Source organism: Panicum hallii, chromosome 9, assembly GCF_002211085.1.
Source record: "Panicum hallii strain FIL2 chromosome 9, PHallii_v3.1, whole genome shotgun sequence".
NCBI lineage: Eukaryota > Viridiplantae > Streptophyta > Magnoliopsida > Poales > Poaceae > Panicum > Panicum hallii.
Window position 1 is genome coordinate 8,293,663 of NC_038050.1, and position 63,600 is coordinate 8,357,262.

Here is a 63,600-nt window from a genome sequence, read left to right on the forward strand (position 1 = left end):
TTTGTGCTGGGTTTGTTAGCCCCTCGGAGTCTTTTGACTTCTCGTTAGTCTAAACTTTCTTGTACATAATTTTCATATTAATTGAGCGGCAAAGCTCCTATGTTTGTTTAAAAAAAGGATTAGAAAAGATTTTTTATAACTAGCACTGGAAGGACCGTGATGTCGCCTAGAGGGGGGTAAATAGGCGCACCTACAAATTTTCACTCCAAAGCAGTGGATAAAATCCACTACCTGACAAACCCGGAACTACTAGGGTTAGAAAATCCAGAAATTTCGAATTTGAGCAGTAGATGAACTCGGAACTTCCGGGTTCACACAGAGCAAAGTGAACATGATAAATTTAGAGCGAGTAACCCGGAACTTCCGGGTTCACATAGAGTAGAGTGAACATGATAAATTCAGAGCGAGTAAGTTCAAACCCCCGAAAGCAGAGTATGCTTAGTGAAGTTTCTGAAGCAGATCCACACAGTTCCTGCACACAGAAATACTACCAACTAAGTAGATCAACCAATTTCATAAATACCACAAAGAGTGCAATGAGAAACAAAAGGTGGGGACACAAAGATTTGTTTTACCGAAGGTTGGGGGGACAAAGCTTTGCTACCAAAGTTGCTACTAAAGCACAGTGAATCCTACTCTCCGTTGAGGAACTCTTTAGGATGTGAGTCTATTCAACCTCACTTCCACCGAGTCGGGTCTTCTTCCAACCACTTCCCCAATTCACTAAGCTTACTTCTTCCCTTGCAGAGGCGAAGCGCAACATGCACAAACTTTTCGCGGCTCACCGCACGATTGGGAGCTCGCCGGACAACACCTACCCGTCTAGGAGCTAAAGCTCCATGAGTAACAAATGAGAAACACACGATTTTGGTCAAACTCAAGTGCTCAAGGTTTGATGTGCTCTCTAGTGCTCTCAAGCTTTCACTCTCTCAAACCCAACTCAAAGATATTACAAGAATCACATAATCTCGTAAAGAGAGGTTGGGGAGAGATCAACAAGGCTACCATGCTTTCTTAGGACGACCAGCAAGCAGCAGAGTAATGCATGGAACAACAGCCCACCAAGAAGAGGGTTCAAAGGTATAAATAGCTGGGTCCAAAGAAACTAGCCATTATGTGACAGTTAGAACCCAGAACTTCTAGATTCTCATACCCGGAACTTCCGAATTTTCAAACCTACTAGCCATTAGTGCCACGTATGCAAAATCCGGAACTTCTAGGTTGCCCCTGTTAATTCCATCCAATGTGCACTTGAGGCTTTTCTGTCTCTCTCAACTTACTTGGGTTACTTGAGCACAGATACTAAACCAAAACACAATGTATGCATCCCTCTTGATAGTACGGCATACCTATACTCAAGATCAAAGATAGATTACATTTCAACCATTTTGAGTTTCTCAAAAGTGTATCATGTCGTGCGTTGATCATTCTAAATCTGAGGAGTGCATACAACTTGGTTTATATAACTTGAGCACAACTTCCGTAAGCCAGTGATTTGAACCATTATCTTTGAATGAAAACCACTTCGAGTTCAAACCACCATCTTCACAATAAGATTCTAGAAAGATTGATACTTACTAATATAAACACCATACATGACCAAGATTCTTCAAGTTGAATTCAAAGAAAGTTTCTTCATCCTAGCGTTGGTACCTCGGCACAAACCAATTGCCCTTTGCCAAGCTTAGTCCCTCGAAACACTATCCCAAATTCCAACTCTTCATCCTTGCATCACATAGAATTCCATATATGTTTGTATCATAATTAAATCATGAATGAAATTCATTGTTCACAATTCTTTACAATTTATATTTTCTATTGATAGATTGTCTATTTCTTCATAAGAAATTCTCTTCTAGTACTATGACTTTATCAACAAGCTTCATTTGAATATGAGAATAAATAGTTATCATCAAACACGTAACTCAATCCATATAGTATTCATTACTTGTCAATATTATCATTTTAATCATAGCCTAGTCACACGTCTTGTCATATGAGTCTTTTATCTTTACTTTTAATATCTTGCATCATAAATATTTTATGAATATAACAATCAATTCCTGTTCGTATACTCAACAAGATCATTAGTTCTTTAATTGCGATGTCATTCTATTCACCAAAACCCACTAGAGATCTAGATGCACTTTCCAGCACATGCCTCCATTTCATTAGGTACTAGAAAGATCATTACAAAGGTAGCCTCCACCACATCTCAACTCCCAGACAAGAAGCTACATTGGGCCTCAACGATTCCACAACCGCGAGACAGCACACAACACAATCACTACCAGAATCTGCGAAGGTACCGAGTGCTTCAGTCTGCGCCGAGTGTAAATTATCGGGCACTCGGTACAGATCACTGTCTACCGAGTGTGCTCGGCAAACCGTTTCACCACTCGGCAAAGTCCGTCTGTACCGAGCGCTATTTTGTACACACTCGGCTCATTAACTGATACTCGGTAGCAATGACCTCCTAACGGTGCGGTAACGTGACAGCCGATATGTACCGAGTGTTTATTTGTGTAGCCACTCGACAAAGGCAGCACACTCGGTAGATATAACCATGTACCGAGTGCTTCCTTCCCTAACACTCGGTAAAGGTATAACACTCGGTATATGTAGAAGTAATTTTATATCCAAATGGTTTCAAATATTTTTTGTGTAGCATGGTCCAGAGAGTTTAGAAATGTATCCAAGTTTTGTAAATTTTTAAGCAATTTTCCTATTATTGCAAATTTAAACACTTTTCTTTGAATTATTGTATTTAGTTCCAATTTGTAATACAAGCATGATAAATACTTATCACTTCTTTCCGCAAAATTCATATATGAGGACAACGACTATGTACCTACTTTCATTCCAAGTGGGATTTAAAAATTAATATATTTGTATACTCTTATATAGGTTTTAATTTGTCATCAAACGTTTCAAAAATTTAGTAATACACAAATATTGTCAAAATATTATAATTTTTTGTGTGTTACCAATTCATGTTGTAATAATGTCCCCATAAAAATTAGTTGATAAAATCGAAAGTTATCTCAAAATTGTTTGATTTGGTAATCATATGAGTGAGTAGTTTCATGAACATATTCAAAGACACCTCATGATTCAATAAGATGATACATTTAATTTTGATTTTTTTGCAGCAATTTTTTGTAAGCTACATTTTGCATTTATATTAGTACATGTATTATTTAATTCTTATTTTTCCTTGTTAATTGTTTTTAAAATTATTTTTGAAGTAATTTTCAAATTACTTTACCGAGTGTTTTGTAAAATAACACTCGGTATAGACTTTTCACTCGGTACAATTCTCTTCGCGGGCTCTAACTCGGCGAAATTTCGTTCCGCGGGCTGAAGCTAACGAAATTTTTGTTTTCGCGGCCCAACACATGCGGCAAGCAACGTATAGGGTTCACCTGCACACTCGCAAACTCCAGACGCCGCCCCACCCACCCGGCGCCGAAGCTCCGCCCCCCCTGCTCCCGCCCACACCGGCGCTGGCGCCGCGGGAGCGCCCCCCCCTCCCCCGCCCCCACCCGCCGACGCCACCCCCAGGCGACGCTCCGGCCCGCATCCCCCCCGCTCCGCTCGGCGCCCCGCGTTCCCCCAGGCCCCCGACGCTCCGCGCGGGGTCCAGCTTCCCAAGCCGTGCGCAGCGGCACCGCCCCCCCTCCCCCCGGCGACGCCCAGGCTCGGCGCGGGAGCCCCTACCCGCGCCCGAGCCCCTGCCCGCCCCCCCCCCCCCCGGCGACTCCCAGGCTCCGCGCGGGAGCCCCTGTCCACGGCGCCCCCCCCCCCCCCCGCACCCCCGCCAGCGACCAGGCTCTACGCTGGAGCCCCCCCCCCAGCTGCCAGGCAATCCAGCTCTATCAAGGTACAGTACATTGAATTAAAATTGCTGTGAATGCTTTGATTTTTTGTGATGAACTAGTGGTTTATTTGCATAAGTTACCATCGATTGCATTAGGATGAATGAAGATCGTCGTTGGATGTACATTGGTCGTAAAAGCAAACATGATATTTCTTCCAAATGGGTTGAGAAAACAACTGAATTTTTGGATTATGCTTTTGCAAGAGATACTGGTCATTATGGTGTTATGTGCCCTTGTAGCCTATGTGATAATATGCGACCACAAATTAGGTCAAAAATGATAGAGCATTTGGTCAAGCATGGATTTATACCAGGCTACACCGTGTGGTTACACCATGGTGAGCGTGGCCAAAGTCGATCAGATGTGTTATGCCAGAGCACTAATAATGATTGGGGTGGTTACAATGAGAATAGGATTCCTGAAATGGTTGATGATGTGTGCAATGCATTTGAGATACCTTTAGAGGAAGAACCAGAGCCAAGCACACAAGCTTTTTTTGATATGCTGACTGCTTCGAACCAACCATTGCATAGTCACACCAAAGTGTCCCAACTAGATGCTATTACACGCCTACTTGCTGTGAAAACTCAGTTTAGTGTAAGCATTGCTTGTTTTGATGCATTCTTGTCAGTTATTGCCACCCTTCTTCCAGATGGTCACAAGCTGCCCTCCAACATGTATGAGTCAAAAAATTATTGAGCGCACTTAAAATGCCATATGAGATGATACATGTGTGTCCAAAACAGTGCATGCTATTTAGGAATGAGCATGCCAACGACAAGTATTGTGTTAAGTGTGGCAGCTCTAGGTATATTGAGGTGGATAGTGGTGATGGTAACAAAAAACAGCTAACTGTGCCTGTGAAAGTCCTTCGCTATCTGCCTTTTCTACCTAGGCTGCAACGGTTGTACATGTTTGAAGGTTCAGCCAAACAAATGATATGGCATAAGCATGGACACCGATACCATCCTGAGAAGATGGTCCATCCATCTGATGGTGAAGCCTGGAAGGCCTTTGATTTGGAGTATAAGGACTTTGCTAGTGATGCTAGGAATGTTAGAGTGGCAATTGCAACGGATGGGTTCAATCCATATGGTATGGGGGCTGCATCTTATAGTTGTTGGCCTGTTTTCATCATTCCACTCAACCTTCCACCTGGTGTTTGCATGCAAAGGCAGAATATTTTGCTCTCTTTAATAGTCCCTGGACCTGAATACCCTGGAAAAAACATGAGTGTGTACATGGAGCCTATAGTGGACGAGTTGATGTTTGCTTGGGAAGTAGGCATATTGACGTATGACCGTGCAACAAAGCAGAACTTCACTATGAAAGTTGCATATCACACATCTTTGCATGACTTGCCAGCATATGGCTTGTTCTGTGGCTGGTGTGTTCATGGGAAGATGCCATGTCCGGTCTGTAGGGAGGTTTTGCGTTGCCTTTGGCTAAAGAGGGGGGGGGGGAATTCTCTTTCTTTGACCTTCATAGACAATTCCTGCCAGCTAGCCATGAATTTAGAAATGATCCAAATGGTTTCAAGGCTGGTGTTGTTGTGCATAGTGAACCGCCTCCTCGACTAACAGGCCAACAAATCCATGATCAATTGAAATCATTGAAACCTAGTCCCGATGGAAAGGGTTTTGAGGGTTATGGGGAGGAGCACAATTGGACTCATGTTCCTGGATTGTGGCGTTTGCCCTACTTCCATAAGTTGCTGCTTCCTCATAGTATAGATGTCATGCATAATGAGAAGAATGTTGCTGAAGCAATTTTTAGTACAATATTTGATAATCCTGAAAAAACCAAAGACAATGTGAAGGCCTGAGTTGATCAACAATCACTTTGCAATAGACCAGCTCTAAATATGCACCATGATGTATCTAGAGATAAGTGGCAGAAGCCAAGAGCTAATTTCTGCCTAAATAGGGCTCAAAAGAGGGAAGTTTTGGAGTGGTTTCAGAAACTTAAGTTCCCTGATGGCTATGCAACAAATTTGCGTAGGGGTGTTAATTTTGAGACTATGCGCATCAATGGGATGAAGAGCCATGATTATCATATATTCATGGAGCGTCTTTTGCCAGTTATGATAAGAGGCTATCTTCCTGAAAATATTTGGCAAGTAATGGCTGAATTGAGCTTCTTCTACCGCCTGCTTTGTGCTAAAGAAATTGATCCAAACCTGATTTCTTCTATAGAGCATGAAGCGCCTATGTTGCTTTGCAAATTAGAAAAAATCTTTCCACCTGCCTTCTTTAACCCTATGCAACATTTGATTCTGCATCTCCCATATGAAGCAAGGATGGGAGGGCCTGTGCAGTTTCGATGGATGTATCCAATTGAGAGGGAGAAAAAAAATCTTAGAGCCAAATGTAAAAATAAGTCTCGTATTGAGGCTACCATAGCAGAAGCCTTCATCCTAGAGGAGCATTCAAATTTCACAACAAAATACTTTGGTGACAATGTTCGCACGGTACACAACCCAGTCCCTAGATACAATACTGGATGTGAAAATAGTTGCCAACTGAAACTTTTTAATGGGAGAGGCGACACTTCATGCCGAGGAGATATTAAAGTTTTACTGCATGAAGAGTGGCTGACTGCAATGTTATATGTCTTGACTAATCTTGAAGAGGTGGAAGAATACATAAGGTATTTAGAAATGTCTTTATTCTGTACCAAATCATAACTTCATTCTGTAGAAAATCATAGCAAACATAAATATATTTTTTCTTGTAGCAAATTCATCCTTGAGGAGTGGAAACATCAGCAAGGTCCATCTCAAAAACAAATTCAGAACCTTCTTAAGAAGGGTGCTAGCTATGGCAAGCAAAATTTCATATCTTGGTTCCGTAACAAGTAACTAATTTACTACCCTTTCATGCTTTCACATTATAGTTCTTTTACACGTGACTAATATATCGACATTGTCCAAATTAAATTGTAGAGCCTTATTGACAAGGCCATGGGTGCTGAGCTGAGAAAAGTTGCTCAAGGATGCCAATATAGGACACTGTCCTATAACACTTATGATATAAATGGATACCGCTTCCGAACAGCAACACATGAGAGGAAACGTCATAATGCAAAAACTATAAATAGTGGGGTGGTGTTGTCGATCGAAACCCACCGGCGAGCAGCGACAGGCAACACGAGGAGCCGGGAGGCTTCCGGGACGGCTGGCGGGCCCCGGTCCCTCGGTCAACGGCCCAGCGATCTGGCGCACACCCTGGCTTGGAGTTGCTAGGCGTGCCACCTGATCCTGTACCTGATCAGGAAGGTGTGATTCGTGAAATTCCTGTAAGCACAGACACTTGTAAAGATTAGTCCGAGCCGTGATCGGCTCATTGCTCCTCCCCGGTATCGGCTGTAGAGAGCCGATTGCATCAGTACCGGATCGGATCTTCAGGTCAGATAACATGTGTATACAATAATAAGATGAAACTCGCTTTAAAGATATTAATCTAATCCAAACCACGACAGCTAAGCCCTCACTACACGATCGGAACATCCTACACGTGATTGAGCCTAACTAATACGCAAAGCATCAGAACAAACAACCCGAATAGAGACCCTAAAAACAGCTAAAGAGCCGATTCCTAAGGAACCCCCTACGCAAGCTAAGATCCGATGCTAACATACTGCCGGAACTTTCAACTCGTTTGCAAGGCCTAATCGTGCATATATTGAACTAAATTCCTAATAGATAGAAACTAGCCATAACAGATTGGATCTATCAACATAAACAAAGCAAGGCGCGATCATTACATCCATGGTCGGGCATAATGATCGCGGAGCGCGCAAGAACAATGGACAGGGCAAGATCATAATACAAAAATAACATTGCTCCATGCACGCTATGATAACTAATGCTACTCGCCATCTACAAGGCTTCAGAACGAGCAACATATGAAGCAAACAAGCAAGAGCACTGCGCCCCTGATCACGCGAAGCATGATCAGAGGGCTACATGGCACTTACCCGATAGAAAACCCTGGAACAGGGGAGGCGATGCGCCGTGAGTTGTTGATGAATGAATCTTCTTTCTTGTTTATTCATGGTACATATTTATAGTCCGTAGACTTGTTCTCCTTAACTAACCCTAACCAAACACGATACGAATCCTAAATGCCTAAGCCTGAGTTTACACGGCCTTACCGGCCCCAAACACCCGTACAGGACCCGATCTGTAATCCTGCCATCAGCTTTCCCTAGGCCCGTCTTGCTCCTAGGCCCACTTTCGGCCCGTCCAGAATACGGCGATAACACATGCCCCCCTGGTTTCGGCGATGGTAATTCCGAAATCATTTAAAATTACCTCGACCCTTCGGCTTCCGATCCACGCCTTTCCGACTTCCAACCGATACGACTGCTCTGTACCACTCTCCTCGGGAACCGTCACAATGCCGATTCGCTCCACCCCTCGATTTATCTTTATAAACTTTCCTATGCTGACTTCCCCAGTCGTCTTCCTCTCGCAGCCATCACCAATTACTCCCTTCCTCTTTCTTACCATGGCCTCTTCCTCTTCTGTCTCCTCCGTTATTTCTTATGAATCCGAATCCTCCCGAGAACCAACTCCGGAGTATGATCCGATCGCCGCCTATGAAACCCGTGCTCCCCTGCATTGGGATGAAGAGGAGTGGGACTTCCGTTACCAGTCAGAGGATGATGAATCCCTGACTGATGGCGAGGATCTCGCACTCCTCCTCGGAGCCGAGCTGGAGGAGGATGAAGACGACGCGTCTTGGGGGGAAGACCTTTCTTCCTCGGAGGAAAAAGCCGATTCCTTCTCCTCCGAAGAAGATCTGATAGCAGGTACCTTCCTTCTTAGCGGGTCATCGGATGATTCTTCCGACAGCAGCGAAGGAGCCGAAGGCGACGACAGCTTCACCAGCAACGATAGCGGGGACGACGACGACAGCGGCAGCGACACCGGCGACAGTGGCCCAAGCATTGCTCCATCACCCAAGCGCCGCAAGACCTCCGGCGTGTACTGGTGGTAGACTGTAGTGTCCTTATTAGGCCATCCTTAGGAGCAGTTATCTCCTCTTTTGTATTTGCTGTCTCGCTGTTAATAGAATTTTCTTTTGTACTGGCAACTCTTCTTAGGCGCAATTATCTGTCTCAAGAGCCGATGGCAACGCATTGGCTTCAGAATATACCGATCCGGATCTGAAATGACCCTTCAATTTACTTTACCCTTCCACTGGCCTTTCACCTGACACAAATTTCCAAGGATTCTGGGATCCAGATCAACTCCGATCTCCTTTGCTCACAAACCCTAACTGCAAGATCCCCTCTGGCCCTTGAGACACATATCCGATCTCGCGCCGCCAAACCTAGATCCGCCCTCCAGGATCTCGATTCAAGATTCCCGATGGCGGAGTCTTCGCGCACCGCCGCCGATGTCTTTGGTCTGAAGGTGAACTCCGACCCCTCATTAATTTAACACAGCATCTGCAAGTTTTACTGCGCGGTTGATTAATTCCCCCTTCGGCAATCTTATTTTTCTTGGGATTTTTTCAGGCTTCCGATATCTTCTTGCCGCACCCTTCTTCCCCCAATTCTTTCTGCCTTGGGCTTCGTTCTTATGAGAAACCCATAGATTTGATTTCTTGTGAAGCCAATCGAATCCCCTTTGTGAGTCAGGATATAGACCTTGAATCTTGGTCGGACAGTCTCCGCGCTTGGCCAAATCCACCTGAAAACTGGATAGTTTGGTACAACAGAGTGGCGAGCGCTTACCAGCCCTTATGGGAATCCATCGGGATAGCCGATGCTCTGTCTCTATCTCTCTCTCCCCTTGAAAAAGACGAGAACCTTCTGAAGACCATCGGCTATTTCTGGTCTGACGCCTTGAATTGTTTTCTCTTCGGGCACAGCCCATTAGCACCAACATTGCTAGATGTTATGATGATTACCGGCTTGGACATATCATCAACCTGCCCCTCTGCTTACAACCTCCCTGTGGTCCCTTATAAACTGTCATCCAAAACCGAGTGCACTAACTGGAGCACATACTTGAGCCAACACCAGAAAAGCAAGGGCCCTGTATCTGAGAAGGAACACACAGCCTTTCTGAACCTATGGCTCGAACATTTCCTCTTCTGTGGCCCTTCTCTTGCTCCAACCAAGAACTACCTATCTTTGGCTTATGAACTGGCCAGGGGTCAATCTGTCGGCCTTGGTAGGCTATTTCTCGGGGAACTTTATAGATATCTCCATTTGATGACTTCTAGCCTTCTTTCTCAGAAGAAAATCAGGACCGGTGGCCCATGGTGGTTTATCCAGTTGTGGGCTCGTCTTTATTTCCAAAGTTCTGACCCTGATTTCCCTTCCTTAGTCGGCAATTCCTTCCCTGATCTGAGTGGGAGACAGATTAGGTGCACTAGTTTTGGGCAGGCCTTGTATGGTCTCCCTGGCGGGAAACTGAATCCTTTAGATGCTTCCCGTTGGTTCAAGATCTTCTATAAAGGCCTTGACAACCCAGACTTTCTTCCTTATGCCGATTCTGAGCTCTTTGAGAACCCGGCTACCTTCCGATTAGCCGACATTGCCTATGATGCTGACACCAGGCGCCTTTACTCTATCATGGTTCGGCCCTGTCTTCTCCCGGTTGGCATGAGTACCTCTAACCGGATTCTCAAGCCTGGTTATGAGTTTTATCAGCCGGTCGTAGCAGCCCGGCAGTTTGGCCTTGCGCAGGTGCCTCCCCACTTCCTTCTCCATTCGTTGACATCGAGCAGGGTGGACCTTCCTGACGCCTTGACCACCCAAAGGTGCTACAGCCTGTTCGCCGACCTCCCCTTATCTGTTCCCGCCAATCTTTCCTTTACTTCTTCGGTCGTCGGCTTTGAGGGATGGTGGTCAATGTGGAAAACTCACGTTTTCCGGAGAGCTCTGGGCCCAATGCTGCAGCAGATCCATCCTGAGTACGATATTCCCGCCGGAGAGGTATCGTCTTTAATCGACATCTCTTCTCTTAACTCTTACTGGGCTCCACTTGAATCCTTTTCCTGTTTCTGCAGCGAGAAGACGGCCCAGAGCCGATGAACGATGATGGATCGCCTTTTTGCTTTCTGGCGGTTGCTCCTGTGGTCCTCTTCGGCAAGAATGCGCCTCCTCCATCTAAAAGCGTGATGCAGATCCAGCCGAGCGCCGTTAAATTGACTCCCAAGCGGAAACGACTCTCAGAGGCCGTTGCCCCCCGAGCTTGTGCTAAGACAAGGAAGACTCTTGTCAGAAAGGTCCGGAAGGAAATTACACCGTCCTCTCCTGTTCCGCCATCTCCAGTCGTCGCCCAGGTTTGGCCCCTCCTCTCGCTTTACAATCGGACCTTTGTTCATGTCTCCTTTAACGGCATTCTCTTCTCTTGCAGCCTGCCGTTGTAGAAGTCTCCAGCGAGGAGGAGCCCCCATGCCAGAAAGGTTCATCTTTAGAGGCGCCAGAGGACGTGAATGCGCCTATCAGGGCCCTGTTTGCTCTCCGTGATCCGGACGCAACCACCTTGGAGGATCCTTCTGCGTCGACTGTTGTCCCAGCTGCCCTACCAAGCCCGCAAGCGCCGATCGTGACTTCATCCCCTGCTGGCCCCTGTTTGGAAGGACCCTCCGCTGCTTCAGCTACTGCCAATTCCCCTGCACGAGAGGTACATCCCGCGGAGTCGACTGCCATCTCATCGGTCATTCCTCTCGCGGAGCCGACTGTTGCCCCGTCGGCTGTTGCCTCTTCTTCCGAACGTGCGGTCCAGATGGCCTCTGCTGTCATCGTTCATTTTCCGAAAAGGGTGCACCCCCGGGAGCCGATCGCCCCTTCGTTGGCCATCGCTACTTCCTTCTCAGGGCAGGTATGGCTTTTTTTCTTTTCCTTCGCAATTGCTTTGGTCTCCTCCCGCGACACTTTGCTTACCCTCTTCTCCTCCAGAACCTGGATCTTTCAGAACTCCTTGCGTTTGATCCCGCCACGATTGGGTCGACCATATTGGAAGCCAACGACTCTCCCTCGGGCCTGCCCCGCGCTGCCGATCGGCTTCTTCGCGTGAAGGAGCTTCTGTCGGGTCCGATCTCCGTCCTGATTCAAGATTCCAGTGCAGTTAAGAAGATCCTTGACGAGGTCAGCTCCCAGCTCCCGGTGAGTCTCCAGGCCAAGCTCTTGCCGGCCGGATACCTTTCTTCCTTCCAAGCAAAAGTGGCAGAAGCTCGCCGCAGGATCGAGACTCGGCGTTCCCAATCACTCCTAAGGACCATCATCGCTGAGATGTGTCAGTCGATCAACAAGAAGAAGGCCGCACTCGACGCGAAAGTTGATACGTCTGCTTCTGCCCATCGGCTTCGACTTTTGGAGAAAGAGCTGGAAGATCTTGAAGCCAAAGTCCGGGCCACCAAGCAGCGCATCCAGGAGGAGAAGGATCTCATTGCGGGTTCTAAGCAGGAGGCGGAAGCTTTGACTTTCGAGCTGAAGGCGGACTTAGCCGAGCTGGGCAACTTGAACAAACAAGTGGTGTCGGGGGCGGACGAAGATGATGAGGCGGTATTTGCTGAGGTCGACCGTATCCGCCTTGATGCTATCGCTGCTATAGACGCCTTCCTTCAGTAGTTCTGTTTAGGATAAACTTTGTATCTTTATGTAGCGAACCTAAAGTCGATGGTGACACATCGGCTGTCTGATAATTTGTGATGCTTTGATTGCCATAAGCGAAAACTTCTAAAGTCGATGGCACCGCATCGGCTGTCCTAACCCTTTCTGTTATTGTACGGGCCGATTAGCGCTCATCGGCCTTTTTCCCGTTTTCCTGTCCTGCCAACGCTGACGTCGTCGACTCAGCCTTCACCCCCCTTCTTAGCCTGCTGGTTGCATCGGCTTCCTGCCTGATGGGTGCCATCGGCTTTACTGTTCGTCAGCCCACATACTTGGAAAATATTTCTTTAGGTGTTGGCCGTTGACTGCTACTGGGAACTTGACGCCGTCCAATTCTTCAAGCATGTATGCGTTCCCGGGTAGGGCCTGGTCAACCCTGTACGGTCCATGCCAGTTTGGGGACCACTTGCCATATGCTGCATCTTTGGTTCCCAACGGTAATACTGCTTCCCAAACCAAGTCGCCTACCTGAAATTCCTTTGGCTTGACCTTTTTGTTATACGCACGGGCTACTTTAGCCTTATTCCCCTTAATCTTCTCTAATGACCATAGCCTGAGTTCCGTGAGGTCCTCCACATTATCACTCATCAGAGTCGCATATTCTTCAGCGGACAGGTCATTCTGGAATTCTATGCTCCTGGACCCGGCTGTAACCTCCCACGGTAACACGGCTTCCTGGCCGTAGACCAAATGATAGGGGGAAGTTTTTGTTGCCCCATGACAAGATATACGGTATGCCCATAATGCTTCCGATAAGACTTCATGCCAGCGTCTGGGGTATTCATCGATCTTCCTCTTGATCAACTTGATAAGGCTCTGGTTGGATGCTTCGGCTTGCCCATTCGCCTGGGCGTAATAAGGAGACGACCTAATCAGCTTGATACCCATATCGGTAGCGAACTTCTTAAACTCTACTGAAATAAAGACCGAGCCACCGTCTGTTGTTATAGTCTGTGGAATCCCGAATCTGTGAATAACATGTTCTTTGACGAACTGAATCACATCTTTGGATGCTACTGACTTCATTGGAACAGCTTCTACCCATTTGGTAAAATAATCTGTGATAGCTAAAATGAACTGATGACCCTTGCTAGACGGAGGATTGATTTTGCCGATCATATCCATGCCCCAGCCTCTGAACGGCCACGGTTTAACAATGGGATTCATTACTGACGCTGGCACCATCTGGATTTTTCCGAATCTCTGGCATGCCTGACACCCTTTATAATACTTAAAACAATCTTCTAGCATGGTGGGCCAGTAGTATCCTGACCGCCTGATTAGCCACTTCATCTTGTGAGCTGACTGATGAGTCCCGCACGTTCCTTCGTGAACTTCATGCAGGAGCCGATTGGACTCGGTTGGCCCTAGACATTTGAGCAACAACCCTTCCAAAGTACTGTAAAACATATCATCTCCTATTAGGACGTACCTCATGGCTTTATACCGTATCTTCCTGGGTGCCCCCGAGCCGAATCCTTCAAGTAGTTGAAGATATCGGCTCTCCAATCGCCCTGGTCCAGGAAGTATACCTGATGTCTGGGCCCATCGGTTTTGTATCCTGAAGCCAGCTGCGCGAGATCATTGGCCTCTGCATTCTGAGCTCTGGGTATCCAATAAAAATTTATATACCTGAACTGGGCCATCAGTTCCTGGCATTGCACCCACAATGGGAATAACAACTCACTTTCACACCTGTAGTCCTCGGTGAGTTGGGAAATTACCAATTTGGAGTCTCCGAAGACCTCTACAGCTTCGGCTCCGGCTTCCAGAAGCAATTCCATGCCTTTACGCACCGCCTCATACTCTGCAAGGTTATTAGTACAAGTGGCCGGTAACCCAATTGAGAAAGAGTATGTTGCCCCCCGGGGCGATACGAGCAAAATGCCGATTCCACATCCGTCTCCACAAACGGACCCATCGAAGTACATGGCCCAGGCTCGTACGGAAAGCGCTGCTATGTTGGTATTAACCCTCTCAGCAATGAGGTCTGCCAATGCTTGCCCTTTAACTGCCTTCGCAGGTTGATATCGGATGTCGAATTCGGATAACGCAAACATCCATTTTCCTAATCGGCCTTTCAACACAGGAGCCGATAGCATATGCTTTATAACATCCGATTTGCAGATGATGACTACCTCAGCCGATAGCAGGATGTGACGAAGTTTGGTGCATGTAAAGAATAAACAAAGGCAAAGTTTTTCCATGTCGGAGTACCTTGTTTCGGCGTCCAACATCCTTCTACTGAGATAAAACACCACCCTCTCCTTGCCATCGTATAATTGTACTACCACCGAAGCAATTGAGGTGTCACCGACCGATAAATATATGTAAAATGGCCTGTCTTGCTGTGGCGGCATCAACACAGGTGGTCTCGACAAATAGTCTTTGATTTCTTCGAATGCCCGTTGTTGTTCTGCCCCCCAGCGGAACTCTTCATTGGTTTTGATTTTTACCGATTCCATAAAGGGTTCAATCCGCCCAGATAAGTTAGAAATAAACCTCCTGACGAAGTTAATTTTGCCAATAAGTTGTTGGAGCTCCTTCTTGTTAGTGGGCGGCACCATAGTACGCACGGCCTCCTGACTTTTTAGGCCGATCTCTATTCCTCTTTCATGGACCAGGAAACCCAAGAACTGCCCAGCTGTTACACCAAAAGTGCATTTTTTCGGATTCATCCTGAGCCCGAATCTTCTGGTTCGTTCCAAAACTTGCCGTAGATCATCTAAGTGCCCTTCAACCGATGCTGACTTGACCACGACGTCATCGATGTAGATTTCTACCAGATTGCCGATTAGGTCATGGAAGATGTGGTTCATGGCGCGCTGATACGTTGCCCCGGCATTTTTTAATCCGAAGGTCATAACCACGTACTCGAACAGTCCCACCGCTCCGGGTACTCTGAACGCCGTTTTGTGTATGTCTTCAGGAGCCATGAAAATCTGATTGTACCCAGCATTGCCATCCATAAAACTCAAAATCTTGTGGCCGGCAGCCGCGTTGATTAATATTTCTGCCACAGGCATTGGATATTCGTCCTTCGGAGTGGCCCTATTAAGATCTCTGAAATCCACGCAAACCCGCCACCGGCCATCTTTCTTCTGCACGGGTACAACACTTGAAATCCACTCAGCATATCTGCAAGCCCTGATAAACCCGGCTTCTATCATTTTCTCTATCTCTTTTTTTACTTCGACCAAGACATCGGCTTTCATCTGACGTATCCGCTGTTGGAACGGTCGAAATCCACTTTTGAGAGGGAGCCGATGCTCCACTATGCTCCTATCGAGCCCAGGCATCTCTGTATAATCCCAGGCGAAGCAATCGGCATACTCCTTCAATAGAGTTATCATCGGCTCTCGCAATGACGGATGCAGTTTCTTACTAATGAACGTTGGCCGCGGCTTATCCCCGGGACCAATATCGATCTCTTCAAGTTCATCAGCCGATGTGAAGCCATACCCTAGCTTCCCATCCTCCGTTAGATCAATGCTGTAAATAGGACAAGAAGATAACAAAACGACCTCCAGCCGATCGGGGGTATCGGCCGATACACATATCTCACTATTTTCCAAGTGTTTAAGAAAAGAATCAGGCTAGCTGTCGAAGCCGGCCATCTCATAACAGCTACGTAAAACACTTGCCACCAAAAATTCATTTTTTTGGGGCCGATTGCGCGAATCGGCCTCCATGGGTACATCATTGCGACTTCCTTCATGCGACTCTTCTACTCTGTAAGGCCAGTGGATAAGACCAGCCTTACTCCGTTTTTTGTAGCCTCGATGCGGTCGCACCCTTCTAAGCTTATCCCTGAAATCGGCTCTTGGTCCTCCGCATCCCAGATACTCATGGCAGCATGTGAAATCTCGATTGAGTCGTCTGCCTGGACTACCTCCACTTCGTCTCCATCCCATTGGATCAAACATTGATGCATTGTTGAGGGGATACAACAGTTGGTGTGGATCCAGTCCCTGCCGAGTAAGATATTGTAGGTGCTTTTGCTGTTGACGACGAAGAAGGAAGTCGGGACGGTCTTACTCCCGATGGTGAGATCCACACTGAGGACGCCCTGCGCTTCTGAAGTTTGCCCGTTAAAGTCACTTAACGTGACATTAGTCTTGATCAAGTCTCCAGTGGATCGCCCCAATCGGCGCAGAACTGAATACGGCATAATGTTGACTGCCGCTCCCGTATCCACCAGCATTTTATTAACGGGCTGACCATTGATATACCCTTTGAGATACAATGCCTTCAAGTGCTTGTAATTCTTGGCTTGCGGCTTCTCGAATATCACCGGTCGTGGTCCCAAATCAAGCTGGGCTACAGATGGCTCCTCGTAGGTCCGAGCATGAAATTCTGCAGGAAGCACAAAAACCATGTGTGTATCAGCCGATACCTTCTTATCGGCTATTGTTGACTTAGGCCGCCATTCTTTCCTTGAAGCATGCGGCTTCTTTTCCTGCTCATAATGAATTTGTTCTGCCAGATCCGGTCGCGCTTTTCTCAATGTCTCGATGTATCTGGCCTCGGCTTCCTCCAAGCTCCGTAGCCTCTGAACCCGACGCTTCTGCGAACGATTTAATCCATCCGGGCACCAACGTGGGCGATGATACCTATCCTCCTCTTCATCTTCTCTTCGTAGTGGTTGAACCCGCTGTTGCTGAGTTGGCATAGGTCCTAATCGCCCAAAAACCGATTCCCTTGCCTCCGTCTTCATAGGTGCACATTCTGGACAGTCCTTAACAGTAGGCAATCGGCTCATACCGGAATCCCAACAGTACCTGAAGAATGGACAGTGCCAATGATCACGAGCATCCTCATGCTTCTTCAAACGCTTTCCGGTGTGATGCTCATATTCTTCGTCTTCAGACCCCGCCGGAGGCGCTGCTGGTACTGATACTCGTATTTCCTGAGAAGGTCAGAAGAAGTTGGACGTTGATTCCTGACATACCTTACTCGCTCTTCCGTAACATATTCTTTTCTCTCTTTTTGGGGCCGATTGCTGGAATCAGCCTCTTTATTGTTAACCTGGCGTCGCGATGCCATTCCTGCCATGTTTATGCCGAGCGCGAAGTCCAGCTGCCGCCTTGCAGACCGGTCATTCTGTTCCACCATGTTTACACCAGGAAAGGGCTGAGTGTCTACCTTCATGGCGGTCTTCCCCAAGATCAATCGGCCCCGCTCAATAGCCGATTGTATTTGCCGACGGAGCTCCTTGCAGTCATTCGTGCCGTGAGTAAAGGAATCATGCCATTTGCAATATGATCTTCCTTTCAACTCCTGTACGGTGGGAAGTTTATGTCCCTCTGGAAACTTCAACTGCTTTTCTTTTAATAATAAGTCGAAAATTTGTTCGACTTTACTCACATCAAAATCGAATCCTTTTGCAGGACCAGTTTGCTTCAGCCACTTACAAGGCACAGGGTTCGCGCCACGAGCCCACTCTGCAACCGACACCTCCATGTCTTCTTCAGAGTCATCGGCTTCCTCCGTGTCAGCTACCGCCACCTGACACTTAAATTTATCTTGGTATAACTCAGGATGACGCTGCTCATACGTCGACAGTTTCTGGACCAGATGCGCCAAAGAGGTGAATTCCAGTTGAAAAGCCAGATCTCTGATCGGCTTTAATAATCCCACCGATGCTAATTCGACAGCTTCTTTTTCTGAGATCCGCGTTGAATAGCACCTGTTCTTCATCTCTCTGAAGCGTCGAATGAACTCCGCCACAGTCTCTCCACGCTTCTGTCGGAGCTGTGCCAGGTCCGCAATTCCTGACTGAATATGAAATTGTTCTTCCAGTTGCTTCCAGGTACGGATGGAGTCAGGACCTAATGAAGTATACCATCCAAAAGCCGGTCCCGTCAGTGATTGCGAGAAGAACCTTACTCGCAACGGATCCGATACGGAAATCAAGCCCAATTGTGCTAAGTATCGGCTCACATGCTCAATGGAGCTAGATCCTTCCGCCCCACTAAATTTGGTAAACTCAGGGAGCCGATACTTGGGTGGCAATGGGATTAGATCATAATCACCTGGATACGGCTTAGTGTAGCCGATCGTTCTCCTCTTTGGTAATATGCCGAACTGATCTCTAAGGATAGTGCTGATTTGCTCTGCTGTCTGTAACCCAGGGGCCGAGTGCATACTGTCATGACTCGGCCCAGTAGCATACGTTGCTAGCCACGCTTGTTTATCTGCGTCGGCTCCAGAAACTCCCCCAATTACCTTCTGTGCAGCGTGTACCGCGTTGCTGCTGTCAGGTATGTATGCACACACATAACCGTGTGGGATCTCCTTGGGTGGCTCGCTAAAAAACTGGTGATCGGTGGGATCACCACCTTCCTTATAAACTACATAAGCTGGAGCACCATGGGATTCTGCAGCTGCAAGTGTATAAGGCAGCGGCGGCCTGGTTTGGAACGGCAATTCTCCTCTATGGCTTCCCAAGGTAGGTCCAGTCGGGGAATGTTGATGCTTCATAATCTCCTGGACCACACGCAGAGCCACACGCTCGAAAGCATTAACCAAACTCTCCGAATGCCGATGCAATGAATGAGCCACCGCATAATTCACTTCTTGACGCAGTGCTCTAGTACGATCTTCAGATGGAATAGATAAATCTACTCCATCAAGGGCACCTTCAGGCGAAAATCCCTTCCACCTGACACCATGGTTGCGAGTCCTTTCGAAAGAGCTGATGAGATCAGCTTCAAACTGAGTCTTGATTTCGTCATACCTCTGCTTGTGTTCAGCAGAGAGCTCGTCGTAAGTAATCGGATCTTCCCTTGCCATCCTGTTGATCACCGCTAACGGAGTCGACGAAGACGACGGAGTCGATGAAGATGATGCCGATAACGATGACGAAGTCGATGTAGAAGGTCCCACCGGGCGTGCCAGAATGTGTTGTCGATCGAAACCCACCGGCGAGCAGCGACAGGCAACACGAGGAGCCGGGAGGCTTCCGGGACGGCTGGCGGGCCCCGGTCCCTCGGTCAACGGCCCAGCGATCTGGCGCACACCCTGGCTTGGAGTTGCTAGGCGTGCCACCTGATCCTGTACCTGATCAGGAAGGTGTGATTCGTGAAATTCCTGTAAGCACAGACACTTGTAAAGATTAGTCCGAGCCGTGATCGGCTCATTGCTCCTCCCCGGTATCGGCTGTAGAGAGCCGATTGCATCAGTACCGGATCGGATCTTCAGGTCAGATAACATGTGTATACAATAATAAGATGAAACTCGCTTTAAAGATATTAATCTAATCCAAACCACGACAGCTAAGCCCTCACTACACGATCGGAACATCCTACACGTGATTGAGCCTAACTAATACGCAAAGCATCAGAACAAACAACCCGAATAGAGACCCTAAAAACAGCTAAAGAGCCGATTCCTAAGGAACCCCCTACGCAAGCTAAGATCCGATGCTAACATACTGCCGGAACTTTCAACTCGTTTGCAAGGCCTAATCGTGCACATATTGAACTAAATTCCTAATAGATAGAAACTAGCCATAACAGATTGGATCTATCAACATAAACAAAGCAAGGCGCGATCATTACATCCATGGTCGGGCATAATGATCGCGGAGCGCGCAAGAACAATGGACAGGGCAAGATCATAATACAAAAATAACATTGCTCCATGCACGCTATGATAACTAATGCTACTCGCCATCTACAAGGCTTCAGAACGAGCAACATATGAAGCAAACAAGCAAGAGCACTGCGCCCCTGATCACGCGAAGCATGATCAGAGGGCTACATGGCACTTACTCGATAGAAAACCCTGGAACAGGGGAGGCGATGCGCCGTGAGTTGTTGATGAATGAATCTTCTTTCTTGTTTATTCATGGTACATATTTATAGTCCGTAGACTTGTTCTCCTTAACTAACCCTAACCAAACACGATACGAATCCTAAATGCCTAAGCCTGAGTTTACACGGCCTTACCGGCCCCAAACACCCGTACAGGACCCGATCTGTAATCCTGCCATCAGCTTTCCCTAGGCCCGTCTTGCTCCTAGGCCCACTTTCGGCCCGTCCAGAATATGGCGATAACAGGTGGTAGTTGTTGGGCAAGATGGTATTGAATACTATGGAATTATTGAGGAAATAATTGAGCTCTGTTTTGGTTCTTTCAAACCTCTGAAAATTGTTTTGTTCAAATGTCATTGGTTCCATCCAATTAGAGGAGTGAGACGGAGGCCTAATATTGGGTTGGTGGAAGTAAACAAGACATCGGTCTTATCAGGGAATGAACCTTATATTGTAGCTCAACAAGCAACACAAGTATACTATGTTCCATATCCTTGCAAAACTGTTACATCTTTAGTTGATTGGGATGTGGTATATAAGGTAGCACCACGTACTAAATTACCTACACCTAGTGATGAGGACTACAACATTGATCCAGTCACAAATGTTGATGAATTCTTTCAAGAAGATGGGCTGCCTGGAAACTTTGAAATTGTTATTGTACATGAGGATGACCACTCCGATAACACTGAAATGGAGGTTGAGGTTGAGGAGGTTGCTAATGAGAAAGACTTGGAATTACTTAATCGCTTAAATATTAGTTGTGATAGTGAGGATGACATCCCACCCAATGTGCTGCATGTTGATGATGTTTTCAATATTTTTGATCATGATTTTAGTGATGATGAGATTGCTGTACCAGCTGCAGGGGATCCCAATTGTATGGTTTGCATTGTTGATTCATTCTATTTTCCTTTCATATATTCTGTTTGCATCATTGTTAATATTAATATTTTATATTTGATTTGTTTGCAGGAAAAGGCTAACAATGAGGAGTAGCAGTGATGTTGCACGCTCAAGTCGTGGGAGGACTATCAAACCAACACCGGCTGCTATAGCAGTTGCTATTTCTAGACGACGCAAAGGCAATGGTGCAAGAGGCACTGGAAGAGGAAGGCCGGTTGCCTCAGCTCCAAGAGGAGGTAGAGGGGCTGCCATAGGGCAAAGAGGAAGAGGGACTGCTACAGCCCCAAGAGCAGGCAGAGGGGCTGCCATAGGGCAAAGAGGAAGAGGGACTGCTACAGCCCCAAGAGCAGGCAGAGAGGCTGCCCTTCTTGGCCCAAGAGGTGTAAGAAGACTAGAATTTGAGTCCGAGGAAGCTCATGAGTGTGATGGGGCTGAGAACAATGATGAGTATGATGGAACTGAGGATGATGGAGTGGAGTTTGAGGAGGAGGCTGAGGTTCAGCTGGATGCTAATGAGGAGGAGGATGGTGAGCAAGAAACTTTGTACTTGCGTGGTCCTGCTACTCTACCGCCCTTACCAGCAAATGATCATGAAAAGTCTATCTTAGAGCCAACTGGAGACTTGTAAGTAATACTGTAACTCTATTTATATTGCAGAATTACTATGTTTATATTGCAGAATTAGGGTCACAAAAATTCTTTTATTGGTGCTACAATATATTGGTGAACTATGTAATACTTTACATTGTTAAATCATACTATATTGCTGACTGTGTTCTTGTCTCTGTTAATTATTTTATCTATAGCCATTGGATTGAATTAGGAGGGGGCAAGAAGCGTAGAAATCCAAGTGGTGTTGTCACTCTACTTTTAAAGGAATGCTTCCCTGGGCTTGTCAACTACAATGGAAGGATAGAACCTCCATGGACATGGGAGCATTATGCTGCTGCTCCAGATGCTCCTGATGAGCATGGAGTTGAATACAACAATTGTTTAGAGCGGGTGGAGGAAAGATTCTGGGTAATTTTTTGCTATCTCTACCTGCTTTTCCTGGATAATTATTTTTGCTATCTTAGCAGTAACTGATGAGTATTTTTCTACTGTTATGCATGTCCTTCCTAGCAATAACTGAAGCTGAAAAAGCACGGAAGGAGCAGGAGGCTAGGAGAGTTTTGCGTAAAGTTATCGAGAACAAGATGGGACAACTTTACTATGAAGAGCGTAAAACAGTTGTGGTCTTTTATTATGCACGATTTAAAAAGGAGAAAATAACTAGGACGCAAGCTTGCGGTATAAGATTGACTGAAACTCAATATATGCAGGTAATTCACTTGTTTCTACTTAAAAGACTTGAGAATTTTAAATGGCTGCTTACTGCAACAATCATATTTTAAATGTATATGCTTCAAATCAGATTTAAGAGTAGGGAATCTGCTATGTTGCTAGGTCCATGTTTCTTTAATGACTATTTTCGTTGCAAGTCATATTTAGAGCTGCAAAGTTTAAATGGCCGCTTACCGTAACAAGTATTTGAAATCTGCTATGCTGCTAGGTCTCTGTTTGCTTAATGATACTTAGCTGCTAGGTCTCAAATTTTCTAATGATACTCCTCAATCTGTAAATAAGTAATTATTACTCTCTTTTTTTTCAAATCTATGTCAATTAGGCAATACCATCCTGGGCAGCCCCTTACTCTGATTGTTGGCTTCAAATTGTGCGACAAAAATGGTGCAATAATGAATGGCACGAGAAATCTAATAGTTGCAGAGGACGAAGATCCTTGATGAGTGGGCCAGCACATCGTCAGGGAAGTTGTGCCTTTCCTCGTTACAAAATAAAAATGGTAAAAAAATTACCTTCCTGCTGTATGACTTATTGCTTGATAAAATGTTGCTTCATCAAAGTATCTTTATCATGAAGGCGGAGAAAGAGAAGAGACCTGTGTCTGATTTGGCTGCATACGTAGCGTCTAGAAATGGATCTGAAAATGGTGTATTGTGCAATGATTGGGCACAAGAAATCTTGGTAATAATAGACTTGCATCAGTTATTTTCTTTGTGTGGTTATATTTCTCTTTTATTGTGTCATGGTGATAATGTTTCTAACAGGAAAAGTATACTGAAGTTGCAAAGGAGAAGCATGGTTCAGATTTTGACGTGATGAATGAACCACTTGATCCGGATGTTGTGTACAAGGTTGGCTGTGGCAAAAAAACATGTACGTCATGTCCTTGCTAATGGCTATATTGACTCACGGGTAAGTGCTTCTCAAAGTCGATCATCAATGAGTTCTGGATCATTTGAAGATGTGCGTCCTCCAAGACGGATAAAGACATCAGTTGATAGAATTGGTGAACTTGAGAAAAACATGCAAGAGATACGTCAGATGCTCATTGTAAGTTCTTACAATATCATGATTTTGTTACATAACTAATTCTGTCCACTTTTACTTAGCTTTTTCTCTTGCCAATTGTAGTCCCTAGTTCAGAATCAGAACCAAAATCTTGTGGCAAACAATGGCACAGCAGGAGGTACTCAAGCGAGCACTCCTGTAAGTCTCTTCACTCTTAGAGCTCTTTTTATCCAGTCTACAGCTTGCTGCATGAAGCACTACTGTGGCTTGGTACTTATAACTTTACATGATTGTTGCTTATAGGGAACTGCAGCTTCAGTTGGAAACAACACTATTGCCAATTTGAATAATCCACAACAAGAGCATCAGGATGAGTGCAATGATGATGGGGTGATGTAATATGCAGATTTAATGCAAACACATATCTCAGTTTCTATTTGTGATCTTGACGAACTGCAAATCTGTTGGTATGACAACATATGTGTGTGTTGGATGTTTACAAATTACTTTCTATGAAACTACTTGAGTGAGAACATATATGTATATGAACTATTTGTATGAGATTTGGCTTATGTGTTGGATTGTGACAATTTCTAGTATATTTGATTCTGTTACTTAATTTATGGCTGTCATATTTGAGCTGAGCTGCAGTTCTGTTACTTAATTTGTGGCTGTCATATTTGAGCTGAGCTGCAGCAAATAATATTAAATTAATGTACTGAAATGGTGAGTGAATTGTGCCGAGTGCATCTTTAAGAATGTACCAAGTGCATCTTTAAGAATGTACCGAGTGCACCGAGTACAGCTGGTGCTGCAACCATGAGTTATATACCGAGTGTATTGTGCCGAGTGTTTACACTCGGTACACTTTTAAGTGAAACGCCGAGTGGTTTAGTACACACTCGGCACAATCTGATGTTACCGAATGCCGGTGTTAAATATGTACCGAGTGTAAAATTGTGCCGAGTGCTTACAAATTACTTGGTATATATTTTCTGTACCGAGTGTTGCACATTTACCGAGTGTAATATCGATCTGTACCGAATATGTTTGTTCCGAGTGCATTGTACCGAGTGTTGCACTCGGCACAATCTGTACCGAGTGTTTTCTATCTTGTACAGTATTTTTGGCACTCGGTACAGTTACAGATCCTGGTAGTGAATGCAAGCTAAGCTGCAACAACCACTGCTTGCTTGTAGTACCAGCGACAGTACTGAGGCACTAACACATGCTAGCCGCTGAGGCCAATAGATTAACATGGGGATTATCTTAGCTAAGAAGGCTACTGAACAAAGTGGACTCGACCATGCACAACTTGCTGCCATCGCAGCCCCATACACAAGCTACTAAGCTAAGCTGGCTTAGGATCCATGGAGACTTGCGCGAACCAAAGGAGCATCAAACCCCTGATGAAGCCTCCAGGTTGAGACCCAGACGAACACGACGCCGGCAGAGGCTAGGGGGGCACCACCGCGGCGGGGCCGTAGATGGGCACGTACTCCCAGTTGGCGGCGTCGGTGGACTCGGACCTATCCCAGACCCTCAGGATCTGGACGGGCACGACGTGGCGGAACGCGCCGCACGGCAACCTGATCCGGACTTGGCACGGGATCTCCCGGGCGTGCTCGGTGCTGACGACAGCGCGCACCGGGGACAGGTTGGGCACGGAGAAGCACGCCGGGTCGACCTCCAGCAGGTGCCCGAAGCTGCAGCAATTGCTACAGATGTCCTCCACGCTCTGCTGCTCCCTAGGGTAGCCGCGCAGCGCGACGTGGGCGAGGGTGTCCAGGTTGACGCGCTGGAGGTCGCTGGTCTCCCCCTCGCGCACCAGCCTGACCGACGCGCCGTCCAGCGCGAACGGCTGCCTCTCCATGGCGGCCTCCCGGTTCTCGAGTGAGCGGAACAGCACCATCCTATCGGCGCCGTGGCCGGGCGGGAGGAGCTCGTACCGCAAGGACGAGAGCATGGCGCCGGCCGCCGCGCGGATGAAGGGCGCCGGGTCCGCCTTGCACGGCGCCCCCGCCGGGGTGATGTAGGCGTGGGCGAAGCACCGGGCGAAGTACTTCATCTCCGGGGGCGCCTCGGGCATGTACACGATGGCGGTCTCCCGACGAGTGGTGCGGGGCTCCGGGGCGACCACGAGCTCCGCGGGCGCGGGGATGGGGCGGTTGTCCTGCATGTACGAGTCAAGGTAGTCCGGGCGGCCCGGGACGTCGACCTCCGCCGGCTGGGAGGCGGGGTGGGCGCTGCGTGGCTGCATCTTGCTGTCCCAACGGCATAAAGGGCAGGACGCTGGAGACTGGAGGGCAAGGGGGGCTGTGTTGTGTGTAACAGTGTAAGTGGGGGAAGTGTGGAACCTCCCTAGAGACTGCCCCTTCCTTTATATAGCCAGCAAGCCACCAACAGTTGGTTTGTTGCCATCTATCCTAGGATTAGATTAAAAAATCAGATTACTTGAAAAACGATTACAGAATCAGATTACTCTTTACTATTTTCCTTTTTAATATATAATCAGTAACAGTGGGAGCAAGAGCAACAGACCGGAGGGACAGGACGGGGGCCTGCCGGAGTTTAGCGGAAGGAGTACTCCTAGTTGTACGTAGGAAATAGGGGAGGATGGCCATGTGAAGGAGTAACATGCTTGTTTAGTAGAGTTTATTTTAGCTTCAATTTCATCTATTTTACGCAAATCAAGATACTATGGTGTGAAACTATTTTATAAATCCGTGCTAAAATGAAATAGAAGTCAGATTTTAGGGCGTGTTTGGTTCCCATGGTCCAGAGATTAGACCTGCACTTTTAGTTCTTGAAAAACCCAACAGATGGTCTAAAAGTGCATGTCCAAAGGCAGTTTGGTTCCATGTGGTTAAACTTTAGCCCTTCACTTTTAGCCTAACAGTTCACTTTTAGCCTAACAGGAAAACTAAAAGTGGAGTGCTAAACTTTAGCCCCCATTAGCCCTTTAGCCCCTCCAAGATGGTCTAAATAGGGCTAAAAGTGGTCCTGGATGACAAAAGACTCTCTCTACCCTCACCACCCAAGACTGACATCAATCAGTAGCAAATGAGTCTTTTGTACACCCTAAATTAAACTTTAACCCTTGTATCCAAACATCAAATGGAATAAAAGAGGCTAAACTTTAGCCCTCCATTTGAGGAGCTAATCGTTAAAGTTTAGCCCTTTGTATCCAAACAGGACGCTAAAGTTTAAACCTTATTAGACCATTAACCCATCCAAGATATGCTAAAAGGGTCTAAAAGTGATCTAGGGTGGGCAAAAGACACACCCTACCCTCCCACCCACCCCTCTCGCTCTTTACCTACCCGCCATAACTAGGGGCAAAAGTGTCTTTTCAATAGCCCTTCATTTGAGGGGCTAATCTTTAGCCCTTGGGCTAAAGTTTATCCCAAGGTATCTAAACAGGATCTTAAACTAGTTTTTTTTTACTTCACCTGCTTTAGTTTTACCGGTAAAGCCATTTTGGATGAAGTCGTCTCAAACAACCTCTACGTTACGTCCTACCTGACCGAGTGGAGCGCCTTGGGAGTTGATGCGACGTTTAAGAGGGTGTTTGGTTCCCTGAGGCTTATTTTAAACCCGTCACATCGGATATTTGGATGCTAATTAGAGTATTAAACACAGACTGATGACAAAATAAATTCCAAACTCCTAGGCTTATTCACGAGATGAATCTATTAAACCTAATTAGTTCGTGATTAACCTATATGATGCTATAGTAAATATGTGCTAATTATAGATTAATTAGATTTAATAGATTCATCTTGTGAATAAATCTAGACTTATGCAGTTAGTTTTATAATTAGTTTATATTTAATCTTTCTAATTGATATCGAAATATTCGATATGATATAAATTAAAATAAGTTAAAGGAAACCAAACACCGAAAGGAGTTGTCGTGAGGTTTAAAGTAGACCCGGAGACCAGGAGTGGAGTTACTGTGGGCGGTGGCAAACCGGCCGTCCTGTGGAGCGAACTGCATCGACCATCGGGTTCGACGGTCAGCTTAGCCAGTACACGCTACCACTACTCTACACCGGCCTGCTGGAGCTGTTTCGCCATGCCTCCCTGCGTACTTCCATGATCCGTGCAGCTGAGCTGACTCCGGCGTTTCGTCATGTCCTGTTTGGCTCATTTCAAACCGTGAAGCATCAAGCACAGCAAAGCAGGTCCTCGCGAGGACATGGGTCAATCGGCGTGCAACAGGAGCGTGGCAGCACCTTGGCATTATATTCCGTCGATCCAACGGCCGGAACCCACGACATAAAATCCACTCATACCTGAACGGAAGCCATAGCGAAATTGGTTTGACCCGTACTAGGCCATCTGGGAGGCGTGCTAACTGGCAAATCCCAGCGTTAATCCTTGCAACGTCGTCAGCAGATCACGCCAATAAACATGATCAGAGGGTAAAGCGGAACGGGAATGAACAGGTCGATCAGCTGATAATTTCCAGCAGGGTTAAAAAATCATGTCGGTGTTCGAAACAGACAACTGTTTTATGGTCTTCTCGTGTGATGGATCGATTTCGCGCCTGAATGTGCTCTTGCTAGTTCAACAGTGCAACAGGCTAGTTCTCGAACAAAGCATTTCACAAGCGAAAGCAATTCTTTTTAATATTAGCACACATCCATTTCATTCAATACTAGCTAGAGAGATAGATGGTTACAAAGGTAGCATCTACAACACAAGCTAGTTGGCCCATGATCCATGGAGACGTTTAGGAACCGGAGGACGGAAGGAGCATCCATCCATCAAGCCCCTGCAGCTACCTCCAGGTTCAGACCCAGACTACCATTATTCCGCGGCCATGAGGGTGAGCGGCGGGCTAGGGCGCCGCCGCGGCTGGGTACACGGGCACGTACTCCCCGTTGGCGTCGGTGGATTCGGACCAGTCCCAGACCCTGAGGATCCGAACCGGCACGACGTGGCGAGACCGGAAATCGGAGTACCTGATCCGGACCTGCCGCGGGGTGTTCCGGACGTGCTCGCGCTCCATCGCGAGGACGGCGCGGACGGGGGAGAGGTCGGGCGCGGCGTAGCAGGCCGGGTCGACCTCGAGCAGGTGCCCGAAGCCGCAGCCGTTGCTGCGGATGTCCTCCTCGCTCCGCTGCTCCCTGGGGTAGCCGAGCAGCGCGACGTGGGCGAGGATGTCCAGGCTGACGCGCCGGACGTTGCTCGTCTCCCCCCCGCGGTCGAGCCTGACCGACGCGCCGTCCAGCGCGAACGGCTGCCGCTCCATGGCCGCCTCCCGGTCCTCGGGGGTGGCGAACCGCACCGTCCGGTCGGCGCCGTAGGCGGGGGGCGTGAGCTCGAACCGGAGGCCCGGGAGCGCGGCGCCGATCGCGGCGCGGATGAAGGGCGCCGGGCTCGCCTTGCACGGCGCGCCCTCCGGGGTGATGTAGGCGTAGGCGAAGCACCGGGCGAAGTAGAGCATCTCAGGGCGCGGCGCGGGGAGGTACACCACGGCGGTCTCCGGGCGGCTGGTGCGGCGCTCCCGCTCCGGGGTCACGCGGTCGCCGGGATGGGGCGGTTGCCTTGCACGAACCTGTCGACGAAGTCCGGGCGGCCCGGGACGTCCACCTCCTCCTCCGGCAGGGAGGTGGGGTGGGCGCTGCCTGAGCCTGACTGCATCTTGCGGTGGTCGTCCACACCCACGGCCAACGGCTGTGTTCTTGGAAGCAGGCGCTGAACCTCCGTATAGGCCGCCCTGGTCTTTAAATAGCTGGCAACAGCTGCTAGTGTGGCAACTTACCGTTGAGATTGGATAATTACCATCTAGGATAAAATTGTGTTTCCAGGTTACAGCAGAAGCTAAATATCTTGCTACAGGGTAATAAACCAATAATTTTTATCTCAGATGATACAGTATACGATTGAACGAATCGATAGTCAGCCGTCCATCCGAATGGATTTTATCGTGCATCTCCGAAGATTGGCGAGATTCGTTTGCAGATAATATATCAAACTTTCTTTTTAGACCGTTGCGAGGACGAAGAGAAACGTGGGTTGGATACCATATAAATGTGGCTACGACACAGTTTGCCCGTGTACACGAACTCTAAAATTGCTTTAAGATCTTACATGTTCCTTTTTTTAATTAATAATTTAGATTCCGTTTGAATTCAATTAGCTAACCTATGATCCGGCTAGTTGAATTTAGTTGGATTGGACTAGTTAAATAGATAGTTACTAGTAAGAAGGAATTTACATACGATTTAGCAGGTTCCGTTTTGATCCATCCTACCCAAAATTACATATCCCTAGAAACGTTTAGTGAGCTTGCCTATGTTTTTTTTACATAGCCCACCTACATTACACTAATATACACTAGTACATCTTTAATTGACAAATATATTTTCCTATCTATAATAATCTATCCTAGGGTGGTGTTGCAAGATTAGCACAATATCTTCCTGGCAAACAAAACAGAAAGAGTATGATATCTAGAGTCCTCTACGGTAACGGACCCATCTTGGATGATACGATATGTGGTAACTGAATTTTAAGACAAATTTGCCCTGTTGACACTTGAAAGAAACGGCTTCGTTAGCTTCGATAAAATAACTCTACAAATGTGAGGTCGCTTGACTCCCATAATATTTGTGCCTTTCTAATATATTTGTCGTTCTTTTTCATCAATTTGCATGCGAAATGACAGTTATGCCCTTGCCCTATCTTCCTTTCCCGTCAGCACAGCATGGTTCTTCCGTTCAGGCTGTCTTTTCGCCTCACGAGTTCATAAACGAAACAGGATGCACACACAAGTAGTTCGTATCCTTGCAAGCACAAGTCTATCGTGCTGACACCCACAGTTGACATACATCTCAACCAGCTAGGTTGAATAGTTCAAACAGACCAAAATAAGTTCTGTGAACAGACATGCAGGTCAATTTCTCTTCCTCTTCTTTGGTGCTATCTTTTTTGGAGTTACCTTCTTAGTCTGGGGTAAACTGGCCATGGGGTGAACAGAAGAACGAAGATAGGGCAAGGGCATAACTGTCATTTCACATGCCAAATTGATGAAAAAGAACAACAAATATATTAGAAAGGCACAAATGTCACGGGAGTCGAGCGACCTCACGATTTGTAGAGTCATTTTATCGAAGCCAACGTTAAACGTTAAAGTGTCAAAACTGCGAAGCCACTTCTCTCGAGTGTCGAGAGCGCAAATTTCTCGAATTTTAACAAGCTGCAGGAAACGGAAGGCTGGAGTTTAGGTAGGTGGGCGCTGGGGAGACCGGAGAGTCCAGTTAAGGTCGGCTGCATCATCCACGGGTAGCTTGCGGTCGGCGCGACCACACCAATGAACTCTGACGCCTGCATGCGGCCTGCCTGACCGACGGTGGAGAGCGTCTTGGGGGTTGATGGGAGATTTAATGGAGGCCGCAGGACGCATGGGCCAGGAGGGCTCCGGCATCGATCACGACGAGCCGATCGCCATTGCTACGGCCACGGTCGAGCACAGCGGCAGACCGCTTTTGCGCTGCCTCGTCCTCGCCTCGACTCGTGCTACTCCTTAGAGGAAATGACAGCACTGAAGAGCGCGGTTGCAGAGATGTCACGCATGCGTGGTGGCAAGCAGTGATCGAGCACGCGCGCTGCATCCGGGCAGCCGTTGGATGCAGTCATGCAGCAGCTGCAGGCTACGATCGATGGAGGCTAATTCTCCACGCGAATCCATTAAAATGTTGGAGTAATGGGCTTGGCCCATTCATTCTAATAATTAAAAGAATTTAAAATCCACTATTAAATGTTAGGGAATCAATGGCTTAATTCCGTACCGGGAATTGAGGAGGATCTCAACCGACTTAAAAGGTGAACTTCGTGTACATCTCTTGTGAAGCCGGTAAGAGAAGGACGGTGAACCACACTCGCGCGCTCGCTCGCCGCGCCGCGCCGGGCCGTGGCCGTGGCCGAGGCCGCGGCGCGGCCGGACGGGCGGTGCGGTGCGGTGCGACGGGATGTGCTGAGATGAGAAAGACATTTTGCTGTAAAGAGCATTAAAAACCGTGAGTTAATGTTGACACTAATGACCGGACATTCAAGACTCTTTACGACGTCCAGGTTCGTTGAACCTGAGGCTCATCAAGGTCATTCATGACGTCCAGGTTCGTTGAACCTGAGGCACCTCATGCCTATATAAACCAGCACCCTCTCCTCCCATCCTCACTCACTCAACTCTTCATCCAGGTACTCCTTCTTAGGAGACCTCTCACTTCTCCCTCAGCTGCTTTCTGCCATTCCCATCGCTAGCACTGCGCGCACAGCTCTAGCGAGAGTAGGGCCTCCAGAACCTCTGCTCGCTGAAGGCCTTGCACGGGGCGTGGGCAATCAGGTTTTTGGGGAGCGTCTTCACGCGACTGCTCGCTCCCTGAAAGACTACTTTGTCTACTTCCTGGCGTGACCGTTCGTGCGAACGACTACTTCGTCTACTTACTGGCGTGACCGTTCGTGCGAACGACTACTTCATCTACTTTCCGGCATAACCGTTCGTGGGACTGCACTGCGAACATCTTCCTGCATCGACATAGTTCGGCTACTTCAAGCAAGGCCAGTCGAATAGCATGTCTATTCCAGCTGGTAACGGCGCAACCGGTGCCCCGGCACTGGTCCCGCCTTGGGGTACTTACTAAACCTATTCTGGTTTAATTATTTGTTCATGCTTATTAGTGAGAATAACATGAACACATGCACATATCTCATAAACACATTATCACTCATCTATATCATGAAATTGCTAGTAATATTTGGAATTAAAATATACCGAAAATTGCCTATAATTCTAACAATCCAAAAACCTGAATTTGTTAATAGGCTTTCGGTATCTAGCTTTGCTGCATCAATCAAACCACCACCATTTGATGGTTCAAATTACAAACGTTGGCAAGAGCGGCTTACACTGTGGTTAACACTATCGAGAGTGATCCATGTGAAAGAGGGTAAGCCTGAACAATTCTCTCCAGAGGAAGGGAGTGCGTTCGATGAGGCTGATATCTTCTTTCGAGGCTTGATCATTAGTGTTCTCGGTGATAACCTAGTGGATTCTTATATCCGGCTGCCAACTGGCAAAGCGTCGTGGGATGCTCTTGAGGCTCAATATGGAGTATCTGACGCCGGTAGTGAGTTGTATATTATGGAGCAGTTCCTTGAGTACAGGATGGTCGAAGACCGTTCTGTAGTGGAACAGGCTCATGAAATACATACTCTGGCAAAAGATCTCAAAAATTGCAGCAAAGAGTCCCCATGTGTGTTACCCAATAAGTTTGTGGCCGGAGGTATAATCTCTAAGCTGCCACCTTCTTGGAGGGACTTTGCTACTTCTCTAAAACATAAGAGACAGGAGTTCACAATAGATGGACTCATAGGGACTCTTGATGTTGAGGAGAAGGCGAGAGCAAAGGACATACGTGGGAAAGGAGTTGTTGGTGCTTCAAGTGCCAATCTTGTTCAGAAGAACAACTCCCACAAGAATAAGAAAAAACCACCGCAGAACCAACTAAAGACTAAGAAGACAACCACTTTTAAGAAGAAGAAGAAGACGGGAGCTTGCTATGTGTGCGCTAGTACGGATCACTTTGCTGCAAAGTGTCCGAACCACAAAGGCAACGACTCCGCCAACATGGTTATTAGCGAGCCTGGAGGAACATCGGGGTACGGTAATTTATTACCTACTATTCTTTCAGTCTTTGGTTCACCCGAGTGGTGGGTTGACACTGGCGCTAATATTCATGTTTGTGCTGATGCTTCTTTTTTCTCTTCTTACCAGACCGGCGGGACTTCCTCCTTGCTGATGGGGAACGGATCACATGCGCGTGTTCTTGGTGTTGGTACGGCAAATCTAAAGTTTACTTCGGGGAAGACCGTGCAGCTGAAGAACGTGCAGCATGTCCCCACCATCAAGAAGAATTTAGTCAGCGGCTCTCTATTGTGTAGAGATGGTTTCAAATTAGTCTTTGAGTCCAATAAATGTATCTTGTCTAAGTTTGGTACTTTTGTTGGAAAAGGTTATGAAAGCGGAGACTTGTTCCGTCTTTCTTTGTCAGATGTTTGTAATAAAGTTGCATACAATGTTATTAACGTTGATGAAACAAATGTTTGGCATTCGAGGCTTTGTCACGTTAATTTTGGTTGTATGATGCGCTTAGCTAATTTGAGCTTAATTCCAAAGTTCACTTTTGTCAAAAATTCTAAGTATCATGTATGTGTTAAATCAAAACAAACTCGTAAGCCTCATAAGACCGCGGAGGCAAGGAGCTTGGCACCCTTAGAATTAATTCATTCTGATTTGTGCGAAATGAATGGAGTGTTGACAAAAGATGGTAAAAAATATTTCATGACTTTGATTGATGATAGTACTAGATTTTGTTACATCTATTTGTTGAAGTCAAAAGATGAAGCTTTACACTACTTTAAAATCTATAAAGCTGAAGTAGAAAACCAACTTGAGAGAAAGATCAAAAGAGTTAGGTCAAATCGTGGTGGCGAGTATTTCTCAAATTTATTTACTTTATTCTGCGAGGAACATGGTATTATTCATGAAAGGACGCCTCCCTATTCACCTCAGTCAAATGGGGTTGCCGAAAGAAAGAACCGCACTCTAACGGACTTGGTTAACGCCATGTTAGATACAGCGGGACTTTCCAAGGAATGGTGGGGTGAGGCTATATTGACTGCATGTCATGTCCTAAACCGTGTTCCTACAAAGAATAAAGAGATAACTCCATTCGAGAAATGGGAGAAGAAAAGGCCAACACTGTCATACTTACGTACATGGGGTTGTTTGGCAAAAGTGAGTGTGCCAATAACCAAGAAACGTAAGCTTGGACCTAAAACTGTGGATTGTATCTTTCTAGGTTATGCTATTCACAGCGTTGGATATAGATTTTTAATAGTGAAATCTGGAGTACCTGACATGCATGTTGGTACTATAATGGAATCCAGAGATGCTACATTTTTTGAAAATATTTTTCCCATGAGAGATGAAACAAGTTCATCTAGGCAAGAGTTCATCGAGAATGATGGCTCTGCTGAGTCGATAGAACACAATGAACATACACTTGTAGAAAATCCTAAGGAGGATAACAATGATGCTCCGAGAAAGATTAAGAGACAAAGGACTGTAAAGTCTTTTGGTGATGATTTCATTGTATACCTCATAGATGATACACCCAGAACCATTGAAGAGGCATATTCATCTCCTGATGCTGACTATTAGAAGGAAGCAGTAAGGAGTGAGATGGATTCTATTATGTCTAATGGAACCTGGGAGGTCGTTGAACGTCCTTATGGATGTAAACCGGTTGGATGCAAGTGGGTGTTCAAGAAAAAGCTTAGGCCAAATGGTACTATTGAAAAGTACAAGACTAGGCTTGTGGCCAAGGGTTATACCTAAAAAGAAGGGGAAGATTTCTTTGACACTTATTCACCAGTTGCCCGATTGACCACAATTCGAGTGTTACTTTCCCTGGCAGCCTCTTATGGTTTTCTCGTTCATCAGATGGACGTTAAGACGGCTTTTCTCAATGTAGAGTTAGAAGAGCAGATCTATATGGATCAGCCGGATGGGTTTGTATCAAAGGGTCAAGAAGGAATGGTTTGTAAGTTGTTAAAATCTTTATATGGTCTCAAGCAAGCGCCTAAGCAGTGGCATGAAAAGTTTGATAGAACTTTGACCTCTGCCGGCTTTGTTATTAATGAAGCTGACAGATGTGTGTACTATCGCTATGGTGGGGCTGAAGGAGTGATTTTGTGCTTGTATGTGGATGACATACTGATCTTTGGCACTAGCCTTAATGTGATTAAGGAAGTCAAAGAGTTTTTATCTCAAAATTTTAAGATGAAGGATCTGGGAGAAGCTGATGTTATCTTTAATATAAAACTGGTAAAAGAGAGCAATGGTGGGGTGATTCTTACACAGTCTCACTATGTGAAGAAGGTGTTAAGTCGCTTTGGTTATAGTGACTATAAACTTGTCTCAACACCATATGATGCCAGTTTAATTCTTAGAAAGAACAAAAGGATAATGCGAGATCAGCTGAGATATTCTCAGATCATTGGTTCATTAATGTATTTAGCGAACGCTACAAGACCTGACATCTCGTTTGCTGTAAGCAAACTGAGCCGGTTTGTTTCAAACCCGGGAGATGATTATTGGAAGGCTCTTGAAAGAGTAATGCGCTATCTGAAGGGGACAATGAACTATGGAATTCACTACACCGGGTACCCAAGGGTACTAGAAAGGTATAGTGATTCAAATTGGATTTCTGATGCTGATGAGATAAAGGCCACAAGTGGATATATATTTACACTTGGTGGTGGAGCTGTTTCCTGGAAGTCTTGCAAGCAGATCATCTTAACGAGGTCAACTATGGAAGCAGAACTCACAGCATTAGATACCGCCACTATTGAGGCTGAGTGGCTTCGTGAGCTCCTTATGGACTTGCCGATAGTTGAAAAACCGTTACCGGCAATCCTAATAAACTGTGACAATCAAACGGTAATTATCAAGGTGAATAGTTCAAAGGATAACATGAAGTTATCTAGACATGTGAAAAGGCGGTTGAAATCTGTCAGAAAATTGAGAAACTCCGGAGTTATAGCCCTGGACTATGTTCAGACGGCTAAAAATCTGGCAGATCAGTTTACAAAGGATCTTTCACGAAATGTGATAGACAATGCATCTTTGGAATTAGGCTTGAGACCCACGTGAGTCATTCTATAATGGAAACCTGTCCTATGTGATAGGAGATCCAGTGAATTAGGATGGTGAAACAAACTAAAGTCTGACTGTGAGAAGAGAACCTTTGTAAAAATGGCTCATTCCGTGTATCAGGTGCATTTCTCTTCTAATCTGTATGGCAAGTTGGTCTATACCTTAATGTGTTCCAGGTGGTTTCTTTAAAACAAATGAGTTGTTTTCTTGAAACAAAGATGTTGTCCTACAGAACATCTGAAAGGAACACACCTATATGAGTTTGACCACTGGTCATGGTCTATGAGAACTGGGTATTCTCTAGAAACTCATGAAGGGCGGACGGGCGGTGCGGGTGCGCGGCCGGACGTGACGTGACGTGCAGGTGCGGTGCGGTGCGACGGGATGTGCTGAGATGAGAAAGACGTTTTGCTGTAAAGAGCATTAAAAACCGTGAGTTAATGTTGACACTAATGACCGGACATTCAAGGCTCTTTACGACGTGAACCTGAGGCTCATCAAGGTCATTCATGACGTCCAGATTCGTTGAACCTGAGGCACCTCATGCCTATATAAACCAGCACCCTCTCCTCCCATCCTCACTCACTCAGCTCTTCATCCAGTTACTCCTTCTCAGGAGACCTCTCCCTTCTCGCTCAGCTGCTTTCTGCCATTCCCATCGCTAGCACTGCGCGCACAGCGCTAGCGAGAGCAGGGCCTCCGGAACCTCTGCTCGCTGAAGGCCTTGCACGGGGCGCGGGCAATCAGGTTTTTGGGGAGCGTCCTCACGCGACTGCTCGCTCCCTGAACGACTACTTCGTCTACTTCCTGGCGTGACCGTTCGTGCGAACGACTACTTCGTCTACTTCCTGGCGTGACCGTTCGTGCGAACGACTACTTCGTCTACTTCCTGACGTGACCGTTCGTGCGAACGACTACTTCGTCTACTTCCCGGCGTAACCGTTCGTGGGACTGCACTGCGAACATCTTCCTGCATCGACATAGTTCGGCTACTTCAAGCAAGATCAGTCGAATAGCATGTCTATTCCAGCTGGTAACGGCGCAACCGGTGCCCCCGGCACTGGTCCCGCCTTGGGGTACTTACTAAACCTATTCTGGTTTAATTATTTGTTCATGCTTATTAGTGAGAATAACATGAACACATGCACATATCTCATAAATACATTATCACTCATCTATATCATGAAATTGCTAGTAATATTTGGAATTAAAATATACCGAAAATTGTCTATAATTTTAACATAAATCTAATTAATCTATTATTTAGTAGTGTTATGCTAAATAAATATTAATTAATAATAAATTAATTAGATTTAATAGATTCATCTTGTGAATTAGTATCTATTTACATAATTAGTTTTATAATTAGTGTTCAAATATGTAATGTGATGAGATTAAAGTTCAGTCGCTCGGGTCCGGCCGCGGAGAAGGAACTGATTCAGCATGCTTAAGGGCGTGCAAAAGCCCGCGGTCATCGGCGTGCACGTCTCGCGTCCTCGATCAGGTCAGGCCTCGAACCCTGCGCCGCGCCATTGACTCCATACTCTCCTCCAAGTCTCGACCAGGGGCAGCTGAGAGCAGCTGGAGCCACATGGGTCCATGTCCATGGTGCGCTTCGAATACCAGCTACTAGTAGCGCTCCGTACTACTAGCTGCTCTAGAAGGAATAGCACGGGATGGGACGACACGTTACTCTTTTTTTTTAGAGGGACGACACGTTACTAGGCGGCAGGGGACGGGTTGTCCTCTCTTCTTTCGGCGCGCTCCCTCTTCCCGCGCGTTGGACGGCTTGGTGCGCGCGGGCTGGTTTAAGAAGCATAATGATGAGGACATGGGCTGGGCCCATGCAACGGCCATGGTTGGCCCAACATGATCTCTGCCTCGGGCTACAACAGGTGGAATCCGTGTGATGCCTCTCTTTTTTAGTTAGTCATTTTCTAAATTATATTGCTGGCAATGAGACTGGATTCTTTCATTCAGAAATCCTTCACAGCTGGAACGGATGATCAATGCTTAATCTGGCAGCCACACTTGTTTTGTGTTTCGAATTCTAGGGATTGCTAACTCTACATTGGAATTTGGAGTCGCAAGGTTGTGCAACAAAGGCTATCAATCTAGAGCATCTCCAAGAGTGCCCAATTTATGCGGTTCCAATAATTCTGGATTGGGCACTTCCAAAAGGAATTTGGGCACAGAAAAGTTCTCGTCCTCCAATAGTGCCCTATTTTTAATTCCTAAAATCTTCAGAATATGCCATGTGCCCATGTCATCGTAGGTGAGGCCTCCTTGCCCCTGAACCGAAGCCCATATCAACTCTTATTCTTCGCAATGGCCAACACGGCCACCGTTCAAGATCGCGGGCGCCGCCAGACTAGCCGCTGCATCTGCCTGTGCTGCGTCAGATCATCATCTGCCAGCGTACCAAGCAACTATGAGCCTTTTGCAGCCAGGCGACGGCCACCGGCGGCCAGTGCCCTTTTTGGTGTATAGAGAGAGATGCATAAACATTGGACTGCCTTGAGGTCTACATCTATTTATGCGTTCTGGACAAGGAGATTTCAGGAACCCTCTCTGAACATATTGCAGAATGCAGATCAGAGATTAGATATCAGATGTGGCATTCACACGTAAACCAAAAACACCAAGCATATTGTATAGAGCTACGGTCCATTTGACTAGTGCAATCAAAGAGACGAACGCAAGGAACTGAAAGGATAGGCACCTTGCCTTTGGCAGCTAGCACCGGCAGCTGGAGCATGGATGCACCACCCAGGTAGGGAGGCGACGGAACCAGGCGACAACGGTGACAGACTTACAGGACCGGAGGCAGGGGTGCCGATGGGATGGCAGCAGCGGACTAGCACGGCGCCGGCGGCGGGCCCGGTGCCAAGCAATGGCGCGCCGGGACGACGAAAGGCGCGAAAGATGGCGTGCCTTCGGTTTCGGAGCTGTACTGCGACAAAATCAGCGATTGGGAGCGCCGAGAGCATGCGGAAATTTGGCTCCAGATGGGGCACGTTTTAGCAAACTGTTGGAGCCTGATTTTGTTGATAAGATCCAAAATTAAAGTTTTAGAAACAAGTTTTGGGCACTCTTGGAGATGCTCAAGCTTCTCCACTTTCTGCTTTCTGCTGAGGTCGTATCGGCAAGTAACTAATTCGAGGAAAGCTGAATGCCAAGGGTATCCAGCGTGGACGGTCTGGAGACGAAACGCCACGTTACCTGTTCCTGCTCGATTCGCGTGACATTTGCTGAGCTATGCTTCGTGCTCCTGCTGTTTAGCACGCGCCTCCCGATCTGCGCACTGCTGCCTCCTTGCTGGTGGAAGACGAGGGAAGCGAGGAACGTCCAAATGCGGCGGTGCTCCGGCGAGGCGCAGAGCGGAGGCGGCGTTCATGGCGCGCCTGCCGTGGTCGTCGTTCGGAACTGGCAGGCGTGCCGCACGCGTGCGCGCTGCCCGCGGCATCGCGACCCGGCAAGTAGTTCGTGAGGCACAACTGAACCAGGGGTGTTCGGAGTTCGCGCGCGCGAGAGGGGATGGGATGCCTGGCCAGTGACCACGGATGCTGACTCCTCTCCGAGGAGGAGGCAACCAACGCCCGGGGCAGGCGCGAGGGCTCCCGAGCGAGCCACGGCCACGGCATGCGGACGAGGCGGCCTCCTCACGGCGACGAGGGGCGGATACCGTCCACCCCTGGATCTTGCCGGCTGTTGGATCGGAAACGTGCGGGATTGCCCCCCGGAGGAGCCGGCCGTCCCGTCCTCGATGCTCATCAGGCGGGACCGCGGGAGCTTGATAGCGCCACGGCCGGAGTCCGGACCGGACGCCCAGGTCGGCAGGTCGGACGCACCGCTGGAGCGTGGCTGAGTCAGTTCGCCCGCGAGCTCGCCGGATCGAGGACCCAGCGAACTTCGTCGCGCTTCCTTTGGAGAACAGCAAGCAGCTCGCGCGCTCTGGTCTGGACCTGGACGGCTGGGCGTCTGGTCTGTGCAAGCGTCCGTGGGTAACTCGTCGGCGGCGGGGGCGAGCTCTGTCTACTGCTGCAGCCTGTAGCATTTAGCAACGCAGCAGGATCCGAGTGGACGATGGGCCAGAGCGCGACCTGGCCCACGGTATGATCAGGTCTCGTCATTTATTTTGCTATGGAACATGATGGATGGCCCGACGGAGTTAAGTAGATGGGCTAGGCACGGAATTTAGAGCTGAAAGAAAAACAAGATTTTTTTCGGCCAGTCCGTACAGCGGCATGCTCAGGTTCGTCAGGATCACGATTCTGCCATACTGTTTCCCGTCTTTTCTTTCCTCACTACGGGCCCTGATTTTACAATTCCGAAAATCAATAGAATCTACAATGTTTTATGGTTAACATCTTATAATTCCAAAAAATATTATTTAAAGACCTTCTCGTCTAATTTAGTATATACCATTTTAACATCGCTATCCATAGCAGTGACGCCGTGACGAAAGAGAGACCAGAGGCGGACGTTTCGTCACCGCTTGGCACGTCACTGCAGGCGTAATGCCCAGCTTCGCACCCGCAACTGACAGCTCCGGCACAGAAATTCTCGACCTCTCGTAGGCTCCTAGAAGCGTAGAAAGATCACCCCCGAGCTACCGGGCTTGGCGGCTGTGCGGCTCAGAATGGGAAAATAGACCCCGAGGGCCGTCCAAATTGGAAGAAAGGAACCCGCGGGATGCCCCTTGAGCACCTGACGTCTTCACGCATCCAAGGGGCGCGGGCCGCCGGGCGGGATCCGATCCGGCTTGCCGCCGCCCAGGCGTCAACCTCACCCACGCGGCCACGCCACCCTGGGCCCCGCCTGCCAGCCCGGGCCCGATTAGGCCGGCCGGCCGGCCCGCTCGGCGATGGCGGCTCCACTTCCACACCCAACCCACGCCGTCGAGGCGTTGACCACCGTTTCCACGTGTTCCATTGCACCCGGCCGCCGATCTATCTCAACGCTGACTAGTCGGACTGAACCAACCCGACCGAACAAACCCGCACGCGCGCGGGTGGGAAACCCCACCAGCTATTTATGCGCTCGCGCGCTCCACCAGCGGCACGGCGCACAAGCACAGCACGAGCACGAGCTGCTCTGGTCTCGCGCGGCACAAGCTCGCGGTTCGCGCCCGGCATACGCAGATCCTTTGGTATGGACCACGGCGGCGAGAGGAGGAGCAGCGCGCACGGGGCGGCGGCCAGGCCCTGGCGCGCCGGCGCGCCGGCGGGTGGCGCTCAGCCGCCGCCAAAGGTCTACCGCGTGGAGCCCAGGGACTTCCGGGAGCTGGTGCAGAGGCTCACGGGCGCCGGTAGCACGGCCGCCGCGCCGGGGCCAGCCGCGCAGCAGAGCGTGGTGACGCCCGCGATGGTTGCGGAGAGCAGGCGCCTGGAGGCGGCGGCGGCTGCCGCGGCGGCACCGGAGCAGCAGTTCGATTGTCGTGGTACTCGGCGCCGCTGCTCAGCCCTGCGTACGGCGCGGCCGGCTTCGGCGGACACCAGCTGTAGACTGTAGTGTAGAAACAGAGTCTCGGATATATTTGTAAAGACAAGTTCGATCACTTGTTCGTGTTCCGGTCTCATTTCCCTTGGCTTTTGGGTTGTGGCGACCCTGCGACAGCCTTCTTGTAACGCGAACGAATTCGATCAAGGAATTAAACAACTAGCTTTTTTTATGATTGAAACAAAAATAAATCAAGCTTGGTACTATCTTTGTTGCCTGGGTTTTGCATCCAATGATGATAGCATGCTTTGCTTTTTTGCTAGCACATATAAATTTGCCCATGTGAGAATTAAGCTTCAGAAGTAGAGTATCTGAGGAATCAAGAATTTTATGCAAAAAAATGAAAAACAAAAATACATGTCCACATAATTTTCGCCGAAGAAATGTTCTCTTGTTGCAACTCAATTTTAACTTCTTACTGGGAAGAAACAGCGTACGATCGAGGAAACCTTTATTTTGTGAACTCTCCAGTTGATTTTGTATGTGAGCTTCAACAGTAAATGAGAACTTCCTTGCAGGGAAAAAAGGAGAGGTCAAATGAGAACTGTTAAGAGTTAAGCGTGACAAGTCCGTCAGGAATGAAGATACCTTGGCTTTGATAACCACAATGAATTGTAGGAACCAATTTTCATTTAACAGCCTAAGCTGAAGAACAAAGTTGGCAATAGTCTTGTACTTACTACTTAGACACTAGGGGCTTTTGTTTCGAAGCTTGTACTCTAAGTGCGAGTGATTTTAGGGTGAGAGTGGAACATTTTGAACAAATTCTGTTTTAAGTTTGTAAAATCAATTTACAAGGGTCTTTTCCTCTATATTCTTTTACTTTGGCGAAAAATGGTCCACAACTTGGATGGATGATATCATGAGAAATTGAGAATTTTTTTCTGGAAGAAAAGTACTTCCCACCAAATGATGGCCCACTGCTGGATGGAGGAATTTTGGAGAAACATCGTTTGAGGAATTGTGTCAAACCGTGATAAGGTGGAAATTTCATAAGAATTTTGGAACAATTTAGCTCACTCCCCGCAGGATTTCTGAGTCATGGATACATGGTACAAGTAAGAAAGACAGACATTTATATGTTTACAAAACTCTTTATTGATCCATAGTGGATTTCACGCGGACATTGCCTATAAACTTTATGAGAAGTAAGAGCATAATGTAGACGATTACACACCACAAGCAGAGAGCATCTTAACCAAACATGGAGCCAGCATCACATCACATACCCTCATCTATATATATAATCCCAGAAGTACGTAGTACTGTTATAACACTGCAGTTAAAGAATAACAACTCGTACTGAGCTCACCGACGCGCGCGGTCACACCAGCAGCAAGGTGGCCAGTGGCCACGAAGCTCCCGGTCACAGCACCAGACAGCGGCAGCTGGCTACTAAGCTCACTGCTGCGTAGCGACGGGCGAGGTGAGCCGATCAACAGTACGCCGTGCACTTGACCTTGCAGTCGACGGTGCAGCTGCCCCCGCCGCCGCCGCCGCCGTAGCCCTTGCCGGCGCCGCTGTAGGAGGAGAAGCACTTCTTGGGGCAGGTGACCTTCTTCCTGTAGCAGGGCCCCTTCTCGGTGCAGGTGACCGTGGGCGCCACCACGCCGCCGCGGGCGTACCCGCCCGCCGGCCCACCGTAGCCGCCGCCCCACCCGCCGGCCATCCCGGGGATGCCGTTCCCGAACCCGCCCATCCCGGGGATACCGCCGCCGAAGCCCGGGATGGTCGGGATCGCGCCGCCGACGCCTCCCGCGCCAGCGCCCGGGTTGGGCACCGCGGGCGGCGGCTTGACGGCGGGCTTCTTGGGCCCCGCGGGGGCGGGCTTCTTGGTGGTCGTGACGAGCTCGGCGTCCACGGCGCCGGCGCGCGCGGCGAGGGCGGTCGTGGACAGCACCCCGAGCAGCAGCAGGGCGAGCAGGAGCGCGGCGTGGCGGGGAGCCGCCGCGGCCGTGGCGGCCATGGCTGCGGGTGGTCTCGTCGCTCCGATCGGCCTTTACGTTCGCTCGACGAGGTAGATGTACGTTTGGGCGCGCTGGCTGTCCCTGATGAGCTCGTGAGTTTAGTTAGGGCGCTAAATAAGTAGGGGGCCGGCGATTTGCGTCCCGCCCTGCGCAGGAGGGGTGGGCGCGCATTAATGGAGGCGCGTGAGAGGCTGGAGGTTGGGGATCTCGCGGGCAGCGCAGGCCGGCAGGGAGGCAGCTCGAGCAGTAGCCAAGCTCCCTGTGGATGGAGCCATTATGATCGGCAACAGCGGTTCGCGCCAGGGGTTTGACGCTGGGGCCCCGCCGGCGACGGGTGAGGTCGCCCGCGTCCAACGCCCCCAAGAAAAGATCTCCCGATCCGGCCACAGTCCTCTCACTCTCGGCAGCCAGAGGCCCAGCACCGCGTCCCGCGACACCTGTGATCGGAGCGAGGCACGCGCGCGAGCCGTTCATGTGCGCATTTATGGCGTGCGCGCCTTCGCGCCGTCGTGTGGCCCAGCAGTCCATGTCCATCCACCGGCGACGGCCAGGTGGCCGAGCACGTACACCCGCGCCGCCGCGTTTCCCGCTCGCCGCTAGACTACTCGTCCTTGACGCTGCGGTCATTCGGTGCGGTGCAGGCTGGCGGAGCCTCGGCCGGCCTCCCCGGCGTTCCGCGTCCATCCTCTTTCCCATCTGTACCAGCCTAACAGTCATTCAGAGATGGTGACTCTAGGGCTGTTCGTTTCCTAGAGTGTAAAGTTTAGATCTGTCACATCAAAGAGAATCTTATTATTTAAAAGTATTAAATAAAATCTAATTATAAAACTTTTTGCACAGATGGGCGCTAATTCGCGAGATAAATTTAATGAGCCTAAGTAATCTATAATTTGCCACAGTGATGCTACAGTAATCATGCGCTAATCATGAACTAATATACCTCATTAGATTCGTCTCGCGAATTAGCCCTGGGTTCTGCAATTAGTTTTATAATTAAATTTATTTAATACTTCTAAATGATAAGATTCTTTTTGATACGATAAGTCTAAACTTTAGTCTCTAGAAAACAAACACACCCTCTGTCCATTACGACTTGGGAGCGCCGGTACTAAATGCTCCGGCCGGATTTGGCAGGATCGCTGTGCCGGCGGCAGCGAGAACGGAGAAAAATGCTACTCCGGCAAGCGAGTCGCCGACAGGGAACATGGGACGAATTGAAGGCGGAAGAGGATGGACGGTTCAGCACTTCAGCCCAGAGTTTGCTACACAGCTCACTACGACACTACCAGTGCTGGCACCGGCACCGGCACCGCCACAGCGGCACTGCTCGATCGCCCAGTCCCAGCGCATGCGTCGGCTTCAGGTCTCGGTCACATTTATTATAGGCGCTATCTGCATCTGGTTGAATGGCGAGCGCAGCGTGATCTGATAATTCTTTCACTCCATCAAAACTAGGCCTCCTCTCTTCTCTATCAACCCCATATGAACCCGGCTAACCAGCTGCTGTTTTCCTGCCACGTCAGCACGACACGCAAGCCGTGTCGCTGACTGCATGTACGCCGATCAAATGGTGTTGATTGAATGATTGGCCATTCCTTACAAGTCGAAATGAGAGCGAGCTAACCCTTGTACGACAGCGTAAACCGACCCAACCATTTTTTCGGGCCCAGCTCCTAAGCCCTAAGCCACAAGTCACTGCCAGTTGCAAGCGTCCTGCGGCCTGCACATATCTGTTGAGAGCTCAGCTGACCACCAACCACATTTGTGTCTGCATTATAAGCCCAACAACAGCTGCATCCAACATGAGCACAGTCGTTCTCTTTTTTCCCCTTTTGAGGATAGTGCGAGCATCAATTCAGATCCAAGAGCCTGCTTTCTGTCTGAATTTCTAGCTCCATTCGAGCGAGCAGCTCGTAGACACGGCATCCTTCAGCGCTCGATATATACAAATATACAATCCTTCTTTATTTTACATTGATAAGTGAATACTACTTGCTACGGAACTGTCTGCGCGCAAAACTGGGCCGTGGATCAATGCCTCATAGTGTTCGCTGCGGAATTAAAACAGAGCACCTGAGGTCGATGCCTCCGTGATGATCTAATAAGTGGGCATCATGGTACTAGTCAGCAGTTAACATCTAACAATATGAATGCCGTAGCATCGAAAGCACGAACTGCCTGCTTGAAACTTCAGTGAACCGTGCATCCAACTTGCCCATTCAGGGCAGCAAGTAGATGTTAGTTCCTGGTTACAGGAAGTCACAAGCTACAAAAGGAGGCACACGCAACACCTAGTGTACTACATAGAACCAAGCTACTCCAGCTATATCAACCGCTGAACTTACAGAGATCAACTAGTACCTACACGCCTTGTATGGCAGACTTCGGTTCCGAGACGGCAAACGCTGAAGAAAGATGAAGTGATGAACTGAATACTTCTGATATCATCCCTCTTCTGAAGAAAGGGGTGCCGAGATGCCTACTGAGCACCCCTTGCAGTGCAGGCCGAAAAGGACTCGACAAAATGCCGCCTTGCAGGTGCGGCGTTACCCTGCAGGAAGAACCATTCGATCGTACAAGATTAGCAAACATTTGCCGAGATTAATGTAACATTGCAATATGAGGCCTTTGTTGCTCTGCAAAATCAGGTTGTTTACCTTGACGGCTGCAGAATCAAGCCTCTTCCCCCTCCTCAGCTTCGCCGTCCTGCACGAAGCCCCCACCGGCGTCGCAAATCCAGTCCCAGACCTTGGACGGCACGGGCATCACCGACAGCCGCGGCTGGCGAAGCAGCGCGAACTCCCTCATCCCCTCCACCTCGCCCGCCGCCTTCTTGATGTCACCTAGAGGGACGGGGTTACGGAACTCCCCGACCGCCCGCACGTCCACGGCGCCGCCGGCCGCCGCATCCTTCCCCTCCCCTTCGTACCAGGTCCGGGCGACCTCCACGACGCCGACGACGCGGCGGGAGGTGGCGCCGGCGCCGGAGTGGTAGAAGAGGCACCGGTCACCGGTGCGCATGGCGCGGAGGTTTTTCATGGCCTGGTGGTTGCGGACGCCGTCCCACGGCGCGACGCCGCCCGGGGCGCTCGCCTGGTCGGACCACGACCACTCACCCGGCTCCGTCTTCACAAGCCAGTACTGGACGCCGGTGGCGGTGGTCGCCGCCGCGGTGGCTTGGGCGGCGGGCTTTGCTTTCCTCGGCATCCTGTGCGGCAGTGCGGGGTTGGGATTGTGGCCTCCGGCGATCGCCGGAGGAGGCTAGGTTCTTGTTTTGGCGGGAATGTGGGCGGCTAGGGCTTGTAGTGGCGGGGATTTTCTACAATGGCAGTTCGTCTTCCCCCGCCTGCCTGCCTGCCTCCACATAAGCGGATAAGCGTGGGCTGAGACGGGCCCAACCGGGGCTCAAATGGACGGCCCAAACAGAACATCAAGGCTGAGATCGCAAGTCAAATCAACAGAGCAACAGATGTATTCTGCATACAATGAAATACTGCTTGAATGACAAACAAAACCAAAATAGATTATGGATGGATTGGATTTCAACTCATACTGTGCTTTATACATTGTTTCTTTCCACTACGAAGGCTACCAATTCAATAAATGCTAGCGATAACTGAAGTTAGCTCGATAGTTACAGTAAGAGACCAAACGTCGAACACATTGTTAACAACCAGAGTGTCGGATCGACAGAACTGCAATAATAAAGTACACATTTTATGAATGTCAGCATTCAGAGCGTTCCATTGACAGAGCTGCGATAATAAAAACTGAGGGCCCTTTATTAGGTTGAACCAGCTTGACCTTCCTTTGCTGCCTCTTGCTGCTGCCTCTCTGCCCAATACTTCTGAAGCGGTGGCCCAAATATAACATTCCCAGAAATCACTCCAATTCTGTGGCATTTGCAAAAAGGAATGAACAAGAACATCAAGATAAGCTTGACAGTAACAGGAAAGTCATGCTGGCAATGTGAGAGAAGCAGGTATGCAATTTGACAGTAATGAAGAACACACCAAGAAAAACATGATTTTCTCGGACAAAGTAGAGAATGAGGAACAGCCACAACAAATAAACAACAATGAGCATGTACAACCCCTGGTCAGCACTAGCAAATAAGATGGCATTGCATCGACACCAGATAGATTCCCAATATTACTGCAACAGAACTACAAAGTCACTACCAACTTAACTTCCAGATGCCACTGCTCCGAAGTCATACTGCAACAGAAGTGCAGTACTACCAGCATCACTTCATTCAGATTTCAGAAGCAGCTTTCTTCAGGCAATCTACTCACCAAGCCATGTACCTATATCCTTACTCATTCAAACATTGGAGATGCTTTTGCCGTTTTGCATATGGAAAAACACCGTCAAGGCACCCACCAGGCCACCACCCAGTGCATTTATTCTAAGAACAATTTTTCTAGAGCTAAACTTTTGCATGGGATAAAGGATATGGCATTAAGTTTCATGTACTAGGATATTAGAAAGTTAGCCATGCACAGAAGATAAAACATGGAAACCTGTTTTTTGTAACAGGATCTAAAAAAAAATTTAGACACCTCTTTGTGTGTAATTGCATAGCCAGGTATTTTTATTTCTTCACGCTAACATCAACTATTCAACACTTTGGTCAAACAAAAAAAAATGTAAGCAGATGAAAATTTTATAGTTTTATTACACATTACTATACCAACCAAGCGAAGTGGCAATAGCTGTTTTGTAAGAACATTTTCGATAGTAATACTGTCTCATCTTTAAAAGCACAAATTTTATTGGGATGCAAACCCAAAAGGTAGATTCCTAGCTTGAGGTACCTGAGGAATAGGGATGTTTGTAAATGTGCCATCACATTACCAAGCAGAACTGTTGGGTTAGGGAACAACTTGGTCTTACTAAGGTAAAAGTATTTGCACAATCCTACAAAATTATCTTGACTCTATAAGTCTATTGTTAAATTATCAGGTAAATAAAATTGCTTCGTGACGAATAAGCTGACCAAGAACAAATTTTATTCAATTGAAAATGGAAAGACTTTGCGCACATCCTTCGAATTATCTACTCTATCAATTGTTAGTTGAATTTACTCAATCCTGCTAAAAAATTCAGTTGCTCAGAAGAAAATTGACCAAGAACAAATGACTTAAAACAAACTGGATGGCGCTTTGTTCTGATTAAAAGGATGTGTAGATGGACAGTTTGTAAAGTACAGGAACTTTATTGACTAAAATAGAGCACAACAAGCTAAATAATGCACTTTCTTATATTAAAAGAAGCGGTCTCTGAATGTCAACATTTGAAGCATGCATCTATGATATCTCAAACTGACTAAAAGCACTTTGTGACATGCTCGGATTACAAATTCACTAACAAATAATACAACATCATCAAACATATGAAAAAAATAGCAAGCTGGCAATAAGAGATGCATTTGAAGCTAGTACCATGAGTAAGCTCTACACCAGAGCAGCCCTCGTAACCTGACAAAAATGCTTGTGCATTCGCTCAACACACCTGCCACGCTCCTACCCCAACAAGTACTACCTAACACAATATGAGCAACAGAGCAAGCTACCGATTCGGCGCAGATGTGTTTCCAGCGAAGCTTCGCGCGGAAGCACCTAACAGGACTCTGAAGACACCCACAACCCTTTGGCGCTACACGCAGGGACTAACTACGCGCTGGGAAACAACCAGGTCGGGACCCGGAGTGATCCAGCACCGGAGGAACCTGCTCAACGGCGCGTCTAGATCAACATCGGGCTGGCGGCACACAGGGACGCCGCGTAAGATCCATGAGAGGATTGATGCAAGGGAGAGTCGCAGAGATGGGGATTCGAGAGACTCACACGACGGCGCCAGCGACGAGGGGGAAGGAGAGCCGCATGCCGTCTCCCTTTTGGTTCCTCGCTCTCGCTGTGTCTGGCGAAGACGAAGACGACGGACGCCGCAAAGGCAAAGCAAAATCCCTTGGGCCCTAGAGAAGCAAAAGGTCGAATGCAATTTGTGGGCCTGGGCCGTGGTGCCTGTGCCGGGCCGGACTTAAGAGCAGGCCTCGTTCAGTCAATTGATTTTGGATTTTTTTTCTCCTTTCTTCCCCACTCGAGAACTGGAAGGACTTACGATATGTTTGCTTGGCAGCTAACTTAAATGGAATGACTCTATTCCAATTTTTGGGAATGGAGCTGCTCCGTTCTACGTTTGGTAAGCAGAATGGAGCCGCTCCATTTTTTTTGATTGGAGAGTGCGATAGAGTAGAATCATTCCATTCTGAGTTTGGTTGGAGAACTATTCCATTCAAAGATAGGCGACGAGCGGTCGCCTGGACTGGATCCGCCATAGGGGGGCGCCGCACGGGGGAGAGGGGCGGTCACCTGCAGGCGGGCGGTGCCGGGGGTGAGGGGCACGGTGCTCTCACGCGTGTGGGAGACGAGCGCTCACGTTCTGTCGTTTTGAGCGAGCGGCTCGTTCCGCATATTAGGGGTATATTCCCTTGCTGGAGTCGCCCCGCCCCACAGCTCCTCAACCAAACACCGGTAAAAATGGAACCGCTCCATTCCATCTCCATCCATCCCACCAACCAAACACACCATTACTGTCTCGAGGACAAAAATGGAGCTGCTTAAAAAAAAAAAGAGGCGTCTGTAGACTGTACCCTGAAACTTTCTAATACTTAGTGAGCTTTTCTACCCCTCAAAAAATAAATAAAAAGGGAGCAAAATGGGAAGGACTCCGAGCTTGCGTGACTAGTCCCACGGATTGCCTCTGTAACAACCTAGCCCTGAAAAACAGATTATACTTACTCTACACACATTAAGTGAACCACATCTATACTCCAACTTGTTTACACTTTCATCCCCACTTCGCGTAAAAAGTTAACTTAAAGCTGCAATGCTTTCTAGAGGTGGCTATTTAAGTTGATTTTCCTCGCTTTAAACTAGTAAGGTGGGACTAAATCCCACACACACTTACTACCATGGTGGAGTGAGCTACCCATGGTCACATTTGGCCCATGGGTCTTACAACCAACGCGCGCTGTATCACGGGCGCGTTACGGGTCAGTTGTGCATATGGATGGCAACAGGACAGGATTGGATCGGTGGATGTATGGGTACCCAAAACCGAAACCCGAATTTGAAACCTGAATCTGTTCCAAACACCAATTCAGATAAAAATCCATCCCCAAAACGCGGATACCCGAAATCCGCTTGGATACCGAAAGCTATTTTGTATAGCAATATAGTAAGAGCAATAAGTACTTTCTATAGACATAAACATGATATATATAACATTCACATGTATAAACAAGAGGCAATAAATAATAAATAATTTTTTGAGTCAACTTAGAATAAATTTAATAGTCTAAGTAAAAAGTTATTATTAGTATACAATAAAATATGAGTTTTATTCTAAACGGATATCCATTGGGTATCCACGGGTAAAAAACTAAACCCGAAACGGAACCCGATAGATTTCGGGGGCCCGAACCCTAAAACCGTGGGTGAGAAATAATCCCCAAACCTAAACCCACTAGCTTCAAAATCCGCGGATATCCGACATGAAACTGAACCATTGCTGTCCTTAGTTGTGTGGGCATGGTGTGCATGATGCGTGGATCCAGTGTGCATATAGTATGACACATGTGCTGGTATTGGACGTACCGACGTGATCAGGAAAGTCGATTCTGTATATTTATCCCATGGTATGGGTAAGCTGGTTTGATAGCTCGACGATAACGTCGAGTTCTTACGGTAAGTATGTTGTAACAGCTTAGCTTGGGTCAAAAATTGGTCCAGCGCGCGTGCTAATGTTAGGAGCACAAGCAGCAAACTAAGGATCTGTAGTCCTATATTACTTAGGCAAGATGAGCTAGACCAATTTAAATAGATGATCTAAGCAAGCTAGTCAACTCTCATTGTAATTTTTTGTGGGAAGTGAGGATAAAAGCGTAAGAGAATTAGTTAGTAGGTGTCATCTATTCAACCTGTAGAATGGACTTTAACTGTTTTATTTGGCCAGGTTGTTAAAGTCTCACCCTCGGTGACGCGCGCCGCGGAGATCTGAGGTAACCGATGCCAGCCGCGCCACGCGAACCCGCCTGGGCCGCCTCCCTCTTTCACGGTGCACGCGACTCTTGAGGGTGCACACACGCAGACGCAGCCTGTGGTTTTGCGGGGCGCCGGCGCGGCCGGCAGGTCGCTGGCGCCGTGCGGGCGCGGCTGCTTTCTCACGACGTCACGTTCCCGGCGCGCCATCTCGTGACCCCGCGGCCGCGCCGGGAGCGCCCGTGCGTACGCGCGCCGGGGAGGCCGGCTTTCATGTGACCGGCCGATGTGACGCGCCTCCTAGCTAGCAATCAGCACCATCGACGCCACCGGCGATTGAATGACCTGCCGGCCGGCCGGACCTCGCCGCCCAGATGCCGCTGGACACAGACGGCTCTGCCGGTGCAACTGCGTCTGGCTTACCGGTTGCCCGACAAGTAACTCCTACCTTGCGTCGTCAGGTCCCTTCCTCTGTTACTCGAGCTTCATGATTCACCGGCCGGTCACCGCGCGGCAACGTCATAAGATCGACTTTTATGTCAGTGCATTCTACAATCTAGAGGAACAAACGAATGAGAAACGAAAAGGTCACGGAAACACACAAATTTCGTCCAAAGGAGGCGAAAAGGGCGAAACGCGATGATGAAGCAGAGCAGCTTTTCCTTTGGGCACCATCATGCTACTCCAGCTAGCCGTTTTATTTGTTTACGTCCGTGACATTTATTTATGCGCACCTAGTGTGACCCCATGATGCCATCATCCTAGCCGTTTTCTTATTGCTGCTACCTGCTTTTCTATGATGAGTAGTGGCCACCGAATTGGATGTCCTTTTTGACGAGCAAGGCCTCAGAGAAAGTTATGCGAAATAGTTGGACATTGCCGTCTACCACTGAGAGAAATAGTTGTGTGAAAAGTAATTTCGTTGACACTCTAAAACTACTGCTTGGCTCCCGAGTCCCCCGCTAATCATAGCATGGGCTCCTTCAAACGCATTGGCTTGCATGCACTACATAGGGGCAAAGATTCTATAGGTTCCTTTCTTGCCACAAAAATCGGCAACTCTCTGCATTTCATACATCATATCGCCAAAAATAAGTTTGCAAGAAAATATATCGATATTCTACACTATCAAAAAAGATATATTTCAAATTTAACTTGTTTGATGTTTGTAGATGTCAATGTATTTTTCTATAAACTTGATACAAATCAAAGAAATTTATTTCGGATAAACTAAAATATCCAACATTTTGGAAAAGGAGGAGTACCAGCTACGGCTTTTAAAAAAATTGCCAAGGGCAAAATAGGAAAGGACCGGTGGCTTTAACCATTCGGCGCGCTCCATTTTCCTTTAAACAACACAGCCTAAAGGCCGTGAGTCAGTTGGCCTTTCCTCCCATTTCATGCCATAGCCATCGCCATTGCCGCGCTAACCTTAGGAAATTAGCTAGCCAGCGGATGCCAACCCTCACGTCGGACTCCATTGCGTCCCCGAGGTGGGGCGTCCCCTTCTTCGCCGCCCGCTCGGGCGCGCCGCGCACGCGCCGCCCGCCGTCGTCCTCCGGTAGTAGTCAAGGGCACGGCTGCGGGTGGCCGCTGGACCGCGTGGCCGGGTGGGTCGGCGGTGGCATCGCCGCGGTGTTCTTCGCGTCTCTGGAGCGGTGCTCGTGCGTCAACGTGCGCACGCACGACGACCTCCTCGACGAGGAGCAGAGGGACTCGGAGGCGCCGCTCATGTTCGACGACGGCAACGGTAACTACTCCATGGCCGGGGCCGCCGGCGCGGAGAGGAGGAGAGGAGGCAGGAGGAGCGACAAGGGGAAGAGGACTGGTGGTGGCATGTGGTGCTATGGGGAATTTTAGCGTATGGTAATTAATATCAGTTGTTTATTTTTGTTCAAGTTCTTGCCTAGTTTCAAGTTTCGACTGCCGAGTCGCCTTAAAGCTGCTGGATCCTACTTCAAGTTAGTTTTTTTGAACTTGTAATGCTATTTCTTCTTACGTTTCCGTTGAAATTAAGTGTATGTATATGGATGTCTGATTGTATCCAAGTGGATCCAAAACTAATGCATGTAATCTAGTAAGTTCTTTTTTGCTCATTTTCTCTTCTTCAACTGTAAACTTACTGATTTTACTAGTAATCTGTTTACACCTAGGGGCTATGATTTCTTTTGTGTGTGTTTTTTGTCACCAACGGAAGCACCAAATCTCATAAAATTGCTGACTGGAGTATTTTTTTTTCAAACGAATAGATGGTTTTTTTTCATCTTTGCAAAATCCTTTCGGTTCAGGACTGAAAAGTCTGAAACTTGTGACGACACGACGCCCCTCTCCTGCTCTCATGCATGACTTCATATTTCTAGTTTTAACTTGTACTTAGTTCATCATCAACACTGTTTTTTTTGTTCGGATTTTGGATGCAAATGACGTTCAGAAGGGTAGTTTCCGCAAGTTGTGTGCATATTCAATACAAATCATATGCATGCGGAAGTTTTCAAAAGTTCTCAAGGAAATCTCAGCTGGCTATGGTTTGGGGCATGAGGCTATATTCTATAATCAAGTTGAAGTTGATTAGTTTCAAAAATCGAAGCATGTCAATCATTGTGATTGATGGGGAACCAATTAGCTACGAATTTAGACAGCAAGAACAATAACTAGATTGATTGGATCACGTTGTGGTGCTGGTGATTAAACACAACTTTAGCCCTATATACAGTTTTATATTAAAAAATCGATGAATAATGCCAGAAATAGTGATATTGGGTGGCCTTTTGTTTAAAATACTTGCAGTACGGTCTTAATCAACTCGGCTCGTAAGGAGCTTTTCTAAAGAAGTGTACATCCATTGATGGCTGCATGTTCTCCTGGTTGAATGGACTTAATAATTGCAGGGACAGCATGAACAAAGATTACCTCTTGCTTTTCTGTAGTCGATGTTAGCTACAAGGGGGAAATTGTATAGGCTTAAGAATTTCCGTACAAACAATTCTTGGCATATTATTCAAACCTTTTCTACATGCTGGATGCTGCTGGGAGCAAAGTTGCTTCGCTGTCTTGGACACTCTGGGCTCAAAGTCGGACCATCGTCAAAAGTGTGGCCATCCATTTTGCTGAGGTTCCAGGCTTAGCAAACACCTTATGCACGAAGGGAGATTATTGTTAGCAGCACGCACGGCCCTGCTAATCTTGACTGTCAAACTTGCACAGCGTCGTCAGGTCAGGATAGCTTTGCCAAGAGTACGTAGCGGCCAAGAACGAACTTCCTTGGGAACGAATCTCAGTGAAGCAATTATCAGATCTGTATCATCAGGACTTAATTAGGAGTGAACCTGCTGGGACTTGGAATTTCTTCTTCATGCTTGCAGCATGTTTGACAGCGAGTACTATGTGACATCACTAACAAGCAGGGCCCTATCCATCTGGGCCCCGGTGATCGGAATCTGCCCAAGCCCAACACCAGATTCCACAGTTTGAACGTAACAACTTTGATAGCCCAATACTGCCCCGGAATAAGCGCTCATTATTTCAGCCCACACTTACGGCGCGAGGGCCCAGGAGGGATTTCTGAGGGCATGGGCATATATATGAGCAGAAATGGCTTGATTGTAAATGGTGCAAATGCGTCATATTCATTCATCCACATAAGGTGTCAAAATTAGGAGGGAAAATCTCAACCACAGATTACGAAATGAGAGCTAGGATTAAAAAAAATAAGTCACTCTGAAATATTAAAAGACAAGACTATCCCCATCATCTTATAGAATCGCACAATTTCCCACCACCACCATCTAACCGAAAGGAACAACAAAGATACGAAAGCTTATATATACACGAAAAACAAAGCAAAGGACACTAAGGAAAACCCACAGGTACCAACTAACCGAAAGCCCCAAACCATCTCTGTGCGCTTGGTTGGCCGGACACCTGTTCCTCCAGTGATCCAATCTCTCCCAAGGAGTGCACTCCCCCTGTCTGAAACTGAAACTCATCAGGACCAGACCAAGACCGCTCACATGCCTGCAACCTTGTTCAGATAAAGCTGAATTCGATGGGTATCCAAATCCAATCGAATTCCCAAAAGCACCAGCAGCAAGCGGCTTTATCCCCAGATGTTGATGCACCCCATGTTGTCTGTCTCTAATTTGTTGGCTTGGCTACAATACCCTGTACCCCTATATTGGATTGCACGACAACCGTTTGGCCCCTAGCCAAAAGGCTAGATCCTAGGCGACGCAAAGCCATGGATTGCTACTGCTCGTGCTCGTGCCTGCAACCAACTCTACACAGACAAAGTATACGCATGTCGGCATGTACCTTGCATTGGAGTGATGACACCTGGGCATTGCAAGCTTGGAGCCTTTCTTGTGACAGACAGACTCAGAGGGCTGTCTCCATTGCAACTAAAAGAAGCATGCGCCTCTTCTTTTTTCTCTTTTTTTCTTTTTTTTGCTCAACAACCAACACTATTTTGGCACTTCAAACAGAGACAGAAGCATATGTAGGTCTAATTAATTTCAAAATATAAATTTGGACACTGGAATGCACGAGAAGGCTAGGGTTCGTTGAAGGTAGTCGGGTGGCTTTACGAGCAAACACTGTTTGCTTTGGTGAAGCAAACTCATGGCCTGTCGCTACTCGTTGTAAAGCCATCTAATAAAGCATTGCTGATGAGCGATGGCCGATAAGAGAGTATGGCCAGCGGGTTTGTGGACAGTGCATGCGTACAGACTGATTAAAATGTAAAGAGATGCATTGAGGGAGACATGACGCTTGATGCACCTGCACCTCTCTCCTTTCGGTGTTCCATCTATATCTAGTGCTACCCACACTCTCGGTGAACTTGTTGCGACAAAATGGTCGTGCATGGGGACTTAGCCAAATGCAGAAAGACTTATCTTGAAGTAAAGTGATGGAGAAGGTTCACTGCAGGAAAACATGACATTTTCGTCGGCCAGAAGCCGACGAAAATAGGCCCAATGCCAACGAAAATAGCTGTTTTTGTCGGCCTCTGGATGAAAATAGGCTGACGAAATAAACTCGATGAAAATAGGCTCTTTTTCATCGGCTGCCGACGAAAATAAAGCTATTTTCGTCGGCCGCTGTAGCCGACGAAAATATCCTCCTATTTTCGTCGACCCACTCAACCGATGAAAATGAGTTCACTATTTTCGTCGGCCGACGAAAATACTGGCACCTCCAACCAGCAGCTACAGCTACCTGATGCCCAATAGCATATCATAATCCATCAACATACAATCAGAATTATGAAATACATCAACATCCAATAAATACAATTGAAGAACGAGAAACGATATCACATGATGTCGATAACCTCCAAAGCAGTTACTTAACATACATAACATACATATCCATAAGCAGTTATAACATATCCAAAGCAAGTTATCCACCGAAGGACTTTCGACACGCTCCCCTGCTAGGCCTACATGGCAAGTGCAAGAGCTTACAACGCGAAAACACAAATCAAGGAGGAGGGGTAATGTTATGTCCGCTGCCGCTGCCACCTCCAGAAATGTTACGCGCTGCCGATGGTGGCGTGGACGGGCTGGCAGAAACTCCTCGAGGATGAGTACTCGTCGAACCCTGATTATAGAAAAAGTTAAATCTATTTAGTACGCATATGTAAGACAATTTGAGCATTGCTAGTTATACGATATAATTACCACTTGTGGAGACGGTAGACGCACATATGGTACAAAAGTCGGCGGTGGAGGAGGAGGCGAAGGAAGAGGTGGCAAATTAAATTATGAGCCAAGGGTAGCCGCTAGCATTTCCTAAAAACCGATAGTAGATTAAATATCTTATAGCAATGAAAAGTGCATAAGGACTTGAAAAAATATAAAACTTGCATAGTACCTGAATCTGTCGATGTTGAGCGAAAAAACCTTGCATGTACTCGTGCTGTTGCCTTGCCCACTCCTCTTGCCTCTGCATCACCTCTCTATGCTGCCTTATCTCCTCCTGCATTACAGTTTCCCTTTGACTTTTCCGTTGGTAACCCCGAGAATTCTGAGTGGACTGGGAACACCTTGCCTCACTTAAAGCACCACTTGTATCAATAACGCCATTCAACATGCTAAACCTGCCATGTTTCTTCCCTCCCCCGCTTGAGTATAATGCACCGACATCCACATCACTCGTCCTCCAATCATGCTGTTAGAGTAATGATGCTTACATGTCTTCTAAACCATGTGACAAAATTTGGACCACCACGTAAACCCTCACGCCGTAAGTTTCGAGCTGTTTAGCAGTTGGTTGTCGTGTATATCTCCATTGTTCTTGATCAAACAACCTACAGATTCTTTATTTAGCACAAGTACATTGCTAAACGTGCTTCACATATGAGATATATGTCATGGTACTTACACGAAATATTTTTCCATCTCCTCCATATTTGTGTACATATACAACAATGCAGTATTCCATTCTTGTATGCACATTTCATAGACCAAACTAGCACCGACGGCCTTGCCAGTCCACTGAAACAGCTTGAGATTGCTCGTCGGTGTCTCATTCGAGGTGTGGTAGCGCGGTATATGAGCATTAATGTTATTTTCTTCTGCAAAATATGTGCTCGTGTAGTGTGAGATCTCCTTAAGATAGAATGCCTCGGCAATGCAACCCTCCACTCGTGTTTTATTTCCGATGGTTGCTTTGAGCTTCTTTAAGTCTCGTTCAACAAAGTACATCCACCTGTATTGTACGGGGCCACCCACCTCAGCTTCATAAGGCAAATGCACTAACAAGTGTTGCATTACATTCATGAAACCCGGGGGGAACACCTTCTCCATCTTACATACTAAGACAGGTATTTCCTTACTCAGTTTTCTCATTGTATTCTTATTAATTTCTTTTGCACTTAACTCGGCCAACATTGTCCAGATTTCTTCAGGGAGGTACCCACGTAGCATCACAGGCAACAACCTTTCCATGATGATATGGTAATCGTGACTTTTCAAACCATTCATTTTCCCAGTTACAATGTTCACCGCCCGTTTCAGATTAGCTGCATATCCATCAGAAAACTTAAGGTTCTTCAACCATAAAAGAACTTCTTTCCTCTCCGCAGGCTTAAGATAGTACTTAGCATGTGGCTTCCCCATATGGCCAGCTTGATTGGGTCTCAGATTAAGGGTTGGCCGAACACATATTTCAGCTAAGTCCTGCCGAGCTTTGAAATTATCTTTAGTCTTATCTTTCAAATCAAAAACCATACTAATTATACTTTCTGCAACATTGCGCTCTTGATGTATTACATCTAAATTATGTGGAAGGATCAGAGCAGTAGCATAAGGAAGGCTCCAAATAGCAGCTATATGAGTCCAATTATGCTCCTCTTTAACCCCTTCAAACCCATCATCTGTGGCAATTAACCGACCATGGCTTGCTACAATCTCTTGACCGGTCAAACGCTTGGGTGGATCCTTAGTAACGATTGTGTCCTTGCGAAAGACATCTCGTTGACTCTGAACGGGTGATCATGAGACAAGAACCGACGGTGACAGTCAAAAAAGCGGAACTTACCACCATATTTCAAACGAAAAGCATCTGTATCACCCATGCATATCGGACAACATAGACGACCGTGCGTGCTCCATCCCGAGAACATTCCATATGCAGGAAAATCATGAATAGACCAAAGAAATGCTACTCGCATATTGAAGTATTCCTTCCGACTGCTGTCATATGTCCTAACTCCATTCCACAAGTCTTGCAGCTCATCAATCAATGGTTCCATGAACATGTTCAAACGCTTACCGGGATTGTCAGGACCAGGTATAATGAGTGTCAAGAACACATACTCATCTTTCATGCATAATGATGGTGGAAGATTGTATGGAATTGTTATCACTGGCCAACATGAGTAGGGGGCAGCATTTGAGTTAAAGGGAGTGAAGCCATCAGTGGCCAACCCAACACGCACATTCCGAGGATCACTTGCAAAACTTGGATCATAATGGTCGAGGGCCTTCCAAGCTGTACCATCAGATGGATGGCTCATGCATTCTGTATTATTACGAATTCCCTCTTTATGCCATCTCATATGTTTTGCAGTCTTCAGAGACAGGTACAACCATTGAAGCCTTGGTTTCAATGGTAGGTACCGAAACACCTTAACGGGCACACTTGTTATCTGCACACTTCCATCTTTTTTCACCACCTTCTTATATCTGCACTTCTTACAAAACGAACAGTACTTGAGATTTTCATTGTTCTTCCAAAATAACATGCAATTGTTCTCGCACACATGGATTTTTTGATATGGCATCCCTAAACCAGCTAACAGCTTCTTTGAGTAGTAAAAGTCTTTCGGGAACTTGTGAGGTTTCGGAAGCATGTCCGAAATTAAGTCAACAAGATCATTGTAACAACTTACTGAAAAGTTGTACTTGGACTTTATAGCCATTAACCATGTCACAGCAGTAAGCTGTGATAAAGTAGTGGCCCCATGTAATGGTTCTTTTGATGATGCAAGCAGACCAAAATATTCCGGTACCTCAGCAGCATTCTCAACCTGTTGGACAAAATCATCCATCATTGCATCCATCCTATCTTTGTTCTCCTCAAAGCTATCAACTAGGTTGTACGGCTCCTGCTCCTGTGACTCCCCATGCTCATACCACCTCTTATAGTTCGGCATGAAACCCCACTTGCATAGGTGACGCTCCATATCAATCTTGACTTGACGAGAACAATTCTGACACTTGTTACATGGACACTTTGCCAAACCACCACCAGGAGACAAGGAAAATACATGATCAACAAAAGCTTGTGTGTTGACCATCCACTCTCGCGTAGGTATTCCGTTACTTGTCCAACCATCATACATCCAACTTCGATCGTCTCTCATTTTCTCAAATTAGTTACTTCATAATGAAAGTGAGAAATATTACTTCATTAACGATACTAAGCAAACAATAATAATCTAGGAAATGTAACATAAATATTTTAAGAGTAATACAGTTTAAGAGTAATACAAATAATTATCTAGTGGACAATAATGCATCACTAAGTTTAATAGTTATTCAGTCAGTTCAAAACTAGCAGCAAAGAGAACGGGCAAGCATGCCTGTGGACGGCGGTGTGCCGCGGGTGCCTACGGGGGCGGCAGCGAGGGCACGGCGTGGGGCCTGGGGGCGGTGGCGGGCTGCGGGGCCGCGCGGGTACGAGATGGCGGCGGCGGCCGCGGGGGCGCGAGGCGGCGGCGGCGGCCTCGGGGGCGCGATGCGGCGGCGGCGGCCGCACGGCGCGGGCGCGAGGCAGCGGCGGCGGCCGTGGGGGCGCGATGCGGCGGAGGCGGCCACGGGGCAGAGCCGCGCGGGGCAGCGGGCCGGGGCGCGGGGCGCATGGGCAGGGGCGCGCGGGCGGGGCAAAGGGCTGCCGTGCGCGGGGGCGCACGGCGCACGGGCACGGGCAGGGGCGCGGGCGGGGCGGGCGGCTGCGGGCGGGGAACGTGCTGCCACGCGCGGGGGCGCGGGTCGCACGGGCAGGGGCGCGCGGGGGCAGGGGCGCGTGCGCGGGGCGAGCGCGGGCAGGGGCGCACGGGCGCCGGTAGGGCAAAGGGCTACCGCGTGCGGGGGCGCACAGGCACGGGCACGGGCGCGCAGGGGCAGGGCACGCGCGGGTAGGGACGCAGGCGCAGGGCGGCGGGGCGCACGGGCAAGGGCACGGGCGCGCAGAGGGGGGGACCGGGCCGCCGGGGCGGGGCGGGGGCGGGGGCGGGGGCCGCGGGGCCGGGCGGCACCGTGGGCCGCGGGCGGCGCGGGGCGAAGGCGGGGCGCGGGTGGCGGCGGCAGCGGCGGGGGTGGGGCCGGGTGGCGCGGTGCGGCGCCGTGGGCCGCGGCGGCGGGGACGGGGCCGGGCGGCGCGGCGCGGGGCGAAGGCGGGGGCCGAGGCGGGCGGTGGGCGGCGGGGCGCACGGGGCGCGGGGGGCGTAGGGCGGCGGTGCGGGCGGCGGCGGCGGGGCGCACGGGGCTGGGCGGCGGCGGGCGGGCGCGGGGTCGGGCAGGGGAGGGGGAAGAAAGGTACTGTGTGTGAGTGTGGGGGTACTGCGCGCGGTAGTTAGGGTACCTTTATTTTCGTCGGCCCAATGGGCCGACGAATTTAAAGTTAGTTTCGTCGGATTAGGGTTAGCCGACGAAAATAGTGTTGTAGTTTCGTCGGCCCAATATTAGCCGACGAAAATAGTTCCAGTTTTCCGTCGGCTAGTTCTGAGCCGACGAAAATAGGGTGATATTTTCGTCGGCCTTTCTGGGCCGACGAAAACAGGTCGTAATTTCGTCGGCCTGTTTTGGCCGACGAAATAAATTGAATATTTTCGTCGGCCGCCTGTTTGGCCGACGAAATTACAAGTGGCCGACGAAAATGTCATGTTTTCATGTAGTGGTTTGCAACGTCTTAGGGCATGTTTGAAACGTAGTTTGAGGATTCAAACCCCTATAATTCAGTATAAACTTGAGCTAATAAACCCTAAAAATCCCTAGATCAATCCTTTCCTTCCAAACAGCTCTTAGTCAGAGTAAGATTAGAGGCATACAGTTACCAGGGTACTATTGCTAGTGCACCTGCTGAGGATACTATTCCATGAGTGATCAGAAATTTCAGATCAGTTTTGTCTTTCCCCTAACCGAGCAACTCTAATGATTGGTGACACTCAGACCACTAGCAGCACCGGGTTCTGCAGACGTGCATTAGATTTTCATGAGTTCCCATCTGAAGGATCGTGCTGTCCAGTAGTTCAGCATATTCCGTTATCCTTTGTACAAGTTTTTTTATTATGTGACTAAAGGTTCGTGTTTGTATAACCTGGAGTATTGCTTTTGGAGGACTAGACCGTGAATTAACTTGTGGTCCACTTTATTCAGTTCTATTTTCCAGATGCTCGTCATGGTCCGGCGAGTTATTAATAAGACTTGACTGTATGCATCTTCCAGACTGCTGCGCTGTTGTGTCAAGTGTCAACACATCCATATGACACCCTTTCTTGAAACGGAGTTTTGCAGTTTTGAGCCCAACCTCAAGGTATGTCGGGTCGGGTTTGGCTAGATTGTTAATGGTTGGTTCGGTTATTTTGATGGGTTGGGTAGCCGATGATCAGGTTAGAATTGGACCAAGGGTTTATGCCTACTGGATTTGTGGGAGAGTTAAAGTTGTTTAGGATGACAAAGGTAGGATGTTAGGGTTCTCGAAGCTTTCTAGTTGTTCAAAATTTGGGTGAAAGTTTTGAAGCATCATTTATATTTTGTATATAGATTGTTTGTATTCCTGTCAAATTGTTTACATATTACTTTAGCTGTAAAAGCTATGGCATCTTATTTCCGTAATTTTGTAAGGTATAAGTCAATGTTCTTTTTTAACATGGACATACACAATTTTACTTTTGGTCTAAAACTTGCAAGCCATTCGAGTTTTCATACTATCCCTTATGCTGCGGTCATTAGCCAGGGCTCTTGTCAAGCTTCTAGCACTGCTTCAAGTTCTCCACCGTGGTATATGCTTGTACGCTTTAAGGTGGTGTTGCCCCCACATATGTACCCCCTCCATTTACAAATAAGTGATAGTTTGAAGTTGTAGCTCAGCATTTCAAACTTTGTTGCATGTTACTATTGTACATTGATTTGAAAAGGTGCAAGTGATACAAGTAGAATGACATGGAGTCAATTGACTACAGCACACTAACCAAATCTGCATTAGTCTAATAGCTCAGGATAACCAAGAAAACAGGGAGATAAAATATCGTGATTA

The 63,600-nt window shown here is 47.9% G+C and overlaps 4 protein-coding genes and 1 long non-coding RNA gene across 5 annotated transcripts; 3 read left to right on the top strand and 2 right to left on the bottom strand.

Moving 5' to 3' along the window:
* Positions 1-32,967: 32,967 nt before the first annotated feature.
* Positions 32,968-33,781, top strand: LOC112877996. The gene is made up of 2 exons (XR_003225621.1): positions 32,968-33,265; positions 33,381-33,781. It is a non-coding gene; the product is annotated as an uncharacterized LOC112877996 (long non-coding RNA).
* A 7,535-nt stretch (positions 33,782-41,316) lies between these two features.
* On the top strand, positions 41,317-42,034 carry LOC112876916. Its single transcript, XM_025941095.1, has one exon. It carries the CDS (start codon positions 41,364-41,366, stop codon positions 41,838-41,840), a length of 477 nt encoding a protein of 158 aa, XP_025796880.1. The 5' UTR covers positions 41,317-41,363; the 3' UTR covers positions 41,841-42,034.
* A 793-nt stretch (positions 42,035-42,827) lies between these two features.
* LOC112877886 (elastin-like) lies at positions 42,828-44,200 on the bottom strand. The gene has a single exon (XM_025942261.1). It carries the CDS (start codon positions 43,792-43,794, stop codon positions 43,264-43,266), a length of 531 nt encoding a protein of 176 aa, XP_025798046.1. The 5' UTR covers positions 43,795-44,200; the 3' UTR covers positions 42,828-43,263.
* Positions 44,201-45,944: 1,744 nt separating this feature from the next.
* On the bottom strand, positions 45,945-47,389 carry LOC112877885 (thymocyte nuclear protein 1). Its single transcript, XM_025942260.1, has 2 exons — positions 46,453-47,389; positions 45,945-46,346 (listed from the first exon to the last, which is right to left on the bottom strand). Exon 1 carries the CDS (start codon positions 47,000-47,002, stop codon positions 46,469-46,471), a length of 534 nt encoding a protein of 177 aa, XP_025798045.1. The 5' UTR covers positions 47,003-47,389; the 3' UTR covers positions 45,945-46,346; positions 46,453-46,468.
* A 5,818-nt stretch (positions 47,390-53,207) lies between these two features.
* On the top strand, positions 53,208-53,997 carry LOC112877022. Its single transcript, XM_025941222.1, has one exon. It carries the CDS (start codon positions 53,296-53,298, stop codon positions 53,698-53,700), a length of 405 nt encoding a protein of 134 aa, XP_025797007.1. The 5' UTR covers positions 53,208-53,295; the 3' UTR covers positions 53,701-53,997.
* Positions 53,998-63,600: the final 9,603 nt, after the last annotated feature.

What these genes read in the sequence shown, in the direction of transcription:
- LOC112876916 (XM_025941095.1), top strand. Translation starts at nt 41,364, where the DNA reads ATGCGCTCGCGCGCTCCACCAGCGGCACGGCGCACAAGCACAGCACGA.
- LOC112877886 (XM_025942261.1), bottom strand. Translation starts at nt 43,794, where the DNA reads ATGGCCGCCACGGCCGCGGCGGCTCCCCGCCACGCCGCGCTCCTGCTC.
- LOC112877885 (XM_025942260.1), bottom strand. Translation starts at nt 47,002, where the DNA reads ATGCCGAGGAAAGCAAAGCCCGCCGCCCAAGCCACCGCGGCGGCGACC.
- LOC112877022 (XM_025941222.1), top strand. Translation starts at nt 53,296, where the DNA reads ATGCCAACCCTCACGTCGGACTCCATTGCGTCCCCGAGGTGGGGCGTC.